The 72,089-nt window shown below is 45.5% G+C and overlaps 1 protein-coding gene across 1 annotated transcript; it reads right to left on the bottom strand.

Annotated features, from left to right (window-relative positions):
* Nucleotides 1–38,878: 38,878 nt before the first annotated feature.
* On the bottom strand, nt 38,879–65,411 carry VXN (vexin). Its single transcript, XM_061438882.1, has 6 exons — nt 64,906–65,411; nt 60,161–60,216; nt 50,861–51,011; nt 46,687–46,748; nt 43,726–43,817; nt 38,879–41,440 (listed from the first exon to the last, which is right to left on the bottom strand). Exons 1-6 carry the CDS (start codon nt 64,970–64,972, stop codon nt 41,257–41,259), a joined length of 612 nt encoding a protein of 203 aa, XP_061294866.1. The 5' UTR covers nt 64,973–65,411; the 3' UTR covers nt 38,879–41,256.
* Between the last annotated feature and the right edge of the window lie 6,678 nt (nt 65,412–72,089).

Genomic DNA, 72,089 nt, shown 5'->3' with positions numbered 1-72,089 from the left:
TTTTCTATGTACATGTATATAAATGTATGTATAAATGTATATATTTTATATAGCAAAGTAGAATCACATTATATATATTACTTGGAAACTTGCTATTTAAGAATGTTTTTGTGGATAGCCTTTGATGCCAAAAGACACAGGTCTCCAGCATTGTCTTCAGTCGCTACGCGGTTGTGTGTTTTTTTCTTTTTTTTTTTTTAATAGTATGGCTATTTCCATGATCGAGGTAATCTGGAGTTGTTTCCAGTTCTCTGCTGTTGTGCAGAAAGGTGGTGCTGCGGCTCCTTAGCAGTCTGGGCCCGGGTCCTTCCTTGTGAATTGCAGTCCAGGCCGCTGGAAACTGCTGAGTCAGAGGCGCGTGCACGTGTGAATCATGAGTGCCGGCGCCTGGTGAGTCCCAGAGTTCGGACACCCGCTGACATCACCTGTTGGTCTTCGGGCCGAGGGGCGCCCGGGGACCAGACCCTCGCGCGGAGCGGGCCCCAGGGACCTGACGCCCGGTGGCGGCTGCAGAAAGGCCTGGGCGGGGCGGCCAGGGGCCTTTGTGCGCACCAGACACCAGATGGGACTCGAGATGGGGAGGGACCTGTGAGCAGGTCAGATGGCAGGCTTTCCACAGACCTGCTGCTGCTGCTGCTGCTGCATCGGGAACAAGCATTTTGGCGGGAAGAGAAAATTCTTAAAAAAAAAAAAACAAAAAAACAGGAGTTTTCCCTGTGATGGGCCCTGTGGACAAATGTCTTTTTGACTCTGTGTGCTTGGGGGCGGGACTGCCGCTCAGAACCCGGCTCTTTCCTTCTGAGATAAAAGCCTTGTGCGCTGTCAGATGTGGACCCACAAATGGGGTGGGGGCGGGGGGGGGGGGCGGTTCCATCTGGCCTTTCAGGGAACGGAGCGATATCTGCGCTCCGGTGAGCACGGCTGGCCGTTGTTAGAAGGACTCAATGCACAGGATGTCAAACAAGGGGCGGGTTTGTGGGGGATCCAGGGGGTGTGCACCGGCAGAGAAAAAAGATGGTGGTGAGGAGGGAGGGACACGGGACCCCCAAGGCGGATCCCCCGATTTACATCTTAGCCCAGTGTTCATGAGAAGATGGGGCAGGGGGGCTATGTGTGTATATGAGATGAGGGGCGGGTAGAGGAAGATGGAACGGAGCCTTCTTCCTCTATCTGTAGCCACAGGCCCCGGGGCCTCCACCACCTGGGTGTCCCTTTCTAACTAGAATAAATGTGACTTACTCAGGCCAGTGGCAAAGGCCGCGTTGTTTGGGTCTGAAAGGAAAGCTGAGATCTAGCACGCCGCTGTCTTGAGTCAGTAGACAAGTGGGGAGGGACGCTGCGTGAAGACTTCTCTCTGTCTTCTGAACATCTGCTCCCCGGCCTTGCCCTCTCCAGGTCTAAGCGTCCCTGCAGAGGCCCCTGTTGTGCCTCTAGACACGGTGTCTAGACCACAGTGGTGTCCAGCACGCCCGCACACCTATCACTTAAGCAGAGAGCTGTGTCTGCAGCCCAGATGTGCTGGCAAAGGCCTGGGGGGAGGATGAGAGGACAAGCAGACCAGGTGAGGGCCGGACAGGACCCTACTGGGGAGGGGAGGCGGGGCGGAGGGGGCCAAGAGAGGACGCGCATGGGGGCTCCCAAAGCCCCTTCCCACACTTTGCCCAGGGCGAGCCCACCTTCCCACCTAACCCTGCATTTCTCAGAAATAATCCTTATCCACTGTGAGCACTTCATGGGGAGGGACTGTAGCCCCCGCATACAGTGATTCTCCACAAGGACGCAGAGGACGGAGAATCCCTCCTTCTCACCTCCTCTGGGAAGCCACCGAGCGTGTCTCACTGAGTTCCCACCGCAGAAGTGACTTCACACCAACTTCTGTGTACTTTGGCCTCGGCCAAGCAGAGTCAGTTCCGTTTTCTTAGTTTAAAATTGTCTTCTAGACAGTTTAAAAATTCCATTACATTTCTGTTTTTCTGAGTGAAAACAGGCTCTCAGAACACTCACTGGACTGGGGGTTCGGTTCATGGGTGGAGATGTCCAAGCTGGGTCCCGTAGGTGGGCTGCCTGCCTCTGCTGTCAGAGGTGCTGCCACCCCTGCGCCTCCTGGGAGGCCCCTCCTATGGTCCAGAATGAGGCTGGAGCTGGCTGTTCCTGCACACAAAACAGCCTTGTGGACAAGGTTCACAGACAAGCCCTTGCTTCCAACAAGGGTGGGAGGATGTGAGGGATCCCTGGAGTAGGCAGTGACAACCCACTGCAGTATTCTTGCCTGGAAAATCCCATGGACATAGGAGCCTGGCATGCTGCAGTCCATGGAGTCGCAAAGAGTCTGACATGAATGAGCGACTAAGCACTTTAGCTCTTACATTTGATGTATATTTAAAAATTCTCTCCTCTGGCTTGGCCGAGAGCAGCTGGACAAGTCATTCAGCCTTCCCACTAAGTAAGGGGATTGGCAAGATGGAGTCTTCAGTTCTATCCAGTCCCCAAGTTTTGTGATGCTGTTAGGAGAAAGAAGAAACAGCTGGCTTAGAGGAACTAGGTTCACAGGAAAAAAAAAAAAAAAACAACCCAAACCTGAGCATTTCTTCTTAGAACAACAAGTACTCAGAAACAAGTACCGGTGAAAGCAGATTGCTGTCAAGTGGGGCTTCTTATCTGATCAGCCTCTCCTTTCTGATGGTAAACATGTCCAATGATAATAATTCTAACCTCAGACTTTGATAAATAGGTGGTTTAAAAACTTGTCATCAGAGCACACCCATGCTCCATGCCAGTCTGCCTGGGCACTGGGACTGGTGCCGCTTCCCAAGCCACAGGTCAGGCCTCCAGGGGGCTGGAGTCTCATCCAGCCCCAGGTAACTTTGAGATGCTGAGCTTCTGTTAACTGTGTGGTTGGCAGGAAGGTGAGGGTAGTGCTGCTCTGGGGAGATGGAAAGACAGAAAAGAAGAGGATGATAACTGTCTTCAGCTGGGAATTTGGGAAGCAATAGGAGTGTCTCATAAATTCTTCCTCCCTCCCCAGAAAAGAATGCCTAGTATATAAAATGTCCAAAGCACAAATAGGGTCATGTCATTGCTCTTCTCAAAAATTCTTGTTTGACTCCCTACTGCCCACATTTGGGCATTTGGGGCCATTTATGACTAACTCCAGGGGCTTCCCAGGTGGCTCAGTGGTAAAGAATCCACCCGCCAATGCAGGAGATGTAGGAGACATGTGTTCAATCCTGGGTCGAGAAGATGCCCTGGAGCAGGAAATGGCAACCCACTCCAGTATTCTTGCCTGGAAAATTCCATGGACAGAGGAGCCTGGCAGGGTGCGGGCCATGGGGTTGCAGAGTCAGACAAAACTGAGTGACTGAGCACTGCTTAGCAAGCAGCACGACTAACCCCAAGCCTTCTTTCCAGCTTTCTTTCCGACACTCATCCTCAGAGAAACTCTTCATCTTCCCACTGGCTTACTTTTTCTGGACTAGATACTCTTTCTCAAAAGCTCCAGTCCCAGGGGTTTCCCTGGTGGTCCAGTGGTGAAGACTTCACCTTCCAATGCAGGGGGTGCAGATTAGATTCCTGGTCAGGGAGCTAGGACCCCACATGCCTCACTCCAAAACATAAAAGCAAAAGCAATATTGTAACAAATTAATTAAAAATGAATTCATTAAAAAATGAATTTGTCCACATAAAAAAAATTCATCAGAATCTTAAAAAAAAAAAAAAAGCTCTAACCCCAGATCTGCCTCTTGAAATTATCATCATTCAAGGCCCAACTGGTTTGACTTCCTCCTCCTTGAAGCCTTCCTGGATTTCCTAAGCTGAAAATTCTTCACCCCGCCACCACTCCCACTTATCTGAGCAGTCATAGTCTTCAGTTTGTATCTGTCTTTTGGTACAACTTGTTTTCTATCTATTCTTCCAATTATTTCTACATCTTTGACCACACCGGGGTAGACCTTAGCTCTTGCTATTTAGCTCATGCTATGCCCTTACTTGGAGAAGGCAATGGCACCCCACTCCAGTACTCTTGCCTGGAAAATCCCATGGATGGAGGAGCCTGGTGGGCTGCAGTCCATGGGGTCGCTAGGAGTCAGACACGACTGAGCGACTTCACTTTCACTTTTCACTTTATGCATTGGAGAAGGAAATGGCAAACCACTCCAGCGTTCTTGCCTGGAGAATCCCAGGGACGGGGGAGCCTGGTGGGCTGCTGTCTATGGGGTCGCACAGAGTTGGACATGACTGAAGTGGCTTAGCAGCAGCATGCCCTTACTAGGTGCTGAACAGATGTTTCTTGGACCACATATAAAATGAAACAGGCAAAAGAAAGTGCATGTATTGGCGATGATGTAGCAGTGCAGCAGGACAGCTGCCAGGCCAGGTGAGGCAAAGATCTAAGAGCAAATGGCCTCAGACCACCTCAAAGCACACACGCTCTATTTTCCAGAACAGAATCTGCTGGCAGCTTGCCAGCCCTGTCTGCCTCCTAGAGGGGACAGATTTCTGCTCCCCCCCAAACCTTTTCCTTTCTTTTTTGAGACCCAGGCACCTGCATCCCTCTCATATAGAATAAAGGAAGAATTGGAAATAAAAGACACGCTTAAAGAAAAGAAGTACTAATTTTGAAAGATTATGCTGTGGTTAGGTTAATCTTACAATCCCAGGAGTTTAGTTTTGATCACTTTCTGCTTATCATTTGCTTAAAAAAAAAAAAAGACAACCATCATATTTAAAACAAGCTATAGGACCTTGTGGGCACTAAGCCAGTGTCTTCCACGCTTGGATGAGCAAACACCCCTTCAGAGGATTCACTAAAACGCAAAACCTGAAATTGCCTGCTCCAGTGGTTAGAGCTTCATGTTGCCATTTCACCGGGCATGGGTTCTAACCCTGGTCAGGGAATTAGATCCTGCAATCATGCGGCGGGGTCAAAAAAGAAAATTGCAGAAGGTCTGGGCAGAGTTTATCATCTTTACAATTCTAACAAGCTCCCGGGTGACGCCTGTATTCTGGTTCTGTGGACTACACCTTGAGAAGCAAGGATTTATACATGATTTTCAAATTATGTGCAGTAACTAAGTTTTTCAAATCACCTTTCCCACCTTGAGCCCTTATAATATCTTCTTGATGCTGTTCTTAAAAAAAATTATATTTTGTATTACAGTATAGTTGTTACTTTCAGGTTTACAGCAAAGTGATTTATATATATATATGTGTGTGTGTATATATATATATCCATTCTTTTTCAGATTCTTTTCCCAGATAGGTTATTACAGAATATTGAGTAGAGTTCCCTATGCTATACAGTAGGTACTTGCTGATTATCTATTTTATATATAGTAATATATATTTGTTAATCCCAAACTCCTAATTTATCCTTCCCCACCCACATTTCCCCTTTGGTAACCACAAGTTTGTTTTTGAAGTCTGTGAGTCTGTTTCTGTTTTGTAAATAAGTTCATTTGTATCATTTTTTAAAGATTCGACATATAAATGATATCATATATTTGTCTTTCTGTATCTGACTTTCTTCACTTAGTATGATAATCTCTAGCTCCATCCATGTTGCTGCAAATGGCATTATTTCATTCTTTTTTAAATGATTTCTTTTTTAAAATGATTTTATTATGTTATTTTATTTATTTTTATTTTTTGGCCGTGCCACGTGGCATGTGGGATCTTGGCTCCTCGACCAGGGATCAAACCCACACTCTGTGTGTTGGAAGTGTGGAGTCTTAACCACTGGGCCACCAGGGAAGTCCTCATTCTTTTTCATGGCTAAGTAACACTCCATTATATAGATATATAGTGGAATATATATATATATATATGTATGTGTGTATCTTCATCCATTCATCTGTCAATGAACATCTAAGTTGGACATCCATTCATCTCATGATGGACATCTAAGTTGCTTCCATGTGTTGGCTATTGTAAATTTTTTGTTGCTATTCTTAAGGCCCATTTAGCAGATTTCATTTTGTTATAGCTATGTATATGTTAGGAGCCATCACCATGGAGGTAGAAGCCGTCTCTTCCTGTTATCTCCATATTTTATAACCTTCCTAAAGGAGATGGCAACACACTCCAGTATTCTTGCCTGTCGAATCCCATCAACAGAGGAGTCTAGCGGGCTTCAGTCTGTGAGGGCACAAGAATCGGACACAACTTAGCGACTAAACTACTGCTGCTGCTACCAGCAGCACAGAGGAAGTCTTCACAAATGTTTTGTAAGTGAATGAATGGGCAAAGCAAAACTATAAAACTATTTTCAAGTGCACAGTTGTGCCCTTCAGAGAAAGCTGAGTCCAAGAAAAGAAATCAAGGTATTCTATGGGAACTGATGTCTCTCAGGAGCTGACGTCATTGCTTAGGGAGAGGGACCTTTGTGAACTGACTGAACTATATGCACTTTTGGAAGCCATAGGATCCCAGTCACACTTTGGAATGTGCTGCTAGGAAGGAGACACCATCTAGCACATGGCAGTCACCATACACTGGGTTTTAGTATTAGGAACCTCTAGGAACTTCTCACTGTAATCTATCTGTGTCATTATTCAAATGCTGATTATAGTATCCAGGCTTATGGCCTTTTTTGCTTATTTTTTCCTCCTTTTTTAAAAAAATATTTTTGTCTGTGTGTGGTCTTTATTGCTGCATGGGCGTTTTCTCTAGTGATGCATGGGCTTCTCACTGTGGTGGCTTCTCTTGTTGCAGAGCATAGGCTCTGGGGAATGGGGGCTTCAGTAGTCATGGGGCAGGGGTTTAGTTGCTCCTTGGCATGTGGGGCTTCCTGGCTCAGGGATCAAACTCATGTCTCCTGCATTGACAGGCAGATTCTTTACCACTGAGCTGCCAGCGAAGTCCTCCCTTCTTGTTTCTTTTCAGTCCCTTTTCAACATCTTGGCGCTATTCATCATGTCATATGCAGAGCTGTTAGGGAGAGCTTTCTGTAACAGAGATCTCTCCAGAGCCCTCACCTTCCTCGTCTGTTGCTTCCCCACTGCCAACCAGAATCAAGATACCTGCTGAGCCCTTAGCTGCCCACCCTGTGCCCTTTCTCCAGCTTTATCTTTCCTCCTTTCCCACCATACTCTCCACTCCCTCCAGCTGGACAATTTACCAACCCCCAAGCACATTCTTAGGCTCTGTGTGTTTGCTTATGCTGTTCATTTTGCCTAAAATGTCATCTCTCCACCTGGCAACCTCTCCTTCTCTTCGCTCCTATCCAATCACCCAATCCCACCTTCCCCTGGGGTCCTCCTCAAACTCCAGAAAGAACAAGTCAGTCTTCCGGGGGCCCAGACTCTTTGCTGCTCCTCGGTTCCTTCATTTATCCCATTGCATTGTCCTTGGAGCCCTACTCTGGCCACCTGCCTTCTTCTTGGCATCTCCAGCCCCTTGTGGGCACCCAGTTCAAGCTCCTTGAAGAAATGCAGTCACCGGGACAGCACTTTAACTGTTGCTATTGATGATAAAGTACTTCCAAAGTGGCTCAGCAGTACACAATCTGCCTACCAATGCAGAAGACTCGGGTTTGATCCTTGGGTCAGAAAGATCCCCTGGAGGAGGAAATGGCTATGTACTCCAGTACTCTTACCTGAAAAATCTCAAGGACAGAGGAGCCTGGCAGGTTACAGTCCATGGGGTCGCAAAAGAGCCAAACATGACCAGACAACAACAGTTCATGACAATCCCCTTTCCTTCCTCCTGGCCGTCCAGCAGGAATTCCCATCAATCCCGGAACTGCTGGTGTCAACTTCATGACCTCCTGTCTGATTTCTTCACAACTTCTCTACATGGTAGGTGTTAAAATCCTTATTTTATTCACAGAAATGCCTAGGATCAGAGAAGCCAAATCTCTGTCCCCAGAGCTTTCTGGTGATTTTGTTTGCAGACTTGGGACCCAGAATTTAGCCATGTGCTAAAAATTGGGGTTCTGGAAGCCCAAGTCCCATAAATATGTGCTGAAAGACTGACTCCTTAATAAGGCTGTTTGTTAGGTAGGAAGTCTGTCAATGGCATCTGAGTCACTCATTCCTGAAATAAGACTTAAGTGTGGAAAGGAATTCCCCTTCCTTCCTGCCCCTGGTACATTAATATGACTCAGGAGGTGGGCACGGTAAGCAGGGAGCTCACTGACTTGGTAGGTATGAATTTGAGGGTGGGGCAGCATTTTCTAACCACAAGTAGCCAAGTTATTTCCCCCTTTCAGGAGAGGTTATTGTGGGTCATGATCACAGAGCCACCATTTCAAAACATTTTCGAGAGGTTTTTTTTTTTGCCACTGAATGTAAAGACAGGTGATTTCATGCTTGCTTGTTTCACTCTTTAAACCTAGTAATTAAACATAGTAATTGATCAATCTATGACTGATGCAACACATACTTAGTATTTATGTGAACTTGGACAAGCTCTCTGAGCAGCCACTTCCTCATTTAGAAAATGAGGTTCCTGGGGGAATAGCTGAGAGCATGCATTTGTGAAAACAGGTGCTGAGCCTAAAGTTGTTGTTTAGTCATGTCTGACTCTTTGCAACCCCGTGGACTGTAGCTGGCCAGGCTCCTCTGTCTTTGGGATTCTCCAGGCAAGAAAACTGGAATGGGTTACCATGCCCTCCTTGAACTTGAGATTCCTGGTTTGGCAGGCGGACTCTTTACCACTGAGCCACCTGGGAAGCCCGGAGCCTATAGGGCGTGTTTAGTTGCTTTAGTAGCCACTCACAAATGTTTGCTGGGACCTCAGGTCTCAGGTCACTTAGTTTTCCCCAACACTTCTTTATCATTGAAATCTGCTCAGGTACTGAAGTGCTTCAGAAATTCTAGAAACAGGTTATGTATCCATTACAAGCAGTCAGTGATGTATCTGAATATTTAAATAAGATTGCCCTTTGGAATTCTGTTTCTTCTCCAAAAAAATGTGGACCACAGAGAAATAAAAGTAAAAATAAAAATGACTGAAACTCACTCAGTGAGGCTTTTAGACCATTCACATCAGAACCCCGTTTGTTTTTGTTTTAATGCCCCTTCCTAACCTAGGATAATCTCTGGCTGAGGGGCATTACATTTTGGGTGAGTATCAAGAAAGGAGATGTAACTTTTGAGAGAGACAAACTCATCAGGTGATTTTTATAAGCATTGACTTCAGGGTGACTCAGCTGCTTTTCTTAATTCAGAAAATTTACTAACGAAAGGTGCTATGGAGAACCAGTCTCCCTGCTTTAATCCCATGCCCCCTGAATTGGAAGTCCAGAGTCTTAACCACTGGACCACCAGGGAAGTCCCTACACACAAACCTTTTAAGCCTAGAGGTGGTGAACTGCCATGACCATGGAGATGGTAGAATTATAGCACCACCATTTTAAATCACAGGCTGTGACTAGAAGCAAGCAAGAAGATTCATTCTGATAATTCTGATATTGCTATCTGGCATTGATTTAGAAAATCCAGATATTCTGATAGTCTCTACAGGGAATACAAAATGAATGAATTGGCTGTGTTTGGGTGGAATGTATTTAATCCAAGGAAACCGGTTTGTGTAGGATAGGACATGCACTGTGGGAGCCGCACCAGACAGGTGGCACTGAGTGGCCCTTCCACCTGTGCCTACTTCCATTTCCTCTCCTTGGAGCCACAGGTGTACCGGGATCCCATTAAGTGGGGGAGGGCACTTGGCATTTTGAAGTATATTTGATACAGGCTTTAAAATGAAGCCTAGAAAAAGCCTTAAAAATCTCTTATTTTTTAGTTGTTTTATTACCAAATAAACCAAGAGAAAGAGGGACTTCCTTGGTGGTCCAGTGGATCTCCTTCCTCCCAATGCAGAGACCCTGGGTTCGATTCCTAGTCGGGGAACTAGATTCCCACATGCAGCAACAAAATATCCAGCATGCCGTAGCTGAGACTCAGCGCAGCCAAATAAATAAAATTTTAAAACAATAATAAGGAATAAACAAAGACCAAGAGCTTCATCCTTGCCAGTCTATTCAGTCCCAGAACCTCACCTCCATGCTAATCTCCAGAATTTCTCTGACATAGGGATTGGGGCTAAGCTGGGGACCAGGGGTGTGTCAGGTCATCAGGGCAGGCGGTAGCTAACAGAAAGTCAATAGTGATGACATAGTGGCTATGTGCCCTCAGGAAAAGCATTGTCATCTGGAGTGTTGTCTCTATTCTGAGAATCTGGGAGTTCTTTGTCTCCAGGCCTCTAACTGGCTCTTTGAGGTATGACACCCATATTTATGACTTTTAATTGATAATATACTGGCAAATACCTCTGCTTTGTGAACTGTCTTGATTATGTCAACCTAATTATTCTTTAAACATTAGAGGGGGCAGAGGGAAAGGAAGTTTTTTGGGACACAATATAGCCCTTTTCCCTTAGGAACAGGCTCTCCAGAAAATGTTCTTTTATATTTTTAATAACTTTCTCAACACACATTTGTATAGGTTTGTTCAATATTGTTAACTTTCCTTATGATGACAGTTTGGAGTGGGCCCTCCTATGAGACTCAGTTTGAATAGACTTTAAAAAAATATTTTCAGTGTCTTAAAAGTGGTTTTTGAAAAATTATTAAAGATACACACGGTGGGACTTACCTGGTAGTCGAGTTGTTAAGACTGTGAGCTTCCAGTGCAGGGGGCATGGGTTTGATCCCTGTTTAGGAAACACAGACATTTGACTGTGTGGATCACAACAAACTGTGGAAAAATTCTTCAAGAGATGGGAATACCAGACCACTTGACCTGCCTCCTGAGAAATCTGTATGCAGATCAAGACGCAACAATTAGAACCAGACATAGAACAATGGACTGGTTCCAAATCAGGAAAGGAGTATGTCAAGGCTGTATATTGTCACCTCGCTTATTTAACTTATATGTAGAGTACATCATGAGAAATGCCGGGCTGGATGAAGCACAAGCTGGAATCAAGATTTTGGGGGGAAATATCAATAACCTCAGCTACGCAGATGACCCCGCCCTTATGGCAGAAAGCAAAGGAGAACTAAAGAGCCTCTTTATGAAAGTGAAAGAGGAGAGTGAAGAAGCTGGCTTAAAACTCAACATTCAAAAAACTAAGATCATGATATCTGGTCCCATCACTTCATGGCAAATAGATGGGGAAACAATAGAAACAGTGACAGATTTTATTTTCTTGGGCTCCAAAATCACTGCAGATGGTGACTGCAGCCATAAAATTAAAAGGTGGTTGCTCCTTGGAAGAAAAGCTATGACCAACCTAGACAGCATATTAAAAAGCAAAGACATTACTTTACCAACAAAGGTCCACTGGTCAAAGCTATGGTTTTTCCAGTGGTCATGTATGGATGTGAGAGTTGGACCATAAGGAAAGCTGAACACTGAAGAATTGATGCTTTTGAACTGTGGTGTTGGAGAAGACTCTTGAGAGTCCCTTGGACTGCAAGGAGATCCAACCAGTCCATCCTAAAGGAAATCAACCCTGAATATTCATTGGAAAGACTGATGTTGAAGCTGAAACTCCAATACTTTGGCCACTTGATGCAAAGAACTGACTCTGGAAAAGACTCTGATGCTGGGAAAAATTGAAGGCAGGAGAAGAAGAGGGTGACAGAGGATGAGATGGTTGGATGGCATCACTGACTCAGTGGACATGAGTTTGAGTAGGCTCCAGGAGTTGGTGATGGACAGGGAAGCCTGGCGTGCTGCAGTCCATGGGGTCACAAAGAGACAGACGTGACTGAGGGACTGAACTGAACTAGGGAACAAAGATCTCTTATGCTGCGTGACACGCCCCCCTCCCCCCCCCCGCCAAAAAAAAGATACACACACAAAAAAGGCAAAACTATGAAAATGGTAGAATGATCAGTGGTTGCTCCAGCCTAGAGGGAAGAAAGGATCAATGGATAGGGGAGAGGGGATGTAAAAGGCAGTGAGATTGTTCTGTGTGATATAAGGGCAAATACGCATTATTATACTTGTCAAAACCCACAGAACAGTCAACATCAAGTGAACTCTAATGTGAACTGTGAACTTTCATCACCACTTATCAATGTTGGCTCATCAATTGTAAGAAGGGCGCACCACACAAGTGTGTGACATCAGTGATGGGGTGTGGGAGCTGAGGGAATTTATGGGAATTCTGTACTTTCTGCCCTTTTTTTTTTTTTTTTTTCTGTAAACCGGAAACTGTTCAAAGCTAAAGTAAAAAAAAATGTTCTAGAGGGACTTCCCTGGTGGTCCAGTGGTTAAGACTCCATGCTACCAATACAGGGCGCCTGGGTTTGATCTGGAGCCTGGTGGGCTACGGTCTATGGGGTCGAAAAGAGCTGGACATGACTAAGCAACTTTCACTCACTATAGGAGAACTAGATCCCATATGCTGCAACTATTAATAATTAAAAAAATATCCATCATGTCCCAACGAAAGGTCATGCACGCTACAACAAAGACCTGGCCCAGCCAAATAAATACGTAAAATTAAATTTAAAAAATGTTTTAGAAAATAAAAGATGCATATGATAAAAACATATATATACAGTGTTGAAAATGTATCTTATGGGGAGGGAGGTCTCCCCATTCCTGATCCTTAGTCCTCTACTCTTCACCCTGGAGGCAGTGATGTTTGCCAATTTAAAAAATATCCTTCTGGGGACTTTCGGGGTGGTCCAGTGGCTAAGACTCCGCACTCTCAATGCAAGAGGCCTGGACGTGATCCCTGGTCAGGGAACTAGATCACACATGCCACAGTAAAAGATCCTGCATGCCACGACTAAGACCTGGCACAGCCAAATAAATAAATGTATTTTTAAAAATAAATAAAAATAAAAAACCTTCCAGATATATTCTCTCCAAGTGTTATTCACTCAGTCATGTCTGACTCTTTGCAACCCTGTGGACTATAGCCTGCCAGGCTCCTCTGTCCATTGGTTTCTCCAGGCAAGAATACTGGAGTGGATTGCCATTTCCTTCTCTAGGGGATCTTCCTGACCCAGGGATTGAACCCAGATCTCCTGCATTGCAAGCAGATTCTTTACCGTCCAAATCACCAAGGGAGTCTATTCTTTCCAAGTATAAGCACATGTATTTATGATCTCCCATCTTTTTAATACAAATATTGCATATTATATATAATTTTCATTTAAAAGAAATAAAACATAAGACTAATAAAGAACAGAAAACAATGGAATTGGCAAAAAAAAACAAACAAACCCATAAATGGTTGTGGTGGGGTTGGCGCAAGGTCAGGGGTGCACAGTGGGTTTGAGGATACCAGAGTGGAGGGGATGTTTGATGAGGTGGTCCTGGGACAGCTCTGCCAAAATAGCTGCCCCTGCTAAAACTGTATCAAAACAGTCTGTTCTGTCTCTGATTAGACAGTAATGTGAAGGCTGTATAATCTAATAAGGCTTGTTCTCTTCAAGACCTTGGCAAGCGTCCGTTCATTCCAGTGACATTATCTCTGAATGTTTTTGGAACCTCTCCTTTGTAATTGCCCTTCAGAGTCTGCGGGACAGTTTGTTTTGCTGCATTTTTTATATCAAGAAAGGGAATCATCTGAGTGATCCTGAGCCCTGGAGGGTGTAAGCCTGGGGCAAATAGCGGAGCTGCCTATGCACCTGAATTTGCCAGTGTACTTGTGTTTTTGTTTGCTTTTTGTGTAACAGAAAAGCAAACATGTCAACATCCCTCCCCCTAACTTGACCCTACCTGCATTGTGGTGGGGAAAACCTGGATGCAGGGGGCTGCTTCCCATCTGAGAAAATGAATGCCAATATGGCAGCTTGATTTGTTTCTGACATTTTTCCAGATTAAATGAAATGAAACCCAGGGAATGAAGACATTAGAGCTATGCTGTCCAGTATGATAGCTACAAGTCTTGTGAGTTGAGTACTTACAACTCACTAATGTACTATATCAGGAGAAGGCAATGGCACCCTACTCCAGTACTCTTGCCTGGAAAATCCCATGGATGGAGGAGCCTGGTAGGCTGCAGTCCATGGGGTCGCTAAGAGTTGGACACGACTGAGTGACTTCACTTTCACTTTCCGCTTTCATGCATTGGAGAAGGAAATGGCAACCCACTCCAGTGTTCTTGCCTGGAGAATCCCATGGACGGAGAAGCCTGGTAGGCTGCAGTCCATGGGGTCGCACAGAGTCGGACACAACTGAAGCGACTTAGCAGCAGCAGCAATGTACTATATACAATTTACTTTATTAGTTTATTGTTCACTGTCTCTCCTTGGTTCCCCCCACCCCATCACCCCACCTCACTCAACTAAAATATAAGCTCCATGAAGTCAAGAATATTTGATTTATCCACTTGTGTATCAAAAATAGCATTTGCTATTCACAGATAGGAATTAGTGAGACAGACTTCAGCTGAAACTTTAAGCATAAGCACTGATCCTGGCATCCGGTGAGAATCAAGAAAGATGTTACTCATGAGATGGATGGAAGCTAGTGTTTCAAGATGATGCTTGTGAAGCAGGGGGAGCAAAGGACTGAGACCTGTTTAGGGGGGACATCTACAGCTGGGGTGTGGGAGCAGGAAGAGAAACCAGCCAAGGGGCGAGGAGAGAGAAAGTCAAGGAGATAAGGGAACCCTGGAGCACTCTATGGTCAGAAGCCTAGGAAGCAGAATTTGAAGAAAAGGAAATGTGATCCTGAGGGTTCCGTGCAGAAGCCAGTGTGGAATATAAAGAGTGAGGGTCAGTTTTGACCCGAGGAGAGTTACTATTTGTCATCACTTGCTAGATTCTGAATTGACAGGTGTAAGTATTGCAGTTTACACAATTGCCAGTATAAGCTGCCCTGCTTATATTTGATTGTATGTATGTGCTAAATTGCTTCAGTTGTGTCCAACTCTGCAACCCCATGGACTGTAGCCCGCCAAGCTCCTCTGTCTATGGGATTTTCCAGGGAAGGATACTGGAGTGGGTTGCCATGCCCTCCTCCAGGGGATCTTACTAACTCAGGGATTGAACCCATGATTGCATCTCCTGCACTGGCAGGCATTTGATTGGTTAAACTAACTGAGAGATCAGTCTCAACATTTTCCTCTACAATAGAAGTCTCCTCTAAAACAGATATCTCCTTTGTAAAATAAGCTATCATCAATTTCTGCTTATAAAGAATGTGCTACATAATTTAGAGTAACTCAATATAGGTTAAATTCCATTGACATGAAGCTTAATTATTTTGATTAATCTTTCCTTAGCTAAATCTTGACTCCCCCCAACCCCCAATTTAAAGGGATTTTTCTAATTTAATGAAATCACACTTAGTAGAATCAAACCACAGGCTTAGACTTGCTTGAGACAGTTCCTGATTATGCCTCTCATTCTGGCATCCTGTCCAGCTTAGCATTTGTCCTAAATGTTCCTTTCTAAAGGAGGGATTGTTTCCACTGGACTTCCCAGGTGGCGCTAGTGGTAAAGAACCCACCTGCCAGTGCAGGAAATGCAAAAGACTCGGGTTCGATCCCTGGGTCGGGAAGATCCCTTGGAGGAGGAAATGGCAACCCATGCCAGTATTCTTGCCTGGAGAATCCCATGGACAGAGGAGCCTGGCGGGCTACAGTCCACAGTGCTGCAAAGAGGCAGACACGGCTGAAGCAACTTAGCATACAGCACATTGTTTCTACTAGTACAGAGATAAGCAGGGGTGGCTTTGGTAGCTTTTACTTCTTGGCAAGTAGTATGTGAGATGCAGGAGAGCAGCCAGAGTTCTCCCTTCAACATGCGGTTAAGTCTGAAACACAGCTAAGCATGCTGTCTCTTTTCTTGTAGCTTTCTAGATGCAGCAACACTCCTTTTCAAAGACAGCATGCAGAGTGTTTGCAGATGAAATGAAGTGCTCTGGACAGGGACAGCCAGGGTTAACGCACATCCTCTCATCCCGGGTGCTGGGGGTTGACGCTGCTGGACCTGGTGCTGGTCGCCGTTGCCGACTTGGTATACCAGCCAGTTGTGCTGTGACCCACGCTTTGGTCTGTGTGATGCTGTGTCCCCAAGGTGCCAGTCTGCAGTCAATGAGGCCAATGTGAAATATGAGAAATTACAGGATAATATGGTCATGTGTGTGTGTATGACCTAAGTCACTTCAGTCTTTTCGACCCCATGGACTGTAGCCTGCCAGGCTCCTCTGTCCATGGGATTCCCCAGGCAAGAATACTGGAGTGGGTTGCCCTTCTCCAAGGGATCTTTCTGACCCAGGGATCAAACCTGCATCTCTTAGGTCTCCTGCATTGGCAGGTGGGTTCTTTACCCACTGAGCCACCTGGGGAGCCCAATATAGGCATACTTGAGATGTATTCAGGAAATAGGGGCTAAGCAGTTATGCCCCTGGGCTTATAAGGAGTATCTAAAAGTTGCTGCTACATTGGTTGTGTCATTTATTGTATTGTGTAAATCTCATCTAGCTTTTTAAAAATTATATATTTGTTTATTTATTTAAGCTGTGCTGGGTCTTGGTCGCTGCACAGGTTTTTCTCTAGTTGCGGTGAGCAGGGGCTACTTTCCAGTTGCAGTGCATGGGCTTTTCATTGCTGCGGCTTCTCTTGTGGCAGAGCACAGGCTCTAGGTGTGCGGGCTTCAATAATTGTGACTCGTGGTTTCTAGAGCTTGGACTCAGTTGTTGTGGCACATGGGCTTAGTTGCCCCACGCTTGTGGTATCTTCCCAGACCAGGGATCCAACCTGTGTCCCCTGCATTGGCATGCAAACTCTTAACCATTGGACCACCAGGGAAGTCCTCATCTAGTGTATAAATTGCTTAGTGTGGTAAGCTGAATAATTCCCCTCTCCTCTTGTAGATGTTCATGTCCCAACCCTGGAGCCTGTGAATATATCACATCTCATATGTAAAAAGGTATTTTGCAGATGTGAGTCAATATGGATCTTGAAATGAGCCTGATATACTCAGGGGTCCTTATATGGGGGATACAAGTGCTGAGTCAGTAGTAGATTCTTCCTCATCAAGAATTTGGAGTGATGAGGAAGGGGTCATGAGCAAAAGAACAGAAGAGAACGAAAGAAATTGAAAAAGGCAAGGAAATGGGTTCTCCCCTCTGAGCCTCAGGCAGAAACCAGCTTAACCAACATTTTGACTTTAAGTGGGTGAGACTGATTTTGGACTTCTGCCCTCCAGAACTGTAACACAGACAGCACATTCATATTGTTTATAGTCTCTGAGTTTGTGATAATTTGTTTATAGCAGCAATGGGCAACTAGCCCATGTAGAATTCCTTTTTATTTTGCAATAAATCTTTCTGCCAACAGTTTTAAAAAAAAGAAAGAAAGAAAAGTTAATATATAATGAAAACAAAAAAAGTTTTTCAGCTAAAAAAGTGAAAAGTTCATATTTAATGAAAAATTAGATACTCAGGTTTCTGTGTCTCACAGTAGTAGTCAATAATGAACCCGTAACATGACCCTGACGCTGGGAAAGACTGAGGGAAGGAGGAGAACGGGGAGACAGAGGATGAGATGGTTGGATGGCATCACCAACTGGATGGACATGAGTGTGAGCAAACTCTGGGAAATAGTGAAGGACAGGGAAGCCTGCAGTCCATGGGGTGGCAGAGAGTCGGACATGACTTAACGACTGAACAGCAACATGAACAAAGCATATGTCAACACTTATTGTCCACAGTGGGGGGAACCATGGTGATATCACTGACCACAGAAAAAGCAGAAGACACACATCTGCTGAGGACATATCAGCAGCTACTTAAAAGTTTTACTCAGCTGCAGAAGATATATCTACATATTACTCAGTGAAGCGTGACTTTTCGTTTAGGTCAAATACCTTTTCTTCTAGATTAATTTCACTTATTTTCAATCCCAACTTTTCTTATATATATACAACAAGAGAAGCAATTGATATTAATGTGCTGGCTTCACTGGTAGCAGAACAAACTTTTTGTTTTTTGGTTTTTTTGGTAAATAAGTTCTCTGGTTGCTTTAAGATTAAAATCAATTTTAAATGTTTAATTGAGGTAGTCAATGAAGGAAGGGCCCAAAACTTTAGTGTTCGGAAGCTTTTAACAAACTGTAGCCTTCAAATCCAAATTACAAATAGGAAGACAGAGAAATTTATCCCTAAAAAGGGAAAGGAAAAATTGAACAGTTAAAAATCAACGGCTCCAATGTTGTACAAGATTTAATTTAAAAAATCTATACTCGTGTTTGTGCTTTGCAGAATCTTGATTTGTGGGGCTCTGTTGACAAAACTCCAACTTTTAATTGAATAAATTTAGATTCTGAAGTGGAGTAGAATGGTATCTAGAAGGCTTACAATCTACAGCATCTAGATTTGGCAAAATATTAAAAAGAATCATAAATAGATACAACTTAATTTGATCAGATTTATTTTATACCAACCTTTGTTAAAGAAATGTACTTTGGGGTCAGAGGTGGGCAAAATGGGTTAAAAGTTCCAAATTTCTGATTATAAAATAAGTCGTGGCGATATAATGTACGGCATGGTGACTTCATTTAGTAATGATGAATTGTATACTGAAAAGTTGCTGAGCGTAGATCATCACACAAAAAATGTGTAACTGTGTTGATGACTGTTTAGATTTATCGTGATCTTTCCACAATATATACAAATATTGAATCATTATGTTGTACACTTGAAACTAACATAATGTTATATGTCAATTTTATCTCAATTTAAAAAAAGAAAAAAAGAAATGTACTTTGACCTAAGAAAGGAGATAGTATCTATAAATATACCTGATCTGAGTTACTGACACATTTCAATGTAGAAAAAAAATTAGAATTGTGAATGCCTTCTATTTAGCAGAGTTTGTTCTCAGTTTATCAACTATTTTAACATCTGTAGAAAGAGTATTTTCCCAACTAAAAATAATGTGGTCTATACAGAAATCATTTTAAGATGTAAACACTTTCAAATTTATTAATCATATATACAACTTTGCAGAAAATTGCAGGCAACTTCATGAGATAATTAAAACCTTTAAGAGTATAATAAAAATACATTCTTCAACATATTTCAGTAAGAAAAATATGACCAAGTAACCAGTTAATGTACACAAACATGTACCAAGAATGTTTTTATTTTTACTCTTTGGATAACCCATGTGAATGCATTTTTTATCTCTCTTTTTCTTTCATATACATACATACTGGCTACTTTTTAAAAATTTTACTTTTGAAGGTATCTTTGGAATAGAACTATTTTATAAGTTTACCAGTACAATAAATTCAATTTGTCCACTAAAAATACATATTGGAAAGTTTATATAATTTATATTTACTTTTGTGTCTGTTTTCACTTTTAAAAGTGTGTAGATTTGGGAGATAAATGGTTAGTTTAGTTACAGTGTTTCTAATTTTCTATATAAGTCCTGGGGCATTGGCTGCCTGTTGACCTCTTTGTTAGTCACATGGATTTTTATCTCTGTTGATTTATTTGAGAATCATTGATGACCTGCCGGCTTCATGATTGCACTTGGGGTTTAACTTCCTCCAACCAGCTAATACTACTCATTCTCAGTGTCTGGCACAGTTTGCTGAATGATTCGTTTATCCTGTCTTAAATCATCCTGCTTTCTGATGCTAAGCTTCTTTAGGCTCCTTCTCTTTTCTCTTTTCTCTCTGACTCCCGCTGCACTCTCACATCTAATTCTTAGCTTATTTTTGCTGGCTTGTATTTCTTATCCTAACCTCTTCCTCCTGTTGGTGGTGGTGTTTAGTCACTAAGTTGTGTGTGACTCTTCTGCGACCCTATGGGCTGTAGCCCACTAGGCTCCTGTGTCCATAGGATTCTCCAGGCAAGAATACTGGAGTGGGTGCCATTTCCTTCTCCAGGGGATCTTCCTGACCCAGGGACTGAACCCACATCTCCTGTGGTTGGCTCCTGAATTGGCAGGCAAATTCTTTATCACTGAGCCACCTAGGAAGCCCCCTTTCCCTCTTGCTTGCCCCATAATCCCAACTTTGGCACTGTTAAATTAGATGTTTCCTGAGGCTAATTTTTGCTTTCTGTTGTTTTACAGGGAAGGCAGGAGTTACATTTCAAGACGCAGTATTCATTTTTGTGGAAGATGGTGTGCTTCTGAAGTCTCTGCCACAAATCCAGGTTTCGTGCAGAGGGGAGGGACTTCCATTCTGGAGCACTTCCATTCCCCTAGCACTGCATCAATTACTTGGGAGTTAGGCCCATTGTTTTTGGGCTTCCCAGGTAGCTCAGTGGTAAAGAACCCCTTTGCCAATGCAGGAGATATAAGAGATGCAGGTTCGATCCCTGGGTCAGGAAGGAAATGGCAATCCACTCCAGTATTCTTGCCTGGAGAATCCCATGAACAGAGGAGCCTGGTGTCTCAACAGAGGAGTCCATAGGGTCTCAAAGAGTCAGACACAACTGTAGTGACTGAGCAGGCACGCATGCAAGGACCTTAGAAATGTCCTGAGGCTGGAGAAATATTCTCACATCAAGAAGCTAATCCGGTTGTTTATTTTCTGTTTTGTGCCCCGCCGCCTCCCAGCACGTATGGTGTAGGGGTTTTACGCGCAGGAGCTCGGCACCCTGACCTGCACGCACCCACACTGTTTGTGCTGTTGCCCTGGACACTGGGAGACAACCACTTCTTTCACAACCAACTCACCTGCTGAGCAATGGGCTGGCTGAGGGCCTGACTTGCTCCTCCTTGTTCTGAGAGCCCCAGGCAGCATTTCCTCCCTCTGCGAGTCAGCTGTGGTGCTGGTCAGGATCACCAAAGGAACATAGCGGGCAGACTTATGGACTCAGCAGGGGAAGGAGAGGGTGGGAGCAATTGACAGAGTAGCATTAAAATATAAACATTACAATGTGTAACATAGATAGCTAATGGGAAGTTGCTATATAACACAGGGAGCTCATCCTGGTGCTCTGTGACAACCTAGGGGAGAGGGATGGGGGTGGGCTGGTAGGGAGGTTCAAGAGAGAGGGGACATGTGTATACCTATGGCTGATTCATGTTGATGTATGGCAGAAACCAACATAATGTGTTAAGCTGCTTCAGTCGTGTCTGACTCTTTGCGACCCCTTGGACTGTAGGCCACCAGGTTCCTCTGTCCATGGGGTTCTCCAGGGATTGAACCCGAGTCTTTTAAGTCTCCTGCACTGGCAGGCAGGTTCTTTACCACTAGCACCACCTTTAACTTTCTATTGTGAAGCACTATCCTCTAAATAAAAATAAATTTAAAAACAAAAGGACCACTGAAGGAATTTCTATCCTTCTCTGGGGCCATAGAATGAAAGGTTATCCAACAAAACAGTTAGTTCATTGAAAATGGGGACGATACTGCCTCTGCCCTGAGCCCAGAGGAGCAGGTAGGCATGCTCTTCATGCTGCAGAGGTTGTGCAGGGATATCCCCAGGCTGTGGACACCACCATCAGTCAGGTGGGCACTTTCAAACACCACTTGCCTCTCACAATGTTTCTCCATCAGTATTAACCAGTGCCTTGTGGAGAGGGAACCCGGAGTACAAGTACCATTTCTTCCATAGAGTGATTGGTAAGAGGAGAACTTGTAAGGCGTTTTTGCTCCAGGGGTTGGGTGGAAGCAGGGATCTTCTAGGCAATGGAGAACCCGCAGGTCACAGCTTGGTTCCTATGCCATCTTCTCAGCTGGAACTCCCAAGTGGAGGCCAGAGGGTGTGAGCAGACCGGGCAGCATGCATCCCCCAGGAGGGAACCCTCCACTCCTGGGTGGGGGGCAGCTCAGAGCACCTGGAATTTCTAGACAGTTTGTTTTGGGTGGGGTTAGACTCCCCAGACATTTTTCTTTAGTGCCTGTATTAGCAGAAGACTCGTGAAGATGTGCCATGGGGGTCTCCAACCAAATAACCAGTGTTCTGTCAAGGCTCGTGTTTTGTGTGTATCTGTTTTCTATTTCATTAAAATTTATTTTTAGCAGTCTCAAATTCAGAATTTAAAAAGCACAGTGCAAAGAACACTTTTTTTTCCTCCTGAATTATTTAAAAGTTGGTTGCTTATGTATTTTTTTCCCAAAGTAACCTATATCTTACTAATATTTTTTTGACTTTGACAACCAATGCAATGAACATTTAACAACAGTATTTCTGTTTTTGATGGTGAGTACCAAAAAAAAGTTTTTATATTATTTTTTCTTAGAAATTTTAATTTCAGTTTTTCAATTTTATTGTGATATAATGGACACAGAACATTGTATTATTTAAGTTGTACAACACGGTGATTTGCTAGATATTACGAAACGATCAAAGTTTAACCTCTATCATCTCACCTGGTTACAATTTTTTTTCCTGTGACGAGAGCTTTGCAGATCTGTTCTCTTACATGTGTACTTTATTCTATGAAAATACCACCTCAATAATAGTGTTGACTTCTGAAAAGGGGACTGAGATTGAAGGGAAATGGGGGAACAGTTATATTTTTAAAGGAATAGATTTGCTACTGAGTCCAAGCTTATACAGTTCACCACAAGACAGGTCAATTAACTGAAAAGTGAGTTGTTGGGGAAAGGAACAGCTAGTGAGTTTATGCAGAATGCCAGCAGACCAAGTAGATGAGCTTGTGTACAAAAGAACATCTTGCCTAAGTCAGAATTCAGGCTTCTTTTATACTAAAAATGGAGGGAATAAAGTCAAATATTTCCTGATTCCGGTCAGCCTCCAGAGAGAATGTGTTAATTTCTTCCTTCCTGCAGTCCTTCACAGGTGGGCCTGATCAGGATGTTTCCTGTGTGCTAAACAAAGATATTTTAGCTTAACATTCATTGCCTGGGAGGCAGGGTTCCCAGAGACGCGCTATTATGTATAATTTAAGCTTATACGCAACATCCATTTAGTGATTAACTTGTAATAGACTACAAAGGTTCTTCCCTATTACAATTTCTGTATTGTTTAATGCTTTTTACCATGAGAATAAATGCATGGATTGCTGGTTTATTTTCAAAGTAAATGGAAAGGCAAAAATAATAATAAAAATTTTAAGAGTAAGTTGCTGGCATGATGCCCTCCACATAAAGAGTTCCCCTATAACCCCCTCAACAGAATCATGCGATCAGGAAACTAACATGGACACATGAATGCCATCTATCTGTTCATTTCACTCAAGTCTCTCCAATTGTCCCAGGAGTATCTTTATCTCAAAGGATCTAGCCCTCCTCCCCTCTTATCCTGCAGGGATGCCTGTGTTGCTTTGCCAGCTCAGACTACTTTGAGACTAAGTTGGTTAAGAAGAAAAAGGAAGGGAAGGAAAGAAGAAATATATGTCAGTTCAGTTCAGTTCAGTCGCTCCGTCGTTTCTGACTCTTTGCGACCCCATGAATCGCAGCACACCAGGCCTCCCTGTCCATCACCAACTCCCGGAGTTCACCCAGACTCACGTCCATCGAGTCAGTGATGCCATCCAGCCATCTCATCCTCTGTCATCCCCTTCTCCTCCTGCCCCCAATCCCTCCCAGCATCAGAATCTTTTCCAATGAGTCAACTCTTCGCGTGAGGTGGCCAAAGTACTGGAGTTTCAGCTTTAGCATCATTCCTTCCAAAGAAACCCCAGGGCTGATCTCCTTCAGAATGGACTGGTTGGATCTGCTTGCAGTCCAAGGGACTCTCAAGAATCTTCTCCAACACCACAGTTCAAAAGCATCAATTCTTCGGTGCTCAGCCTTCTTCACAGTCCAACTCTCACATCCATACATGACCACAGGAAAAACCATAGCCTTGAATAGATGGACCTTTGTTGGCAAAGTAATGTCTCTGCTTTTGAATATGCTATCTAGGTTGGTCATAACTTTCCTTCCAAGGAGTAAGCGTCTTTTAATTTCATGGCTGCAGTCACCATCTGCACTGATTTTGGAGCCCAGAAAAATAAAGTCTGACACTGTTTCCACTGTTTCCCCATCTATTTCCCGTGAAGTGATGGGACCAGATGCCATGATCTTCGTTTTCTGAATGTTGAGCTTTAAGCCAACTTTTTCACTCTCCACTTTCGCTTTCATCAAGAGGCTTTTGAGTTCCTCTTCACTTTCTGCCATAAGGGTGGTGTCATCTGCATATCTGAGGTTATTGATATTTCTCCCAGCAATCTTGATTCCAGCTTGTGTTTCTTCCAGTCCAGCATTTCTCATGATGTACTCTGCATATAAGTTAAATAAGCAGGGTGACAATACACAGCCTTGACGAACTCCTTTGCCTATCTGGAACCAGTCTGTTGTTCCATGTCCAGTTCTAACTGTTGCTTCCTGACCTGCATACAGATTTCTCAAGAGGCAGATCAGGTGGTCTGGTATTCCCATCTCTTTCAGAATTTTCCACAGTTTATTGTGATCCACACAGTCAAAGGCTTTGCCATAGTCAATAAAGCAGATATAGATATTTTCTGGAACTCTCTTGCTTTTTCCATGATCTAGCAGATGTTGGCAATTTGATCTCTGTTTCCTCTGCCTTTTCTAAATCCAGCTTGAACATCAGGAAGTTCACGGTTCACGTATTGCTGAAGCCTGGCTTAGAGAATTTTGAGCATTACTTTACTAGTGTGTGAGATGAGTGCAATTGTGCGGTAGTTTGAGCATTCTTTGGCATTGCCTTTCTTTGGGATTGGAATGAAAACTGACCTTTTCCAGTCCTGTGGCCACTGCTGAGTTTTCCAAATTTGCTGGCATATTGAGTGCAGCACTTTCACAGCATCATATATATTATATACATATATCTCCTAGGACAGCAAGGAGATCAAACCGTTCAATCCTTTCGGAAGGATTGATGCTGAAGCTGAAGCTCCAATATTTTGGCCACCTGACATGAAGGGCCGATGAAGAAGGAATTCATAGGGCCTGGACTCCATCTTAGGCCTGTTCATGCTGATCATGCTCAGCCACCTTTCTAATGGACTCTGAACTCTGTTTAGTGCCTATGAAAACAACAACAGAAGGAAGGATAAGACCCCCTCCAGACCGGGGAACCTTGAAGATTGCATCTAGGTTACTCATCGCCTAAGAGAAACCATATACTAATCACCCCTTCCTCCAGACAGGCCATAAATTTTTCTGGGTCTATCGGAGTGTAACCTCGGGTTTACTGATTATTGGCTAATTGTTTGACTGTTTGAACACATGAGCACATAGCACGGGAATGATGGGGTTATTTGGATTATATTTTCCTTGGTTTATGTAGGTCTCAAGGAATTTGGAGTGGTGGCTTCAGACACGTACACATGGGGTATAAAAGATTTTCACAAATGCTTGTCGGGGTCCTTGGCTAAGAGGAGACTCTGCCTTGGGCCCGCCGGTTTAATAAACTGCACTCCACTATCTGCATTGTCCTTCGGAGTGAGTTTGTTTCCTGGAACGCGTGGCTACAACATTTGGTGCATTGGCTGGGAAACTCCTCACTTTGAGGAGACAGGTCTCATTTGAGGCCACCCCGAGGCTTTGTGGCTTGAATCTCCTAGAGGGGGGAAGGCGCCTCGGCACTCTGGAAGAATTCAGCCGTTCGACGCCCGGTTTCTTCGCTTTGGCAGGTAGTGAATGGCAGCCTTGCTGAGAAGAAATATATGTGTGTCCCTTCACACATGAGAGCTCAGGTGAAGAGGAACCCACCCAGCAGGGTGGACGAGGGGGCCTGATCACCCCCCTGGGAGGGACTAGAAGGGGCACGGACCCTCAGGGGCCTGGAACAGGCAGGCAGCGGCGATTGCTTGGTACACAGGTCGACGAGCGTGCTACGGTTTAGGAAGGAAATTTGTGAAGGTCATTTAGGAGGTGTGTCCACGCCGTCTCAGGGAAAATTATTACCAGCAATCACCAGGGGATTTTTAGGATAGGAAACTGGTCCTTGTATGCTCGTATTCTGCCCTCCCCCAGGAGGTGTCCCATTTGCTGTGAAATTCTTGACCCCCTCGGAATTGTTAGGCTAGAAGGAAGGGGATACATAAGTGAGTATGAATTGGCTTTCCCGGAGATGGCCTGGGACATGAGATATTTAACCCATCTGTGTTTTCATCCGCATCTGACCAAGCCCACCAAGGCAGAACGGACTTTAAGGGAGAAACAGTTTTGGACCACGTGGTGTTCTGGTTCGGCTGTGCTGACTGGCAGGTGAAGGCATGCTGATCCCCCTTCTCCCTCTGGGATCTGTCTCTTCTCACCCCAATTAGGAAGGAGGCAGAATGGCAATTTAAGTGTCATTGAGTGGAAATATCAGAAGTACATAGGGTACCGAGAACTTCGTAGACAGAATGAAAAGGAAAAGTAGAAGAAGGTCCGAGAAGGTAAGCAAGATGGGAGGAAGTGAATCTAAGGCAACTGTATTGGAGTGCATGATTAAAAATTTTAAGAAGGGATTAGGAGGAGACTATGGGGTGAAGATGAAGCCTAACCACCTCCACATATGCTGTGAGGTCGAATGGCCCCTTATGGGAGTAGGATGGCCACCAGAGAACACCATGAACTTAGAAATAGTGGAAGCAGTCTATACCATAGTCACAGGAGAGCCAGGACACCTGGATCAATATCCACATATTGACTCATGGCTAGGGCTAGCTCAAGACCCTCCTACTTGGACAAGGTTCTGTATCCAGAAGGGAAAGGGAAAAATATTAATGGCACAAAACATGACTGATGATAAAAAGGAAATTCTACAGGATTTGAATGGGGACGACCTGACCCCTCCCCCATACTGGATAATGACTTGAGTGCCTCCCAGTGCTCCACCAGGACCAGAGGCCGCCTTAATGCTCGATCCAGGGCCAGGTGAAGTCCTGCAGCAGCCGCTGCTCCTCCGCCAGCTCTCCCCGAGGTTGTAGAGCTGCCACCTAGGCAGTTTCCGATCCGGTGACAGAAGCCTCTGGCCAACACTTCCAGGATCCGGCTCCTGCCGAACCACCCAAGTTATACCCGCCTCTCCCTGTGAGTACTGACAAGAAGGGGAGGGAGACGTTGGAATTAAGCAGAAACTGCGCTCTGCCAGAGAGCCAGAGGGAACGAAAGAGAACTGACAAGAGATTTGCAGTGTTAGCTGCTGCTCTGGGAAAGTCTATCTCCAGCCCTCAAGAAAACCTCCTCTGCCCCAGGGACAGGACAGTCCTTCAACCGGTCCCAATGGAGGCCCCGCCCCGTTACAGCCAAACCAGTGAGCTTTTGGCCGCTGGAAGAATGAATGCCCTAAGGCAAGGAAGGAAGAGGAGGCTCCTGCAGTTGTGGGGCTTGCTGACTTGGAAAGTAAATAGGGCTGCTGGGGCTCAGAGATATCAGTCCCCGAGGGCCCATGGTAACCTTAAAAGTGGGGGACCAAAACATTGACTTCAAGGTGGATACAGGAGCAGAACTGTTGGTAGTAAAACCTGTGGCACCACTGTCCAAAAAGACTACTGCTGTAACTGGGGTATCAGGAGAAGAGATGATTAAATCATTTTGCCAGCCCAGAAAATGTCAGATGGGGGGGCACCAAGTGATTCATGAATTCTTCTACATTCCTGAGTGCCCAGTACCCGTTTTGGGAAGAGACTTGCTCTCCAAACTAGGAGCACAAGTGACTTTCTCCCCTGAGGAGAGGCCCACCTTCCAGATAGACACTATGACTTATTTGCTCTCTCTCTTTCAATACCACCCCAAGATGAGTGGAGGTTGCATGAGCCTCCAAAGGAAGAACTGGGTGGGCTGGAAGAGCATGAGAGCGAGCTAATTCAATTATTTCCTGAGGTCTGGGCGGAAGACAACCCCCCCTGCCCCCAGGCTGGCTAAACATCAAGCCCCAGTGATAATAGAACTCAAACCAGGCACCATCCTGGTTAGAAAGCGCCAGTACCCGCTACCGATAGAGGCCTGGGCCGGCATACTGCCCAACATCAATAGATTGAAACAAGCAGGCATTCTAGTAGAGTGCCAGTCGGCTTGGAATACGCCAGTCCTGCCAGTCAAAAAGGAAGGAGGACAGGACTATAGGCCTGTACAGGATCTCAGGCTAGTCAACCAGGCTACTGTGACTTTACACCCCACTGTTCCAAACCCCTATACCCTACTTAGACTCCTCCTGCTGAGGACTAAAGTTTATACTCGCCTAGATCTCAAGGATGCCTTCTTCTGCGTACGCCTCGCCCCAGCGTCACAGCCCATCTTTGCCTTTGAATGGGAAGATCAAGTCGGGGGCACCAAGCAACAGCTCATCTGGACTCCCCCACAAGAGTTTAAGAACTCCCCAGCCATCTTTGGGGAAGCCTTGGCTTCTGACCTGAGCTCATTCCATCCCAAAGAGTATGGATGTTGGCTCCTACAATATGTGGATGACCTGCTGCTGGCCGCCGGGACCAAGGAAAAATGCTGGAAAGGGACAAAAGCACTGCTCCAGCTGCTGATGGAAGCAGGTTACCGGGTGTCGAAGAAGAAGGCACAAATCTGCAAGGAGGAGGTAAGGTATCTGGGGTTTGTTTTAAAGAAGGACACAAGGTTCCAGACCCTAGTTGGGTCCTGTATACTGATGGCACTAGCCTGATAAAACAAGGACAACGGCTGTCAGGTTAGCCAAAGCAGAAGGGGCCATCAAGATTGAAAAGGGATGGCGGGAATTGCCAAGTGGCAAATTATTGGTACCATAGGAGCTGGCATACAATCTGGTAAGCCAAACACACCAGCGACCCACCTAGGCCATGCTGCCTGCTCACAGGTTAATGCTGCCTCTCGGGTATTCGGACAAAAACCTCTGGGTATTCAGCCGAAAGGCACGCTGCCCTTTGAACACCTGGGAGTGGACTTTACCGAAATGAAACCTCACCGACACTACCATTACCTGCTGGTCATGGTATGTACATTCTCAAGATGGGTAGAAGCTTTTCCTACCTGGACTGAAAGAGCATCAGAAGTAGCCCGGTGCCTGCTTAGGGAAATAGTTCCCAGGTTTGGACTTCCTGCCAGCACTGGTTCAGACAATGACCTGGCTTTTGTAGCTGATTTAGTACAACAAGTAAGCAAAACTTTAAACATCAAATGGAAACTGCACACTGCATATAGGCCCAGAGTTCTGAGATGGTGGAATGAACCAACCGGACATTAAAGAGACTCTCCAAGTGGATCATAGAGACTGACTACTCCTGGATGGACCTGCTCCCAACAGCTCTGCTCAGATTCAGGATGACTCCACAGTCCCAAGGCTATTCTCCATATGAAACTGTGTATGGGAGACCCCCTCCCATAATAAAACAGGTGTCAACAAATTTGCCTCAGGTAAGGGGGGATAGGATTTCACAGCAGATGGAACTGGGTAAGATAATAAATCGGGTAACTAAATTTGTACAAGAAAGGGTGCCGTTTCCCCTAGGGGAACAGATTCATGACTTTACGCTTGGTGACCAAGTATGGGTCAAAGATTGGAAACATGATTTGCTAGCCCCTTGGTGAAAGGGCCCTTCAGTCAGTTCAGTTCAGTCGCTCAGTCATGTCCGACTCTTTGCAATCCCATGAGTCGCAGCACGCCAGGCCTCCCTGTCCATCACCAACTCCCGGAGTTCACTCAGACTCATGTCCATCAAGTCAGCGATGCCATCCAGCCAGCTCATCCTCTGTCGTCCCCTTCTCCTCCTGCCCCCAATCCCTCCCAGCATCAGAGTCTTTTCCAATGAGTCAACTCTTCGCATGAGGTGGCCAAAGTACTGGAGTTTCAGCTTTAGCATCATTCCTTCCAAAGAAACCCCAGGGCTGATCTCCTTCAGAATGGACTGGTTGGATCTGCTTGCAGTCCAAGGGACTCTCAAGAATCTTCTCCAACACCACAGTTCAAAAGCATCGATTCTTCGGTGCTCAGCCTTCTTCACAGTCCAACTCTCACATCCATACATGACCACAGGAAAAACCATAGCCTTGACTAGACGGACCTTTGTTGGCAAAGTAATGTCTCTACTTTTGAATATGCTATCTAGGTTGGTCATAACTTTCCTTCCAAGGAGTAAGCGTCTTTTAATTTCATGGCTGCAGTCAGCATCTGCACTGATTTTGGAGCCCAGAAAAATAAAGTCTGACACTGTTTCCACTGTTTCCCCATCTATTTCCCGTGAAGTGATGGGACCAGATGCCATGATCTTCGTTTTCTGAATGTTGAGCTTTAAGCCAACTTTTTCACTCTCCACTTTCGCTTTCATCAAGAGGCTTTTGAGTTCCTCTTCACTCTCTGCCATAAGGGTGGTGTCATCTGCATATCTGAGGTTATTGATATTTCTCCCGGCAATCTTGATTCCAGCTTGTGTTTCTTCCAGTCCAGCGTTTCTCATGATGTACTCTACATATAAGTTAAATAAGCAGGGTGACAATATACAGCCTTGATGTACTTCTTTTCCTATTTGCAACCAGTCTGTTGTTCCATGTCCAGTTCTAACTGTTGCTTCCTGACTTGCATACAGATTTCTCAAGAGGCAGGTCAGGTGGTCTGATATTCCCATCTCTTTCAGAATTTTCCACAGTTTATTGTGATCCACACAGTCAAAGGCTTTGCCATAGTCAATAAAGCAGAAATAGATGTTTTTCTGGAACTCTCTTGCTTTTTCCATGATCCATCGGATGTTGGCAATTTGATCTCTGCTTCCTGTGCCTTTTCTAAATCCAATTGAACATCAGGAAGTTCACGATTCACATATTGCTGAAGCCTGGCTTGGAGAATTTTGAGCATTACTTTACTAGTGTGTGAGATGAGTGCAATTGTGCGGTAGTTTGAGCATTCTTTGGCATTGCCTTTCTTTGGGATTGGAATGAAAACTGACCTTTTCCAGTCCTGTGGCCACTGCTGAGTTTTCCAAATTTGCTGGCAGATTGAGTGCAGCACTTTCACAGCATCATCTTTCAGGATTTGAAATAGCTCAACTGGAATTCCATCACCTCCACTAGCTTTGTTTGCAGTGATGCTTTCTAAGGCCCACCTGACTTCACATTCCAGGTTGTCTGGCTCTAGGTCAGTGATCACATCATCGTGATTATTTGGGTCGTGAAGCTCTTTTTTGTACAGTTCTTCTGTATATTCTTGCCACCTCTTCTTAATATCTTTTGCTTATGTTAGGTCCATACCATTTCTGTCCTTTATCGAGCCCATCTTTGCATGAAATGTTCCCTTGGTATCTCTAATTTTCTTGAAGAGATCTCTAGTCTTTCCCATTCTGTTGTTTTCCTCTATTTCTTTGCATTGATGGCTGAGGAAGGCTTTCTTATCTCTTCTTGCTATTCTTTGGAACTCTGCATTCAGATGCTTGTATCTTTCCTTTTCTCCTTTGCTTTTCACTTCTCTTCTCTTCACAGCTATTTGTAAGGCCTCCCCAGACAGCCATTTTGCGTTTTTGCATTTCTTTTCCATGGGGATGGTCTTGATCCTTGTCTCCTGCACAATGTCACGAACCTCATTCCATAATTCATCAGGCACTCTATCTATCAGATCTAGGCCCTTAAATCTATTTCTCACTTCCACTGTATAATCATGAAAGGGCCCTTATGTTATTCTAACTACCCCTACAGCAGTTAATGTTGCAGGTATTGTCCCTTGGATCCATCATACGAGGGTGAAGAGAACATACCACACAGACCCAAAAAACACTGAGTGGACTGCACAGAGGGACCCCGCTGACTCTCAAGAGACTAAGACCATCCTTAAGAAGAAGGAAAAGAAGATCCTGGATGAGCCCCTTCAGGATGAAGCCGCACAATCAACTCCTGCTGCTTGGCCTCATCAACGTGATTTTGAATTTAAATTCTGTTTCAACTCAGGACAATGTTTTCATCTCATGGGCACATTCCTATGCAGACTTCCACAACACCTCCAACTGCTGGGTATGTAGGGCTATGCCTCTGTCAGTGATGGATGGACTTCCTTGGTGGTGTCACCGCTCTGCCAAGGAGATTTTAAACCACTCTGCTCTTTTCTGGGATGACAAAAAGAGACTTTCCTCTCTCTTGTCAATCATAACCTCTCCTTGCTCTCTTGGTGTAAGATCTACAGTCAATAGACTTGGGTCATGGGGTTGCATTTGATATAAATGCCAGTGTAACAAAAGCCTAACCTACTTGTTGTAAATCTACTCTGGTAGCCCCGGTAAATCTACCTTATTTACATGCTAGGTGGACAAGATCTGTGTTTCAATGATATGAGTATATTGCTGCCTTATTTGTATCCTCTACAGGGACAACAGATACCATGATTAACGTAGAGGCCTTGACTAATTTCACAAAACAGGCCCTCCTAGATAGAACAAAAGCCATCCAAGCCTTAAATGAAGAGCAAATCCAAATGAGGAAAGCGGTAATTTATAATAGAATGGCTTTGGACATACTCACAGCTGCTCAAGGAGGGACCTGTGCTATAATTAAGGTTGAATGTTGTGTATACATTCCTGACTTATCTGGCAATGTATCGACTGCTTTAGATGACATGAAAAACCAGGTAAAAGCAATGTCAAATGAAAACATTCCTTTCTGGACTTTGGTCCTATCTTGTGTGAAGGGCGGTTGGTGGAAAACTATATTTACCACTGTTATAGTTGCCTTGATAGTTCTGCTTTGTGGACCCTGAATTTTACAATGTATTATGAACTCTGTAATCCGAAGGTTGATGTCATTCTCCCAAATTGGTGGTCGGAGAGCTAGGGTGCAATATCTCCCTATGAATGATGCTCATAATATGAGTTAAGAGCATCAAGAGGTGGGAATGAAGAAGGAATTCATAGGGCCTGGACTCCATCTTAGGCCTATTCATGCTGATCATGCTCAGCCACTTTTCTAATGGACTCTGAACTCTGTTTAGTGCCTATGAAAACAACAGAAGGATAAGACCCCCTCCAGACAGGGGAACCTTGAAGATTATATCTAGGTTACTCATCGCCTAAGAGAAACCGTACACTAATCACCCCTTCCTCCAGACAGGCCATAAATTTTTCTGGGTCTATCGGAGTGTAACCTTGGGTTTATTGATTATTGGCTAATTGTTTGACTGTTTGAACACATGAGCACATAGCATGGGAATGATGGGGTTATTGGGATTGTATTTTCCTTGGTTTATGTAGGTCTCAAGGAATTTGGAGTGGTGGCTTCAGACACGTACACATGGGGTATAAAAGATTTTCACAAATGCTTGTCGGGGTCCTTGGCTAAGAGGAGACTCTGCCTTGGGCCCGCCGGTGTAATAAACTGCACTCCACTGTCTGCATTGTCCTTCTGAGTGAGTTTTTTTCCTGGAACGCGTGGCTACAACACCGACTCATTGGAAAAGACCCTGATGCTGGGAAAGAGTGAAGGCAGGAGGAGAAGGGGACAGCAGAGGATGAGATGGTTGGGTGGCCTTACCAGCTCAGTGGACATGAGTCTGAGCAAACTCCGAGAGATTGTGAAGGACAGGGAAGCCTGGTGTGCTGCAGTCCTTGGGGTCTTAAAGAGTCAGACACGACCTACTGACTGAACAACAACTATATATATATATATATATATATGTATATTTGTACAATAAATCTACAATTTATTGCTGTTTTTGTACTCACCCTCCAAAGAGAGCTTCAGGATTTAACTGAAATAATTGATCACAAAGAGTCAGGCTAAGCGATCAAATATCAACAACAGAAAGAACTACTCACAGCGTTGTTTGGAGTGGTGTAAGAGCCAAGGCACCTTAATCACTTAGCACAGTACTTAGCACATGGTAAGCACCGTCTAAGGTTCGTTCTGCTTAATACAGCTATTATCTTAATGTAAAGAAGTCCACCACACCCCGGCTGGAGGGCCCAGGAAGACGTGTGGGTTTAGCCTGTGGCTTCGGGTAGCCCCTTGCACACAGTCCTAGGCATCCGGGGGTGTGTTTTTCCCTTTTCCAAGGCCAGCCATGGCTTTCTGCCCCTCCCCTCTTCTGGCTGAAGGAGTGGGGAATAAGCAGTCAGAACAGCTGGGCATCCCTTCTCCTCCTGCTTCCTCCCCCATCTCCACCTCTCCCCACATCCCAAGGAGGAAGAAAGGAGCAGATGGGGGAAATGAAACAGGACTAGGCTCAGCGCCTTCACAGCAGCACCCAGCTCCCAATGGCTGCCAAGGTCCCCGGGGAGACGAGATGACACACAACTTTGGCTTTGTCTTGGTTTCTTTATGTGTGACAGTGGGGGCAGGGCCCTGAAGCTGGGACCCCTCCGCTGGAAGGGTGGGTTCTCCAAGACGCCAGGGGAAAACTCCATCCTGCTTTCCAGCCAGCTTCTAAACTGGCCACCTGCTCTGTCTACACGGTCTCTGTGGGCTTTTTCATGACAAGTCAAGTCCCCAGGTCTTTTGGGGATGTGGGGTTTGTGTGAGACGCTGGGGAGCCTGCTTGTCTGATGAGGTCACTGTTCCTTGAGTTATTACCTTGCTGTACTTGGCATGAGTGAGCAGCAGGAATGCCTTGGAACCGTGTTTGTTTGTGAAACATTGAATCCCTGCCTAGTTACGCCCAAGCCGGCCAGGGGCCAGCTTGCCTCCAGACCCCAATCCTTCATATCTCTTCAGTCTTGAGTTCTAGGGACCCGTGTCTGTTTCCTGCCTTGGAGCAAAAGGGTTGGAGCCCAGAGGAGGCAGGTGCGGCAGGGGTCAGCATGTCTCCTCGGGGCCTGTGGGCTCCTGGGTCCATATGCTTTGTAGGTTCCATCTGAAGGGTCATTTTGTTGGTAGGGAGTGTTGGCAGGAGGCCAGGGCAGCATTTGGCAGTGAGCGGGCAAAGCCGTTTGAATTCTCAGTGAAGTCAAAGGAGTGGTCAGTGCCTCCACTTCCTGCCTGGGAGCCACGGCCGTTGGCCGGCACTAGCCTGGCCAGACAAGCGGCCACCTCGGGCTGTAGACAGGGTTGGGGTTGGGGTGGAGGGGAGGGAGCAGGTAGCCGGGGGGTCTCCCCGCCACCCCCCCCACCCCACCCCCGCCAGCTGGAGCCTGCCAGCTGATGACGGGCCTGGCCCTGGAGTCTGGCTCCAGGCTCGGAAAACGCTTCTATTCTGGGCCTCTGACACACTCCTCAGCCCTGCCTCCTGTCTTGAGCTTCCTGAGTCACTTCTCCCCACTCCCAGCTCTGCTTCTTTCTCAATGGAGTGGATTATCACCATACCATATGGTAGAAAAGCAGTTCCCAATTCATAAAGTCCTTTTATGCACCAGCTCTCTTCTGAACTTTCATCCGTCTGTGAGGGCCACCGGGCAGGTAATTGAATCATCGTGTCCCAGATGAAGGATAATGGAGGCTCAGAGAAATGTAAGCAGCTTGACCAACTGGGCACACATAACACACAACACACGACATACACATACACACAGACGCACTGCAAATCAGCATGGGGCTGGGTCTAGAATCAGATGAGTGCCGGGAGCCTGGCACTCATCCCCACCCCTAGGGGACTGGTGTACCAGACGTGGGCACGTGGGGCCCTGCGGGACCACCTGTGGTGGCCTCTTCCTTTCCTCCTCGTGGAGGACGTTTGCTTTTCTGGTATACTGCACTTTGAATCCCGGAGAAGGCAATGGCAGCCACTCCAGTACTCTTGCCTAGAAAATCCCATGGATGGAGGAGCCTGGTGGGCTGCAGTCCATGGGGTCGCTACCAGTCGGACACGACTGAGCGACTTCACTTTCACTTTTCACTTTCACGCAATGGAGAAGGAAATGGCAACCCACTCCAGTGTTCTTGCCTGGAGAATCCCAGGGACGGCAGAGCCTGGTGGGCTGCCGTCTACAGGGTCACACAGAGTCGGACACGACTGAAGTGACTTAGCAGCAGCAGCAGCAGCACTTTGAATCCAAGGGATTTAAAACACTGGTGGTGATAAGCAGAACTCTAGAAAAAGTAGAGAAAGTAGCCTGAATTTGCTTCCTCTTTCTGGGCTCCTTTCCTCCCTTCTTTCCTCAGCATCTCACCTTCTCCTTATCTCCTGACCCCCAAGAAACACTCTTTTCTATTCCTTCATTCACATACTCTAGGCGCAAGTGGCTGATACAGTTTAAAGGGTTCTTCCTCCAGACTGTAGCCCACCTGACAATTATGTGGTCTATGCCTCAGCTTATAAGACAGCCACATCCAAATACATCGTTTCTAGGAAGAAGACACAAGCACACGTTTTTGACATCTGGCATTGCCTGGGTGAAGGACCCGTGAGAGAATCAACGCTGGCCCTGGCACTGAGTTGGCCCTGTAGCCCATGCACCCTAGTGCTGGGCGTTACCTCCAGCAGCTGGTCCAGGGGGTGGTCTGCCAGGGGCCCAGGGAGGGGCTGAGTAACCAGGTCTGGGTGGGTGGGTGCTTCAGGGAGCTCTGGGCATTGATCTTTACCATGTGTGGGAGCACTGCCACGCTTTGCCACGCAACCGCCATACTGCTGCATATTGGCTGCGTATTCACGCCCACATTTCGTTGCATCTTTTCCAGGACATTTGGAGGAAGATATCACGTTTTCTCTTTAACTCCTGTGGAAACTCAGTCTTCCTGAGGTTCAACAGCTTCTCAAGCTTTCACAGCCAGTGAGCGTTTCCAGCATTTGGAGATATCCCGAGCATTTGAGTACCTGAGATGAGAGGCCTTTCCTGGGATAAAGGAGCTTGGAGCCCTGGGTGGACAGACGATGCTGGGAGGGCTCAGGCTTCACTAGAGGTCAAGGAGCAGGGGGAGGGAAATGGGGGAATGAAAGACATATGGGGGGTGTGCATTTATGCAGGTTGGGAGGATGGCCGGGGTGGGGTGGGCGGGCACTGAGAAACCGAGAACAAGCTGCTGCCACCACAGTTTTACTGTGGCCAGAACTAGTCCTGACAGAAACACAGCAACCATTCCCATTGTTTGCTTTACCTCTTGCCCTCTATCTGAACATGGTCGCCCAGAGAATGCGATCTCTTGGAGCGCTGGCTGCGGCCCTTGATTTCAGAAATAGCTGTGTCTTGTTCACCAGGGGCTGCCAATTCATCCCGAGCTCTGTGGTATCTGTGAGCCAAAGCTGGCTGGTGTTGAGTGGGGTCTCTCGCTCAAGCACTCTGGGGCCTGGATGGTCGGACAGTAGGAAATTCAACCTGCTCTTCTGTAGCTGGAGTCTGAAACGTGGGTCAGCACTTGCCCAGAATTCCAGGTAGCCTTCCCTCCTGAGGGCTGGATTGCCACTTAAGGCCCGCAGACAAAACCCTGGCTGTTTGCCTCCAGGGCAGAAGGGAGTTTAGCCTCATGGCAACCTGTATTCCTAGGGGCTGGCCCAGGGCTCTGAGGTTTCCCAGAGAACAGAGGGAGGGCCTTGGGGTGAGGTGGTCCGAGCCTCCGTACTTGTCTCCATGCAGACCCAACAAGGGGCTGGACCAGGTGGGCAGAGGCCCAGCTGCCCTGTCAGTGATGGAGTCCCACGTCAGTCCTTCTTAAGTCAGTTCCCCTCCCTTGGCAGCACACGCCCTTCCCGACCTACATGCTCCCTCCCAACAAAGGACATTCCTAGTGTCGTGTGGGTTGGAAAAGCATTTCCAGAGATGAGGGCAGAATGAGAGGAGAACAGAGTTTTGGTAGAGTGCGGAGACACTAGTAGAACAGCAGGCCTGCTCAAGAAGAGTCCACGCATTTCAAGGGCTGCTGCTGCTGCTGTCACTTCAGTTGTGTCCAACTCTTTGCAACCCCATGGACTGTAGCCCGCCAGGCTCCTCTGTCCATGGGATTCTCCAGGCAAGAATACTGGAGTGGGTTGCCATGCCGTCATCCAGGGGATCTTCCCAAACTAGGGATCAAACCCATGTTATCTTATGTCTCCTGCATTGGCAGGCAGGTTCTTTACCTCTAGTGCCACCTGGGAAGCAAGGGCTAGTAACCAATTTTTATAGCCTCGACAAAGAAAATTCCTGCTGGAAGGGTGGCATTAGGTAATGGGTATTTTTACCTAATATGGGGTCAGGGAGCTGGCTGGTTAAGGTCAGGGGGGATCATGGCAATGATTGCTATGTGGCTTAGTCAGTTCTGGAGATGACCATGGTGCAAGGCCCTGCATCTGTGGCCTTGGTACTAGGCTGTACACCTGTGATCTTGGCCGAGGGCTCTACACACAGATGTGTGTCTTGTTCCACATCCAAATCGACCTCCCCCTCCACTGTATTTTTCCAGGCATGTGGCCTGGTCTGCAGTATGAACTCTCTCTCCCCCTGCACCATGGCCATGCCTTCACCACAAACCTCTCTTTTAAGAGGCTGACATTCTTAAAAGAAAGAGAAAACTAAAATACGATTCTAATCCCTAGGAGAGTCATCTTTTCGTCTGTGCTTTTCCTTGCGTGTCCGAGGTCTCTGCCAACTTAGAGACAGCATGTCTCATGATTCCTTTTCCAATCCGACTCTGGCTGTGGCTGCGTTTCCTACCCACTGCCCATCTGCCTGCTCTAGGGGCCGGATGGGGGAGGGGCTGCCACAGAGAGCACACAAGTAAGAACCGAAGTATGTGACTGGACTTGGTTCTAACACAGGCGATTTTATTACCCTAAATGTCTTGGAATCCCTGTTGCCTCTGGCTCCAGAGGTCTCCAGTCTCCAGCATTCCCGGACAGCCATCTGCAGCCAGGCTGGGCGTTCTCCGGCAAGTGGCAGTGACGTGAGTCACGGGGGCGGTCGCCAGGAAAGCTGCCCAGGAGGTGGGCACAGAGTGATGGCCACTGGGCCCCCTGGGGTTTGTGGTGGGGACTGGGGGGCAGCATTTCAGCGAGGCGAGTGAACCCTGAGAGCCCAGGTTGGGCCAGGCCAGGGCTGGGCAGAAACGAGCCTGGTGCTGACTGCTGGGCAGGGCTGTAATATCAAAACCAGACATTGTCTCTGGATGGAAAGAGCATGCTGGGTCCTTTCTTGCAATCCTTTTCATTTAGGTAAAGGAGCAATGAGGTCCAGATACATAATTCTTTCCTTTTGTGAAAGCCCACTCCCATCCAGTGAAGAAGCCCCAGGCATACTCTTGTGGGCATTTATTAATGTCACAAACAAAGCATACTTTATTTTTATTTGAATTGGCCAATGAAAATGTTCTACATGAGGCAAACACTTCATCATGAAATTTTTAAATGAAAAATAAATAAGCTCCATCCTACATATATCTCCAGCTGCCACATACAAATAGAGGACATCAGTTGTAAAGTAAATAAGTTAAAATAAATAGTTGTAGGATAGTCTGACAGGTCCAGTGTAAATCACCTGTTCCCTCCCTATCTTTGTTCCAGGCTCCTTCATCTGTTCACTGTAAGAATATTACACAGTCCACTGTGGCCCTTATTGAAAGAGCCCTTGATGTCCACATCTCCAAGTTATGTTCTGTTGGGAGGACTGGGTGTTCAGTCTAAAACAACAGTTGAAGAGCAGAGGTCAGCAAGGTGAAAGCCCAGGCCTCTTACCCCCATGTCGTCTTACATTTCACCTGGAGATATGGAAGCGGGTAATTCCCAGAGCAAAAAGCAACACACGCCCATGAAGCAGCAGCATGTGAATAACTGTTGTGTCTGAGACCAGTGATGTTGGCAAAAGTTCCCTTTGTACTAAGAAATGGCAATTTCCAACCTAGTCTCAGATTAAATTTCACCATGAAGTTGCTGGTTTTGTTAAATGAGTTGGGTTAGTTTAAGCTTCTGAATTAGAAAACAAACCTTCTGGAAAGCAGACTTGAGGCCACAAATGACAAATATACAAGGCACATCCCATTAATCAGCTCCACAGGCAGACATTACCAATTGATCACTACATTCCTTTATCTCAGATTCCAGCCCCACACAGCACTCCACGCAGCCTGTGCCAATCATTTATGTCCTGTGTTCCTGCCTTGAGAATCACAGGGACAGGGGAGCCTGGTGGGCTGCCGTCTATAGGGTCGCACAGAGTCTGACACAACTGAAGCAACTTAGCAGCAGCAGCAGCAGCAGCATTTGAGATGAAGTTTATTTACTAGCCTTGGATCTTCTCTATGTTCTGAATGTTCTGTAGAAAGGAGTAGATACAACATAGGCATTGAACCCATGATGCCAGCTATGGGTTGGGTGCCTTCAGACTTGTCATTTAACTGCTTTAAAGCTGTGTCTACTAAATGGGAAAGGCCACCTACTCAGAGTTGATAGGAAGATTGGAATAATGTATGTGAAGTGCTCAGAATCGCACCTGGCACACAGGAGGCATATAATAAATGGTAGCTGTCATAATCATGTTATTATTTTAAGGCTATTGACATTGATAATAGAATTGATGATGACATTTCCATTAAAAGAAGGAAAGCATAATATTATATATTAGGTTGAACCCTATGAAATTGATAATTATTTTCAACCTACAAAAACAAGAATTTCTTGTTCAGTGTTATACATAATGATGCATTTCATTTATATCATGTACTTGTTCTAACTTTGTCAAATTGCTTCCTTCAAAGACTGCCCCCAGAGACATATTCTTAAATCAGCTGCTAGAATAAGCAAAGAAAGCAGTCTAGTACAGAGGATGAGGACCTGTATTTAGTATCTGGTATCTAGTTCCATACCCTTTTAAGGCCTCAGCTTTCCCATCTGTAGACTGGGAATACTTGTGCTTTCTTTAACAGGAATTTTGTGAATGTAAGAAGTGATGGATGGGAGAATGCTTTTTAAAGCTAAAATAATTATACCCAAGCAAGGTATTATTAATTCCATTAGACTGTGCCACTTCAGAAAAGATTAGCATTCAAAATTTTAAATCATGTTTTTCTATAGAAAAATCACATGTAAAAGAATAGAGAATTCATGCAATCATGCCAAATGATCATCAAAACTGATCTTGACGATACCCTCAAGTGGATATTAGAACTACTAAGTAAACACATAAAGCGCTTTGTCACTAAAAATCATACCTCATCAAGATGAAATAAATACAGTAACAGGAACAGTGAGAACCAGTGTGTTTACAAGTGCCTCAAATGTCAAACTCTTACATTTATACCAGAAATTAGAACAACTCCCAAGGAAGACTGAGGAATTGTCTGCTTGATTCCTTGGAGGTCTTTAAAATGGGTTGGGAAAGTGGGTTTGATTTTGGTGCCATTTTGCTTAAACATAGGGATAAACTTGATGACCTCCCAAAGTCACTTTGAGACCAACAGCTGTATCGATTCGAAGAAGGGAACATTTTCCTTTTGCCTTCGAGGGAGGTTTCTGTCCCATGTCCTCAGCCAGGGTGATTAGTTAGTATTGGAGGGTGATGGCACATGGACCAGCTACTAGCAGAGGTGAATATGTGGCTCCGTTCCGATCCGGAAGTTTCCTCCCCTTGTGCAGTGAACTGGGGCCAGCGCAGGGCACTTGGGCCGGGGGGGTCATCTTTAGTCAGCCTCGAAGGCGCTGTTGGTAGCTCCCACATACTCAGACTTCTTCTTGTGCCTGGTCCACATTTTCCGGAGGATGCTGGGCATGCCGCAGGGAGCACTTCCTGTTAGCGGGAGGGAGGCTTCTGCTCCCTGGGGGAGGGTTGGAAATTCTTCCGTCATCTTCTTGAGGTGTCTGGATCTACAGAAAAGCCGAGGTGGGCAGGGAGAGTAGTCACTCTGCTTAGCCTGACTGTTAACTGTTGCCCTCGACAAGTGTAGCTGGAACCCCCGTTCCTCCTGGGCCCCTATGACCTGTGACCACATGGAAGGTCACTGTTGGGCCTCATGCAGGAATGACAACCCTCACCCCGCCCCAGGGGGTCCTTGATGCGGAAGGGAAGGAGGTGAACCTGGGACCACCGGCTCATGGATCTCAAGTTCTGCTCTTGTTCCAAACTCTACTCTCCCACCCCTGCCGCGCCCCTCAACTCGAACGATTTTGCTGGAAAGGTCAGACATCACCATGCGTCAGCTCTTGAAAGTGAACCTACTCTATGACCTCAGTGACTTGACCTCGGCCACCCTCAGTTTCCTCACGTGTAGGATGGAGATAATTTTATCTAACTCTTGGGGGTTTTGTGAGGGGGGAAGTAAGACTATATAAAGCATCCGGCACGTTGCTGACTTCAATAAAGGTTCATTTTCCTCCTCACTTGCTCTCCTGTAGTGAAAGAAGCGGCCTTTGTTTTCTTTTCTATAGCCAGGGTCCAGGAAAAAAATGACATGAGAATATCTACACTTAGGGACACAGGGGCCATTTAGAAGAACGCTTTGCAGTAGAGGCAAACGGCTCATTTCTTGAGGGGGTTCATGTTTGCTGGTTACTGCAGCCATCAGCAGCAGCCTTACCTGCTCAGAACAACTTGCTACCAGAACTTAATGCAATTGAAATTAGATTTTTGGGACTTCTCTGGTGGTCCAGTGACTAAGACCCTGTACTTCCAATGCAGGGGCTGTGGGTTCTATCCCTGGTTGGGGAACCGAACTCCCACATGCCTCAAGGTGTGCCAAAAAAAGAGAAAGAAATCATACTTTTCTCTCATCACATCTCAATATGTCGATGGCTTGGTTTTTATTGTTTGTCCTAGACTGCATTCTTTCATCTAAAAGGGCTTCACACTGGCCTGGTCCTCCCTTAATTCCCTCAGCTTTTAAGGTGTGCACCCCTTGGGCTGATATGATAGCCCATGGTCCCTCATCTGTGAGCATGTCACATGTCCCCAGGCATGTGTCTTTTCCATTAGCATATTGTAAAGCTTTTTGAAAAATGATGCAATCATTGGTGCAAGGTCTCCACGCATTATCTCATCCAGTTCTCACAATAACCCCTGGAGTAGTTATAATCATCCCCATTTTTGGGTTTTGTTTTTAAAGAAATGAGGACACAGAGGTCTGAATAACTTGTCTGAAGTCACAGCAAGTCAGCGTCAGTGCCAGCCACCCAGGCAGAACTGAGTCAAGAGCCCACACTCTTCGTCATCCCCGAAGCCACTTTTCTGCTCCCTCCAAGTCTGGAGGATTGTAGTGAGGGTGTGGCTATCTTAGTGTTCCACTGAAGGCAGTGGGGTGGTCCTTGGGGGTGTGGGTATTGCTCTGGCTATTCTAGCTGCTGGTTCTAGAGCAGAGTTGATAGTAATGTTGTTGTTGTTTTAGTTTTGTCACTCAGTCTTGTCTACTCTAGCGGCCCATGGACTACAGCCCGCCAGGCTCCTCTGTCCATGGGCCTGCCCAGGCAAGAACACTGGAGTAGGTTGCCACTTCCTTCTCCAGGGGATCTTTCTAATCCAGATATCAAATCCTTGTCTCCTGCATTGGCCGGCGGATTCTTTACCACTCAGTCACCAGGGAAACCTTAATAGTTACATGCAGGTCATGAATTTGATTTGAAACCTTTGTATCTTATGTACTTTTTACCTGGGCAGGGGGCCTGAACCTAATGTGTGAGGCATTTCAGGAGGCTCTGTGTATGGCCTGTGATTGTGTGTATGTGTGTGTGTGTGTGTTAGTCGCCCAGTTGTGTTGGACTCTTTGAGACCCCATGGACTGTGGCCCACCAGGCTCCTCTGTCCATGGGATTCTCCAGGCAAAAATACTGGCATGGGTTGCCAGTTCCTTCTCCATGCCCTGTGATTAATTTATCTAATTAACCAAAATTCCTCCCAAATGACACTTCTCCAGGTCTAAAGAGTGGCGGTAATAAAGTAGAAACCATCAAAAACACTTGAGCTTAATCCTAGCGAAACAGTCAACGAGGTGCTACAGAGACCCGGGATTATAGCCCTCATTAGAAGGTCATTTATGGCTTCCAGGGATTTTGTTTCAGCATCTCTGTGGGATCTGTCAGCCAGGCCACCTGTTACTCTTCTGCGCAGAATGGGAGCAGGTGGGGAACCCCTGGGAGCTTGCTGGAGGCACAGCACTTACCCTCTGGTGAGCACAGCTACGTTCTCCGAGCCCGGGGCTGCCGCCTCCAGGACCGTGGGGGCTTTCACGGAGATCCGGGCCACCGGAGGCATCTGGATTGTGAGAAGGGAGAGTGAGGTTGTTGCCCTGTCGCCAGCTCCCCGACTGGCTGGAGCCACTGGAAAGGGCATTGGCTAAGCTGCTGAACCGGCATCAACCTAGGGCAATGGACCTCATTCCGCCTTGGGCCCTAGGCTCCCCTAGGGGGGCATGTCAATGCAGCACTGGGCCCACCCTCGCTTCTGACTCAGTAGATCTGATGTTGGCCTGAGAAGCCACCTTTCTAGTAAGTTCTCAACTGCTGCTGGTCCCCAGACCCCACTTTGGGAACCACTCACCTAGAGAAACTTGAAAGTGAGCAACTTATTCTAGCCCAAGGCCTCTGTCCCCCTAATACCCCCGATCTGTGTCCACTTTGTTGTCAAATCCTGCAGGTTCTCACTTGGAAATGCGGCCAAGTGCAGTGACATTCTCCTCCACTGAGCCTCAGGGCCAGTGACCCGGGGACAGGATCTCCTTGTTTCCCACCAGACCTGCCCCACACCCCAGGGCCCTCCCAGATTCGCAGGGCCTCCCGGCTGAGGGTGGACCAAGGTCAGCTCTGTCCCCTGCTTCATGCGTGTGTGCTCAGTAGCTCTTTCATGTCTGACTCTCTTGTCATCCCATGGACTGCAACCCGCCAGGCTCCTCTGTACATGGGATTTTTCAAGCAAAAATACTGGAGTGGGTTGCCATTTCCTTCTGCAGGAGATCTTCCTGACTGAGGGATGGAACTCGAGTCTCCTGCATTGCAGGCAGATTTTTTACCTGCTGCTCTTTAAGGTCCTCAAAACAGGACTCCCCCTTATCTCCCTCTGTTTCCCCGACATGTCCCAGCAGGGCTGGTCCTGCCTTTTCTGATGCTCACCCACAACTCTGCATCCTCACCCAACCTTTCCTTCACTCTCTGGATTGAGCCTCATCTCTGCCTGCCCTTCAAGGCCACTTCCTCCAGGAAGTCTTCCCTTAGGCTGGAGCCCAAGTTGATTTATCTCCATCTCTTGTCCTCACGGCACTGAGTCCCTGTGTGTCATGTTTTGGCAACCCACCAATTCCGTGTCTTTACACTTCTGTTTCCTCTGCTTGTGCAGTCTCCCCAGGAATGGCTTGGCTTGGATCAGGGTCTGGGACTTAACCCTTTGCTGGCTCTCCTCTTAAAGGAGGTGGTGAATGCTCAAGAGACATGTACTGAGTTGAGAAGGAACTGGGGCCCTGAGCAGGGCCAGGTCCAGAGTTTGTTCAGTCAGTGGATCTCCCCTTTGCTCCTCCACCCCAAGCCCCAGGGAAGGCTTAAGGTCACTACATTCCTGGAATTGCTGGAAAATTCCAGGTCAAGGACACCAGGATCCACCTTCCCCTGCTCTCCCGCGCTGGCCCAGGGTTGTGGGCAGAGCCACTGTGCCACCTTGTGGCCTCTCGGGAGCTGTCCCTCCGGTCGTGCCAGTGGCCAGAAAATCGCTTCTTCCCTCTCTGTCCTCCGTCCTGTTTCCTCCAGCGCATATTAGCATCCAGTCAGATTTGACTGTGTGGGCTCTGAATTGCTCTCCCCACCCTGGGATAGAGGGCCTCTGAAGAGCTGCAGGACTCCAGCCCTAAGGTCTCAGGCCCAGAGGAAAGGGTCAGTCATGCTGCTGCTTTGCCCTCTTGCTGCCTCTCCATTGAGACTACATCTCCATCACCAGCCTGTCCCATCCCCTCTCTCTCTGACTTCCCAACTGCAGCTACCTCTCCAGGGTTGGGGGCAAGTTCATCCAAGGTGATGGACTGCCCTCTTTCCCTTAGCCAGGGCTTGCTGGGGGCAGCGGTTCAAGCTGTCAAGCCTGACAACCTTCACTTTGTGGCAACAGCCAAACCACCCTGGGTTGCCCCTGGATACCGGGTTGAGTCAGGGAGCTCTTGATTGTCCCATCGCTGCCCTTTGGGCGATTTTCCTAATACAGGGATGACCTAAATGAAATAATTGAATTAGATTTCCTGCCCAGACCAGGAGTGAAGCACTCACATCTCTGCCCAGTCTGTTCCATAAAGACGAGCAGATGGCTGAGACATTCTCTCCAGTCTGTTCTAGTTCTCATGATCCATGAGTCTTGAGATCTGATGCCCACAGAGTCCAGGACGCCCAAGCTGACCTCTCCTTCAGCCACCACCTCACCCCTTCTCTGCTGACCCTGAGGGTACCCATGTTCCTGCCCGGAAGATGATGAGGGAGATGTGTTTTCACAGGGTGATGCTGAGCTAGACCCAGACATGCACTATGTGATCCCCTTCAGGAAAGGACAAGCCATCCAGCTAGGGGTGGGTGGGCCGCAGGTGGCTTTTGGCTTCTTCAGGTGTCCTTGGCCGCCAAGAGCCACCTTGCCCAAGGTCACCCTCTCCTGGGCAGCCCGCATGCCATGACAGAGCCAGGGGAAAATATAAAACCTTGGTCAATTGGATCCATCTTGGGCAACCCCAGTGGATGGCACTTGCCTCAGTACTCCCAGAGGAGGCAGTTCAGGGTTCCCTCTGAGATGATGGTGTTTTGTGCTTTCACAGAACTCGAGATCCTTGCATCTCTTTACCCCTATAGCTGTCTCTGGGAATTGGCCAGGCACCTCCACCCAGCAGGGACTTACCACAGAAACTGCCTCCCCCCGCCCCCGTGTGAGATGTCTGCTAGGTGATACCTTCTGTTTGCCTAAGAGCTGAATATCTGGCAAGAAAGAGAGCAGCAGCCAGTGGTGTACCGCTAGTTGACAGGCTTTAGGAACAAAGAACCCTCAGCTGCAGTTTTCTGATAATCCCCAGGCCTGGGACAAAGGATGCTTGTTCTCCCTTCATGGCACAGATAGGGCGAGATGTTTAAAGCCTGGAAGATACAGCTAACCAGGCTAGATTACTTACCAAAGCTTTGCCATATGTTCGATTCCCACACAGATTTGCTGATTTGGGTTCTGATGTCCCCACTGCAAAGTTGAATGGAGGGGATGTTACTCGGTGGTACTCTTCTGGTTCTGCATCAATTATATTGTTAGCTAATCAAATCACAAATGTAGGAATTTCTAAGGGCCTTTTTACTGAGTGGCAAAATCATGAACTAGGGTCAGGATTGGGGCGACTGTTGAGTGGGTCACCTGCATTAAATGAGACAATGTTTATGTGTCTTATACTCAGCACATCACCTGACACAGTAAATATTCAAAAATATTTACTGGCACTCTTCAAGGGGCTAGAACTAAGATTTAACAAGATCACATGTGTGAAGGTGTTCAGTACAGGGTCTGCCTGTAGTAGATGCCCAGAGGATGCGCCCTTAGCTCCTCCTTCCTTCCTAAGGAGTCACATCACATGATATTATCAGGCGTTAAGTCTTTACAGCAGGGATCAATCATTTACCCTGCGCTCTTGAACGCACCTCTGTGAAAATGAGCCTTCCTCTCATGGGAGGATCGGAGGTTATCAGTGTCCTGAGACACTGGCCTGAGATGTAAGTGAGAACCTTCTTTCTGTGCCTTTATTTCTGAGGCCCGTGCTTCTGGGAATCCAGGTCTTGAGCTGAGTAGCTCAGCTAGTGATGGGTGGGGGGAAGCTGGCCTTTGATGGAGTCCCTCCTGGGGCAGATGTTCCTGGCAGAGCCCCATCCTATCAGACTATAGCATAGAGAACACGCCCATCACCCCACGGAAAGCATCTCAATGCTAATAAAATGAAGTCACAGGCTACCAAGATCAGACCACGATGTGTCATGCTCTGGCAGAAGTGCTGACAGTAGCTTGTATTTTTCAGTATTTACTGTGTCAGGTGCTGTGCTGAGTGTGGGACACACAGACACCATCTCATTTAATCCTCACTACAATCCTCACTCCTCCAATGTGCTGTGCTCAGTCATGTCCGACCCTTTGTGACTCCATGGACTATTAGACTGTAGCTTGCCAGGCTCCTCTGTCCATGAGATTCTCCAGGCAAGAATACTGGAGTGGGTTGCCATTTCCTCCTCCAGGGGAATCTTCCCGACCCAGGGATTGAACCCTCATCTCCTGCCTCTCCTGCATTGCAGGTGGATTCTTTACCACTAAGCTATTGGGGAAGTCCTTACAGGCAGACATAATAATAGGTGAGGAAATGCAGTCTTTAAAGATGCACAGCAATTATGATGAAGCTGGGTGAGGATGACTGAGGGAATGGCAAGCTGACCTCTTTGGTTGTCTTGCAGGGCTAAGGAAACTTGACCGAGGGAACCCCTAACCCATTCTGGGAGGAGTTTTTCAGGCAGAGAGACCCAGGGAGGGCAATCCACAGAAAGGACCGTGTCAGGGAAGGTCCAGGATATAGCAGAATATAATGAGTGGTCACAGCTCAGGGTTGTTCTGTGTATGGATTGGCGGGGACAGAAGTGTCACAGGAGGTGGCCCCGGAGAGGGAGCAGAAAACTGGGTCCTACAGGGCCTTGGGTGTGGTCTGGAGGGCAGCTGGGGGTGGGAGGACACAGTGTTTAATGCAGAGGGATAACAGATTCTGCTGTAGAAGGACCCTCCAGCAGCCTTGTGGAGGGAGAGGGCCTGGTGGCTGAGAACCAAGGTTTGCTGCTACACACCAGGGATGAAGGAAGTCTCACCCAGGTAGCCTGAAGTTGGTACTAAGAAGAGACGAGACCTATGTAGGAGCTGACATTGTCAGTGATTGGTAATGTGGAGTAGGGGTGGGGGAGGACAAGGTGGGAGGTTGGGGTCAACACCCCAGCGATTTACTGGAAAGATGGATAGCGACCCCAGCTGAGAAAGGAAGAGAGGTTTAAAGGTGGAAGACAATCACATTTGAACAAGTTAATTCTGAGATGTCTGAGGCCACCTTGGTGGAAAGGTTCCACCAGCCCAGGAGGTGGGGTATCCCCTTTCCTGGGCACCTAAGGTTCACCTGCTCAAAGCTGCAGGCTGAGAGGGTTTCTCAGCTGGGCCTCTGCCTTCAGAGTCCTGCTATGTCTAAGCTTCCTCAGGGCATATTTCTGCCACATGAGAAGGCTGCAAACCCAGGAGCCTCCTCCTGTAGCTCAGGAGAGAACTGGGTCTCCAGATGTCAGATCCCCGAAACACATGTCCTTCTCAGAGGAGGATGGCAGACTTGTACCTGAGGCCGGTGCCCAGCCTTTCTGGGGAAGAGCACTTGGGCCTGGCTTTGACTCAGACACCCTCCCTCCCTCTCACCCTCCCCTGGAATCTGTCAGATTGTGGGAGCTGAGGGAGTTGAATCCATGCCCAGCTCAATCTTTTTTTTTTAACCTGACTCGCACATTCCCTGCATGAGCTGACTGTCACATGCCGGGCAGAGTCTCCTCATTTCATAACTTAGTGTTCTCTCCTCCAGTCCAGGCTTCCACAGGCTGCTTAGGGAGGAAAGGAGCCCCTGAAACTAGGCAGTTGGAAGACATTATTCTCTGGAGGGGAAGAGGCAATTAGCTGGGAAACCAGGAGACCTGATATTTAATCTCAGTTCTGTTGCTAATGAGCGCTGTGACCTACGGTAGGTCAGCTATTTTCCATGGTTTCCATTTCCTCTCCTGTAGATCCACAGCAGGGGCTGGCAGAAATCTGTGGGCTTCCACCTTCAGGGTCCAATAGAATCACTGGTGAGCAGGCATGTTAAGACAGATGGCTGAACCCACCCCAGAATTTGACCAAACAGGTCTTGGGTGGGACCCAAAATTTGCATTTCAAGCAAGTTCTTGGGTGATTCTGCTGTTCCTGGGACACCCTTTGAGAACCACCCATCAGATTGTCTCTAAATCCTTGGTCATCAATATGTTGTCTTGGGTCAACATTGTCAGCATCATCTGGAAGCTTATTAGAAACAAAATCTGGGGCCTTACTCAGTCCTGAATTAGACTCTGTATAAAAACAAGATTCCCAGGTGATTCTCTGGTACATTAAAGTTTGAACAACATGGCTGTAAATTCATTTTATGATTTTATGGAGAAGGTATTCTTTTTTTCTACACACAGGAACCCATCCACCCACCCACCTATATATAGACAGAGAAAAAAATTATCTCCTCTTAATTTGCAAGGCAGATTGTGGTTTCCCTCATGCTTTCATTTTCTGTAAAAAAGACATATATGTAATCACTTAACTAGAGAATATAGCTTGATTTATGGGTTCTCATACTTAGGCTCGTAAAAACAGGATCAGTGTGTTTGTAACCAAAGAAGCTTTAGAGATCTAGTCTAAGATCTATGAAGGAGGAAAGAGGGAAGATGGTTGGATGAAGAGCCATACTCAGTGGAGTCTAATTTCAGTTCTTGTAAAATACAAAATAGTTGACACTCCAAAGCTTTGAAAAGGACGTCCAAGACTTTTTGTGTATTTCTGGACTTAAAAGTATGAATAACTATAGGCTGTGGGCATAACAGAAATAAACTAAACCAGGAATTAAAGGCAAAACACCATCAAGACTTCAGCAAGCTAGACACAGATTCCTATTTAACTGCTGGAGTGGGAGCCATTTTTTAAAAATAGTGTGGAAGGTAAGACTCTGTTTCCAACTTTCAAAACAAATTTGTTTCTAAATTCTTTTTATAAATTGTTGAAATAGTTTAAGCCATTCAAATTTTAAAAAGTGGGATTTTAAGATGGCAGTTGATGAGTCTGTATAATTTCATACACACACATACAGCATAATGTAAGCTTCTTTTACTTCATAAGTCGTGTCTACACCGGTTTCCTCTCCCCCAGAGTAGAATGATTTTTATCTCCTCCTGAATCCCGCGGAACTGCCTCTGGAGCTAGGTGGTAGATCAGGCAGACCCAGAAGCCAGTGGTTTAAGGCAGAAGGTGTTTTGTGGTGCGGCGGTGGGTGGGGCCAAGAGCAGGTGCATTCAGAGCGGGACCAGCATGCACTGCGGAAGGCAGCGGCCCCACCCCAGCCATAGGTGCACCGCTCACCCGGCCTGATGGAGGACCCCAGGGAAGACCGCGCCGTGGTGGGAGCAAAGCCAAGCCAGGACGCAAACACCGTTGCAGCCACTCTAAGTGGGTCACTGCCCCTCAGGGAGGTCCCAGGGGCCGCAGAGCCGGGATGCACCTACCAGGCCTGGCGGGAGTCTTGGCCGGATGAGGACCCTGCAGCCGCGGGTTCTGGAAGCGGCCCGACCAGCGGCCCTCACCGTCGCGGCGGTCGGTGCGGTGCGGCAGCAGCTCCACGGGCCGTGGTGCGTAGAGGTCCGACTCGATCACCACCTGCGGGGAGGAGGAAGAACCTGAGTCACCTTGTTCCTCTCCTCGAATCTCAGAACCCCCAGCAGAGGCCCAGGCCTGGAACCTTGTGCCAACTTGGAACTGCTGGAGCTGTTGTGGGGAGCCGTGAGAAAACCTGGGGGAGACTGGCCCGAGACAGTGAACCGTTGTATTGAACTCCAGCAAGTCGAGGGGTACCACGGTGCAGGAAGATGAGGCTTCTGAGGGTTCCCCACCAGCTGTCCCTTCAGAGAGTCAGGCCCCCAGTGGAGGCCAGCTCCCTGCCTCAGAGCCAAATATGGTTTAACAACAGGACAGGAATATTTTGGCCACCTGATGGAAAGAGCTGACTCATTGGAAAAGACCCTTGGGAAAGATTGAGGGCAGGACGAGAAGGAGGCGGCAGAGGATGAGATGGTTGGATGGCATCACCAATTCAGTGGACATGAGTATGAGCAAATTCCAGGAGACAGGGACGGACAGGGCAGCCTGGCATGCTGCAGTCCACAGGGTTGCAAAGAGTCGAACGCGACTGAGGGACTAAACAACAAAAACAATTTGAAATGGGGATGGCTCTGGAAATTGGGGTCTTGCAGCCTCTGCATCTCAGTGGGAGCCCTTGTTCATGTAGGCCATGGCTTTTTGGATGCTCCATTAGAGAGACCTAGGGAGAGGACTTGGGCCCCACCTGACACCCTGGATGTAAAAAGAAAGAAGCTGTTGGCAAGCGGAGCAGGCACGGTTCCTGGATACTCACACTTCCTCTGCTTTGCAGAATGCCTGTGTCAGGTGGAGCTGTGACATGAATTTCCGTGACTTGTGGCTGATAAGTGGGAATTCTGGCAAGCTAGAATAGAGTGCTACATGCTAAAGTGTTTTCACTACTGATCACCTGCTGAATAGTTGTTTGGGGAAAAGTACATTAAGAAGAATACCACTTTTGTCAGGGTCCACTGAGATGGGCCTTTAAAATTAAAATAAAAATATTTAAATTATTGAATAATTTAAATGTAAAACTTTGAGACAAATAGTGTTATATTTTATCTTAATTTGAGGGTGAGGTGACAAAGGGAATCTCGACAGCTTTTGGGTCTTATCCTGCCTATTTTTTATATATAGCTGCAAATGACAATGGGCTCATTCAGTCCCGTGAAGCAGGTAGAACCTCCAGCATTACACAGAACCTTCTCTGAGGTTTGGATTCACTCATTCTCTTGCTCACTTGCTCCTTCCTTGCACAGACATACTGCGAGGGCATGTTTGTGTTAGATCCTGGCACGGGGTGTATCTGATGAGGTGGACCTGTCTCAGCCCTTACAGTCCAGGCTTTGATGAATTCCCCTCTGTTGTCTGCAAAAAACAATTGTGGTTGAAGCTGAAGCAAATAAGACTGAATTTTAAATATTATAATAAGGTGATATTTTATCTTAGTGGAGGAAATTTGGACCTTTAATAAGTATCAGGCCACTAGAGAAAGTGGATTCGTGACCACACTTCTCATACCAAAATGAGCATCAGACAGGTCAAAGATGAATGTTAAAAAAACAAAAAACAAACACAAGATTATGGCCCAGTATAGCATTTGTTACAGATAATAGGGAATTATCCCTGTGTACATAAAACTCTTGCCAATCAATAAAGAAGAAAAAAACAGTAGAAAAATGGGGCCAGAAACCAGCTGGCAATTGATAATAGACATACCAGTGGCCAGTAAATATGAAAGGTGCTGGACAGCCATAATTAAATGGAAATTAAAACCAAGTTGTCTTTTCTCCTATCAGATTGTTGTTGATGATGAAGAAGATGAATCTCCATTTGGGGTCACACAAACAGGAGTTCAGACCCCAGGTCTGGTGTTTTGAGACTACATGCAGGGGGGTCATTCTCTGGATCATCCTTGCTGGTTGGGGCACAGTCCCTGCTGGCCGTTCCCAGAGATTTCAGGAACACGGCAGGCTCTTCCCTCATGTCATCCGTTTCCTTACCAGTGACTGATCACGTCCCCAACAGAGGGAGGGGAGCTATCACTCTTGGCTTCCATTTATCACAAATAGTCCTTTGCTTAGAAAATTAATTTATCCCCAATTTAGTCATATCTGGCTTAGGAAATTAAATCTTCTCAGGCCCATTTTGGGAACTAGACTCATTAATTTTTTGCCTTTGGAGAAAGCTGATGATAATTCAGGACCGTTTAAAACTAGGTCCCTTTCTCCTCTAGGCACTGCTGGAGGTGGGGTTTTTCCCTAATAATTTAAAATATTCTTTTCCACCTTGGCTTTATTGAGGCATAATTGACACATATAGTTGTATACGTTTGAGGGGTACAGTATGTTGAGTTGACATGTTTATAAACTGTTAAATGATTAGAAGGGAGGTGTTTCTGCTGATTTCTAGCAAGCCTTTTCTAGCAAGCTGGATTTCCAGCAAGCCTGGGGCAGCACTCACGGACCCTACACCAGCAATGGGTCCCCCCTGAGTGTGGACTTCCAGGTCAAACAGGAGAGATGTGAGCCCCGTTACTGGCTTTAAGACCTTTGACTGTTGGCCTCTCGTCATAGGTATTTTAGATTTTACTTTCCTGCTCTCAGCATTCCTCTAATGAGGAGTGAGAACTGGTGTGTTTTCCAACCCATTTGTAGAAGGAGGAAGTAAGGACATGAAAGCCTGTGAAGTCCAGGGAGGACAGCCTAGCATTTCCTCTTCAGAAAAGGATTCCTGTGGCTGATTCATGTTGAGGTATGGCAAAAACCATCATAATATGGTAATTATCCTCCAATTAAAATGATTTAATTGGATTCTTTACCATCTGAGCCACCAGGGAAGCCCAAGAATACTGAAGTGGCTAGCCTATCCCTTCTCCAGGAGATCTTCCCCACCCAGGAATTGAACCAGGGTCTTCTGCATTGAAGGTGGATTCTTTACCAGCTGAGCTACCAGGGAAGCCCAAAATAAATTAATTAATTAAAAAAAAAAGTTCCCTTTGAAAAACAAGAAAGGCCCCCTTTGCACTCCCTTCTCCGCACTGTGGAGGGGAGAGGGGGAGAAGGAAGGGGGAGGGAGAGAGTGCAGAGGCTTCAGCTATTGGGAAGGGAGCCCCGCTGGATGCAAGGTTCCTGGGGTGGGGATGAGGCTGGGTTCTCCCAGGTCATGACCTAGGGCCCTGGCCCTCAGCAGATTATCTTCTTGGCCCTGAAGGATGCCAACGCAGCAAAGGAAAGAGGAGAGGCCTCACCTCAGGAGATTTCCCTTTCTCAGCTGGCCTTGTGCTTCTGTCTCATGCCACACAGTTGGGGAGGCTCTGAGAGGCCTCAGGACAGTGTGTTAGGCCCATGCCAGGGAATGGACAGCTGGTTCTGAAGGCTCCCAACAGTCTGGCTTATTCTCTGGTCTAAAGGACCCAATCTAAGTTCCTTCCTGCCGCTAGTTTCAGAACAAACCAATCTGAGAGCAGGCTCTTTAGCTCCTTGACCACAGGGGTGAGACTGGGGAAGGGGCAAAGGGGAGACCAGTGTTTAATGTTGGGTTTTCCTTTCTGAGGTTAGTGAATCGCCTGCTGAAAGTAGACAATGAACTCGTGTAACAGCTATATTCTGATAAGTTGATGCTCCTTGGATGGGCTCATGTCAGAGACCTTGGGGCAGGCAGGGAGTCATAAAAACAGGTGGGACCTAGATGATGGAGGATCATCATCATTAGGGGCTGATAGGATCCGTAGCAAAGTCCTAGCTCAACTTTCTAATTTTACACACAGGGAGACTGAGGCCAAGGGGAGCCCTGTGTCTTCAAGGTTCAGACCATGGTTTCATGAGCCCTAAGGGAGTGCTGACATCCAGGTAAGAATTTTCAAGTGCAAATTGTTTGCATGGTGCATTTTGAAAAAATCAGATCACCAGAAAGAAAAATCAGATGAGCCCTTCTCCACAAGATTGAAATCTGGGGCAAAAGTGACATTTGCAGTCTTATTCTTCCATCTTTCCTGTGGCGGTGCCACTGCTTATTATGAACAGGCTGTGAATCTTGGTGCCAGTGGCTCCATTGAACTGAGAGGCCTGACTGACCCACGCTTTAGTGTAAATCTATTCCTTTAAGCTACTCTTACGTTGTCTGTAGCATCAGGATAATCAGAATGTCAATTGTTGTTGTTCATTCGCTAAGTCATGTCCAACTTTCTGTGACCCCATGGACTGTAGGCTTCCCTTGCTAGGCTTCCCTGTCCTTCATCTTTCCCAGAATTTGCTGAAACTCATTGAGTTGGTGATGCTATCCAACCATCTCATCCTCTGCCGCCCCCTTCTCCTTTTGCCATCAATCTTTCCCAGCATCAGGGTCAATAACATTGCCTAAGAATCAGAGAGGGTGCGGGGGGAAAACCTAGTAAAACTGTCTAGAGAAGGGAGAGTGTGTGACTGTAGAAGAAGAAGATGTAAATTATGAGTGGCCCACAGAGGGAGAAACTGCGGCACCAAGAATGAGTCAGAGAGGAAAGAGATATTTGTAAAGGAAGAAAACTGACATGGTATGGTATAGTCCAAGGGGTGAGACTAGATGCAAATAAGAATTTCAGGGAAAAATCGTAAATACTGGTACGTAAGAGCAGTTGCAAAAGACCTTTCCTGTCTTTTCTAATTTGAATGTATGGCTGAATGTGAGTTTTATGAGCAGAGGATGAGTCAGGCAGTTAGGGGAAATCAGAAATTCAGAGGAGAGCTCAAAGGCCAGAGAGTGTTATTAAGCTCTCTTACCTGTAGGAAGATTGCATATTTGAAGACAAGATCCTAACTTCTGTTTTGTTTGTTTTTAAATAAAAGCAATTTTTTATATGTATTCATATACTTGAGTCATTTTTTTCTCAAAGTAAAAATATTTTAGAGAGGGAGAGTCATAAACTATAAACATAGCAGTCTTTTTCAGAAATTTCCATTCCCAGGAAAGCTGAGAGCTTGGTTCTATGGAGTTTTGTTGTTTTGTCGCTAAGTCATGTCCAACTCTTTGTGACCCATGGACTGCAGCACAGCAGGCTCCCTTGTCCTGCGTTGTCACCTGGAGTTTGCTCAGATTCATGTCCATTGTCTATAGAGCCTGGCTGAAGTCAGCTGGATGTTCCAGGAGGCAGTGCTCCATGTTTTGGGGGCTTCCCGTACCTCATGCCTATGTGGCTTCACCTCTACCGTGGAGAGTTGTCTCCTTTGTTTAGGTTCTGAATCCCTTGAGAAATTTCTTCCCTAGGACCCTATTTACCTCCTAAAAAGTATGATTTAGTTTCCATTTTATCCTCACAGTTCTGTCCTTATAAAGCTAGTAGACATTGGTATAAGCGGTGATTCAGACACAAACATTGTTTATGGTCAGGAATTCAAGGCAAGAACTTGGATAAGAACCAAACATTCCTAATTCCCAAAGGATCTTCCCTGAGTCATGAATGATTTGTGGTCCTTCAAATCCAGAATCCAGATATTTCTTAATTTACAATGGAGTTACGTCCTGATAAAAACCCCCAAAATATCGTAAGTCGAAATGCATTTTATACAACTAATCTGCCAGACATCACAGCGGAGCCTGCCTTAAATGTGCTTAGAATATTTATATCAACCTCCTCAAAATCATCTTGCACAGTCTATTTTATAATTAAGTATTGAATGTCTCATGTTACTGGTTGAATACTGTACTGGAAGTGAGAAACAGAATGGTTGTCTGGATGCAGAATGGCGATAAGTATATCCTGTTTATATCCTTGTGATTGTGTGGCTGGTGGAAGGCTGTGGCTTGCTACACTGCCCAGAGTCACAAGCAAGTAGCGTCTGCCTGCAATGTGGGAGACCTGGGTTTGATCCCTGGGTAGGGAAGATCCCCCGGAGAAGGAAATGGCAACCCACTCCAGTATTCTTGCCTGGAGAATCTCATGGACAGAGGAGGCTGGTGGCCTACAGTCCACAGGGTCGCAAAGAGTCAGACACGACTGAGTGACTTAACTAACTGACCATGTATCGATAGCCTAGGAAACAATCAAAATTCAAAATTTCAAGTATGGTTTCCGAATGCATTTCATTTTGGCACCATAGTAAAGACAGCAGTCTTTATGAAAGTCAAGACATCATACGTCGGGGACCATCTGTAATACCAAACTTGAATCTGTTCTCAAAGTCGAAATTACACACAACCCCTCCCTTTTCCATTTTTGGGGACACCTGCTACTTCTTGAAACTCAGGAGCTCTGGACTTCCCTGGTAGTCCAGGGGTTAAGAATCTACCTGCCAATGCAGGGGACATGGGTTTGAGCCCTGGTCCAGGAAGATCCACATGCCATGGGGCAGCCAAGCCTGTGTACCACAAGTACTGAGGCCTGAGGGCCTAGAGCCCATGCTCTGCAAGAAGAGAAGCCAGTGCAATGAGAAGCCCGTGCACCTTACTAGAGAGTAGCCTCTGCTCGCTGCAAGTAGAGAAAGCCCACGTGCAGCGGTGAAGACCCAGTGTAACCAAAAATACATACATAAATAAATTTTAAAAAGCACTTTCCTTTCTAGATTGTGGTCTTAAGTTTTTCGGGATCATGAGAAATAAGAATTCTTGCCTTAACAACAAAAAAACCCCATTAAAAGCCCTTTCTTTCTTAATATATAAAAATATTCTCAAAGGTCAATTTAAAAAGGGACATACAAGTGACAGAAAAATGAGCAAAAGATATGTCTTTTAACTCATAGGGGGAAAATATAAAAATCTATGAAAAATGAAAAATGATATTAATAATTAAATAAATGCAAATTAAAATAGTTTCACCTATCAGATTGTCAAAGAGTAACAACATTGATGTCATATAGTATTGGTTTAACTGTTCTGGTAAAGGAACTTTAGAACAGTTGCTAAGAATTTGGCAACGGCTATAAAATTTTTTCAGTGTTTATATCCTTTGAGCATTTTCTTTCTTTTTAAAAATTGACATACAGGATTATGTAAATTTAAGTATAAGGTGTTAGTTTGATGACCCAGCATTTTCATATCTATGAATTTACCCTCAAAAACATTTGCATAGGAGCATAAAAATACATTCAAGAGTATTTCTTGTGGCACTATTTTAGTGGAAAAATGGGGAAAACCCATTTATTGATGATTTGGTTAAATAATCTAGAAAACTTCAGATTAGGTTTGAGTGAAAAATTATAGTGCATTCATACAATGTCATACAGCCTCTAAAAAGAATGGGGAAGGTCTGGGTGTGTTAATTGGCATGTAAAGATTTTAAAATTTATTTAGTGAAAAAAGTAAATTGCAAAACAACATATTATTGAGCAATAAAGCATGATAACTGTGTACTGTTATATGAGAAATTTTCACTTAAAAATACTAGTGTTTATTGAATGCTCAGTATGTGTCAGATTTGGACAAGAACTTGAAAGAAAGAAAGTAAAAGTGTTAGTCACTCAGTCGTGTCCAGCTCTTTGTGACCCTCTGAGCTATAACTCTGTCCATGGGATTCTCCAAGCAAGAATACTGGAGTGGGTTGCCATTCTCTTCTCCAGGGTATCTCCCCAGCCCAGGGATTGACCCCAGTCTCCTATATTGCAGGCAGATTCTTTACTGTCTGAGTCACCAGGAAAGCCTGAGGACTTCATGTGTATTAAATCATTTGTTCCTTCCAATAGTTCTTGGGATATATTCTCGATTATCCCCATTTTAACATTAACAAAGCTGAGTCCCAGAATGGTGGGGCTGTTTGCCCAAGGTCACAAAGCTAGAAATGGATAGAACAGAGATTTAAAACTAGGAAATGGATAAGAACCAGGTAGTTTGACTCTAATCGACATACCTAACCACTGTGTTCTTCAGCTTCTCAGGATTTTTCTGATACTATATTTTACATCTTTTTAGTGTTTGAAATTTTGTAATGGGAACATTGGAGAAGGCAATGGCACCCCACTCCAGTACTCTTGCCTGGAAAATCCCATGGACGGAGGAGCCTCGTAGGCTGCAGTCCATGGGGTCGCTAGGAGTCAGACACAACTGAGCGACTTCACTTTCACTTTTCACTTTCATGCATTGGAGAAGGAAATGGCAACCCACTCCAGTGTTCTTGCCTGGAGAATCCCAGGGACAGGGGAGCCTGGTGGGCTGCCGTCTGTGGGGTCGCACAGAGTCGCACACGACTGAAGCGACTTAGCAGCAATGGGAACATACTGCTTTAGAAATTTAAAAAGTAATAAATATATATAAAACAATGACTGAAACCTAATTTCATTTCCAGGACACTTAGAAAGTTTTTTTTTTATTTAATGGAGAATAGGATTTTAAAAATTGAGATCCTTAGAAAATCAAAATGGTGTTCTACAAAAAAATTGTGATAGAAATAGAAACTCCAGTATAAGCAAGAGGGAACAATTAGCCTTGAAAATAAATCTTTTAAAGTACAAAACTGTATTGAAAGCTTTTGTAAAGAAATCTGTAAGTAAAATGAGAAATTCAGCAGCTCTAAAGACGTGTAAACTAATTTTAAGGTAATGCATGTACTTATTAAAGTAGCAAAAAATAATACAAAAACGTGAAAGCCAAATGTTGATGAGGTTGGAGGTAAATGGAAAAGCATTGTTGGAAGCCTGGCAGTTGTTCAGAATTCCTGGTAATATGGGACAAAACTGTAAGCAGAAAGCATCTTTTAAAAATCACTGTTATATTGTCCACTTTAGCACAGTAGAAGAAATGCCAATGATGGATGGGTGAAACTCTTCTTTTACTTGTTAATACTACTTTGAGGCCTATGCACCACAGAATTAATCCCCAATAGTATTTTGTACAAATAAATTTATTGCACTGCTATTTATAGTAGTGAAAAAATGGAATATTACGAATGCCAACAACAGGGGAACACCTAGATCAAGGATGCTGTACCCATATCATGGATTCTGTTTAAGAAGAGAAGAAAATGTATATGTAAAACAAAAACTATCTGATGCAAAAGTGGGTCCAGTACAGAGCCTTTTGTTGTCTGGTTGACATTTGTCAGTTGTTTTGATTAAGTGGACAATGGACAGCGCAGCAGCAACCTGGGCTACAGAAAACCTTTATGGTTGTTAAGAGCATGGATGGAGTGGGGCAAGTGAAGAAGCTGGACATTGCTTTTTAAATGAAAGTCAACAAAAGGATCAAAACTGAAGTTTTCTTACATTCTTGGTTAAGAGATGTTGAGAGCTTTTGACTCTTCTTCTGGCTGGACTGGTCACTGCAAAGAGAGAGAAAGGAATTGTTTTAGAGAACACCTATGAGGCTTAGAGCTTCCTCGGTGGCTCAGCTGGTAAAGACCCAACTTGCAATGAGGGAGGCCTGGGTTTGATCTCTGGGTTGGCCTGGAGAATTCCATGGACTGTATAGTCCATGAGGTCACAAAGAGTCAGACACAACTGAGCGACTTTCATTTCCCGAGGCTGATGCACCTACAGTAGCAATACTGAGAGGCTATGTACCTAGAGTGGCACAGGACACAGGGGAGGGGGGATGGGAAGAAGAGAAGGATGCAACTGCAATTTTAGATGTTCCTTGATCAAATGCACCAAAGTTCAGAGCAGTATTAGTCATGATAGCCCAAAGGTGAGTCATTAACAAATGAATGGATAAACTCAATGTGGCATAGACATACAATGAACTGTCATTCAGCCTTAAAAAAAAAAACAGAATGAAATTCTGAAACTTGCTCTAACATGGATGAACGTTGGGCTGGAGGAAGGAGGGAATGGAGGGTTATGATTTCATGACTACAGAGCACCAGTTTGAGAAGATGAAAAAATTCAGGAAACAGACAGTGGTGATGTTTGGACAACAATGTGAATGTACTTAGTGCCACAGAACTCAACACTTAAAAATGGTTAAATGATAAAGTTTTTATAATGTACATTTTACCACAATGAAAAAACTCAGAGTCAATTAGCCATAGAAAGTTCCTTGGTTGGGAAAAGGTGTGTATTTGGTTGGAAGTGGAAACACCCAGGCATCTCTTTTGCACATTGATGTTGAGTGACTTAGAAGTGAAATCCTGCCATGTCATTACCCTGGAATGGAAATGACCTCTTGTCAGAGGTCAGGTAAGAGCTCAGGTGAGAGCTCTGTTGGTGTTTTTTGAAGAGTGAGGGCAGCCCTGAAGCCAGGAGAGCAGGGCACTGGTTGAGCCAGGGGTCTCCACTCCTTTCACTTCGGTGTGAATCCCAACTTGACCAGGGTCAGTGACTCATCCTCACTCCCTGTACTCATCTGGAAGATGGGCGTGGAATTCACAACCACCTCTGAGGGCTATGTGCAGGCATGCTCAGTCATGTCTAACTCTTTGAGACCCCATGGACTGTAGTCCTAAGGCTCCTCTGTCCATGGAATTCTCCAGGCAAGAATACTGGAGTGGGTTGCCGTTTCCTCCTCCAGGGCATCTTCCCATCCCAGGGACTGAACCTCCTGCATTGGCAGGGGAATTCTTTATCCCCGAGCCACCTGGGAAGTGCCTGCAAGGGTTACAGTGAGGATTAAATGGACTAATCTTTATCAAGTCCTTAGCTTGGTGCCTGGCAAAGAGTGAGTTCCCAGGCTTCAGGGGTGGTTATTAAGATTATCTGTCTCTGCAAGGTAAGGGCAGGTGAAAGGAGACTGTACATCCATCAGGAGTTCTCCTTCTAGAGTTTTCTCCGTTTCCTCCTGCAGTTCCCCAGTTCCCCTTGCCAACTCCGCCCCACTGTTGTTTATTCCCAAGAGAATTATTCTGAAGGCCTTTCACCCTAGAATTAAACCCACTGGTGTGCTTCAGGAAATAAGTTCTGGTATAACTTCTTGGTAAAACCACAGATTTTTATCTTTTATGTTTACTGTGAATTGTGCCTGTGAAATCTTTCCCTTAAGGGCTCCCCTTCTCTCTGGGAAGTGAAAATACACACTTGTCCTCAGTTACAGACTTGGTCTCTGTATTGTGCCTTTTAACTACTTAAACACTGTAACACTTGCTGTTGCCATATTTTTGTGAGAAATTAAGATGACTCAGCTAAATGCATAGATTTAGGTTGAACCCAGTGTTTGTGTGTGTGTGTGTGTGTGTGTTGGAAAGAGGGATATAATACAATCATAGGTGTGATAATGGCTCACATTGGCCTTTAGTAGGTGATGGACAGCTTCTTTCCTTCTCATTCACTTCTCATAACAACTCTGTGGGGTTGGGTCTCTTCATTAACTCTATTTCATAGGTAGACACTGAGGGTTAGGGCTACACAGATGGGGTGGTGGAACACAGCCTCTGCCTCTGAAATTTTGCTCTGTGAATGTTTGGTTCATTGCACGTTGAATATAGTAAACAGGAGCATTTGGGAAAGGACACACCAGGGAGAACTATAACCCTTGTTAGAGGAAATCAAACCAACTTGTCTTTCTAGAGGCAGGGAAGGTGGGAATGGGATGAAGAGTTACGAATCTATCTGATAAGCAGTGACTTAGGAAGACCTGGCAGGCACCGTCTTCTCCCACTGAGAGCCTGAGGCTCTGGAGGAGGTGAGATGAGACAAAACAAGGTGTAGGAAGAGGCAGGCTTCTTCCACTGACAGTCTAATATAACACTGTAAATATCCCTTTCCCAGAGAACAGCTTCCTGAGCAGTGACATGACCATGAATACTGATGACTGGTTTAATACCCGGAGGTGGCCGTGAATAAAAATGGCAAGAAAGAAATTCAAGGTTGTGTATTTATCTTTGACTAAGCATATTCATTGCTGTAAATCTGGAATAAAGAGAGAAACTACATTGTAAGTGATGCATTGGGTTGGCCAAAAAGTTTGTTCGGGTTTTTCCATAGCATCGTATGGAAAAATTCCCTGAATGAACTTTCTGGCCAACCCAATATTTAATGGTGCTTACCACCTGCCAGGTACTGTTCTAGATGCTTTACATGTCTTCTATATCTCAATTCCACCCCCCCACCCACAATAACCTCAGGAAATAAGTTCTAGTTCTTCCTTTTTTTATAAGATTGGAAACTCGAGCCCAGAGAGGTTGAGTGCCTGTCCAAGGTCACACAGCCCACACGTGGTGGTAGGTCTCTTGATGAGCCTGCTAAGCCAATGGATTCAAAGGCCCTGTTTTGAATGATTCTCTTCAGGTGAAGTATGACTTTCCTCCTGAATTGTATAAGTTTTTGATTTAAAAGGGCCATTCAGCTTTGAGGATTTTCTCCCTTAAAATTTTTTTAAATGGAAAACATTTATAGAAAATGGACATTTTAGCATTTTTGTATTTGCTTTCAATTTGTTTTCTTCTCATGCAAAAGAAATGGCAAGCGAGAGGGCAGCTTTGGTCCCCTTTTTACCCACCTCTAACTCTACTTTCCTCCCTCCCCAGAGCTACTAATCTCACTAACTTGGTGTCTTTCCGGCCTGTGGTCTTTTTTTTTAATGCTTTTCTCTAGATATGTGTGTATAAACAATATATAGTACTGTTTCATATTTCCAAATTTAACAATCTTTAGCCTGCTTTATTTCCCTTTCAATGTTATGCTTTCAAGTTATTCATTGCTGTAAATATAGAATAAAAATAGAAATCACTCTGTAAGTGATGTATTTAATGGTGCTTCCTACCTGCTGGGTACTATTCTAGATGCTTTATACGTTTTGTCTATATCTCAATTTTCTCCCATATTAACCTTGGAAGATGAGTTCTAGTTCTTCCTTTTGTACGAGATTGGAAACTCAGGCCCAGAGAGGTTAAGTGTGGACCTGTGTCCACACACATAGACCCAGTTCATCCCTGTTGACTGCTGTGGGGTCTTCCAGAGTCTGGTGACACCACCTTTAACCCCTTCCCCTCTTCAAGAACATGTAGGCTGTTTTCAGTTTTGCCCTGTGAGCATCCATGTGTATTTACAGGACTGGAACTGCTGGGTCAGAGGGTCACCTTTGACTTTTCAGGTACCTTCCAAAATCTCCAGAGAGTTCCAACTATAGCACGTGGGCAGACTCCCCAGTTCTTTTTCCTTCCCCTCTAACTGGCAATAAATGTCTAAAGCTGAATTTATGTTCTGCTAGCTGTCTCTCTGCGGCCAGACTGGGTCCCTCCCTGCCCCCCAGCAGTGGCCCTGTTGATGGCTGACATGGGAAGAAGAAAGGAGTTGTTTGAACAGAGGGGTCACTGCACCAGCAGATATTCTGACCTTTTCATTCAGTCTGACAGTGAGACCCAGGGCTAAGCCAGGGTCCCGGGCTCTCCCAGCAAGACAGGGGCTGCAGGGAGAGCGCAGGGGCAGCAGAACAGAGAGCCGAGTCCTGCAGGTGGGGCGAGGAAAGTGTCCAGAGCCACAGAACCCTGCCTGGGACTGGACACCGTTCCCCTCGGAGCAGCAGGGCTTTTACAAAGTCACACCCTCTGGCAGTGCCAGTTCCAGGTTAAGTTTGGGAGCGTGGCCCTGGGGTCTGTGCGGAGGCCAGCCTGAGTCAGAGTATTCTTGGACCACTTCATCGGACCACTGCCAGCAGGCTCCCCCCTCCTGTTTCACGGCACAGTGAGAAATCATACTTTAGAGCCAGCTGTTTCTCAGTTCGGAACCCTCTTGTTCCCTGGAGAAGAGTCTCTCTCCAGCTGCCCTGGGAATTTTGTTTTCATCCCTGTTTCCTAACACAATGGCTCACTGTCAGTTTTACTCAGCATATTGGGTTTTGCCAGTATCGAATTCAGTGTTTAACTGCCCTCCTTTCCCCCTTGATGGATTGTTTCTCAATGACCGATGTTCGTCCATGCCCCCTCCCCTTTTCAGAAACACCCACAAACACCATCACAACAGAGGCCATCCGACCTCAGAGACCTGAGGGTAAACGTAGTAAAACAGCACGTGACTGTCTTTTACCCTCTGACCGAAACAGCCACGTTAAGGAAACAGTCAAGGGCAATTTTACTCACCCTTGGAAGGAATCACGGTGGTGAAAACTTCTATATTTTCATCACTGCAGCTGTAAATCTGATGCATCGTTTCAGCCTTCTCTCCCCAAAAGTGCCCGGGGATGGGAGGCCTCTCTCTGAACCCCTAGTCGCGAGGTCTCCTAATCCAATCTGGCTCTGGGATCATTGTGCCTGTTCACAAAAGACAGGCTGGTGCTGTGATCTCATTTCATTCCAGAGTCTTCACTGCAACATTTTCTAATCCCATCTGTCTTTTTTTTTTTTTTTTTATGAATCCTATTATTGCAAACCTTTGATGGAGCCTAGCGCTTCAGTCCCCTCCCAGCCAGGATGTATTTAACATCTTTATTTTGCCGTGCCTGCTGCAGTGGATTTGGAAGTCTTTTGTGAAGTGGTGATGAGGTGAAATCGCCTACTCGGTTAGCGCCAAGCGTGGCTGGAGGATGATACTGAAAAGGAAACGTGATTTTTGGTACCGGCAGTTCCCCTATCATTTCAGAAATGAAGAGGTTTTTTTTCCCCTCCCCTTTCCAGAAGAACTGGCTATTCAGTAATTTGTCATGTGTTAATTTGGCTTCCTTCAAAGTTTCTATTTTAAACAAAAGGGCTGTTCTTCCAGAGCGTTCTTGCCTCATGCCAGTACATGACAAGGCTGACATTTCTAGAGAGCTGTGTGTTTTTTGCATCTCCTTGTAGAAACCTGCAAGTGCTTGCAAGGATGTGGTAACAAGCAGCATCTGACACTAGAGATACCTGACTACAGGGAGGTTATATTTCATTATCCTAAATATCCTATTGTTCTCTATATATCCTGTATATCTCATATTTTATCCTACACACACACACACACACACACACACACACACACAGGTGTATTATGTCAAACCCATTGGCTTTCATTGCTCTGTTACAGATTTATTTCTTCATACCAATAATGATGATGATGTAAAATTTTTTAAATTTATTTTATTGAAGTATAGTTGATTTCTGCTGCACAGCAAAGCGATTCAGTTATACATATATTCTGCTTCACATTCTTTTCCCTTATAGCTTATCACGGGGTTATTGAATGTCGTTCCCTGTGCTATGCAGTAGGACCTTGTTATTTATCTGTTCTATATAGAATAGTTTGCATCTGCTAATCCCAATTAATCCATTCCTCCCCCACCTCCCCTTTCCATTGGCAACTGCAGTTTGTTCTCCATGTCTATGGGTCTGTTTCATAGATAAATTCACTTGTGTCGTATTTTAGATTACACATATAATTGATATTATGTGGTATTTGTCTTCTTCTTTCTGACTTACTTCACTTTGTATGGTAATCTCTAAGTCTGCCTGTGTTGCTGCAAATGACATTATTTCATGCTTTTTTGTGGCTGAGTCATGTTCCACTGTATGTGCACCACATCTTCTTTATCCACTCATCTGCTGATGGAAATTTAGCTTGTTTCTACTTCTTGGTTATTGTGAATAGTACTGCTATGAACATAGGGGTTGCATATATCCTTCTGAATTACAGTTTTCTCCAGATATGAACCCAGGAGTGGGATTGCTGGATCATATGGCAACTTTAATTTTAGTTTTTTGAGGAGCTTCCATATTATTTTCCATAGTGGCTACACCAATTTATATTCCCACCAATAGTGTCGGAAGGTTCTCTTTTCACTACATCCTCTCCAGCATTTGTTATTTGTAGAATTTTTAGCGGTAGCTATTATAACCAGTGTGAGGTGATATCTCATGGTCATTTTGCTTAGTGTTTCTCTAATAATTAGTGATGTTGAGCATCTTCCTGTGTGCCCATTGGCCAGATGATGATGTAATATTAACAATGATAGTTGGCATTTGTTAGATGCTTGCTAAGAGCTAGGAAGCCTGCTATATAATCTCATTTAATGTCTACAACTAGTCAATGAGACTAGCTGTTATTTTTGCCATTTTATAGGTGAGGAAACTGAGGCCAAAAGAGATTGAGTAGTTTGCCCAAGATTAAAATACCTAGTTCATGGCAGAATCAGAATATATTTTAATACTTAGTGAAAGTGAAAGTCACTCAGTCATGTCCAACTCTTTGTGACCCCATGGACTATAGTCCATGGAATTCTCCAGGCCAGAATACTGGAGTGGCTAGCCTTTCCCTTGTCAAGGGGATCTTCCCAACTTGGGTCTCCCGCATTGCAGGCAGATTCTTTACCATCTGAGCCACAACTTGATTCCAAAGCCAATGTACTGAACCACTAAAATTGTAGTCCATTCTTCACCTTTAAATCCATCCCCCTACTTTGAACCTGGGAGGGGGATCTGAGCTTAGGCTTGGATTTGGTGACCATTGATATTTCTGTTAAACAAAGCTGGAGTGTTTACTCATCAGGTGGTTGTCAACATTACACCTCTGTCTCTGAGGACTGCACCTGGCCACGGAAGGATGGCTCTAGGAAGCCATGTTTGTTCTACCTGAATCTGTTCCCTTTGATTGAAGCAGGATGAACATATAACCCAAACTACTGCCTCCTGGAAACAGAAGTTGGGCCTTAGTCTGGGCCCAGAGGGAAGGTGCTGACTTTTAAGATCTGCAGTGTCTTTCAGGGTCAGTGGGGGTGGACTTAAGGGGAAGCCAGAGGACATAAATGGAACCGTTACTCTAAAAGGGGCCTGAGGCCTGGATGCAAAGCCCGGGTAAAGAGTTTCAGGGACTTCTCTGGTGGTCCAGTGGCTAAGATGCCACACTCCCAACTCAGGGGACCTGGGTTTGATCTTTGGTAGAGGAACTAGATTCCACATGCCACAACTAAGAGTTTGCATGCCACAACTAAAGATTCCACATGCTGCAATGAAGATTGAAGATCCTGAGTGCTGCAGCTAAGACCTGGCACAGCCAAATAAATAAATTATTTTTTTTTTAAATGTAAAGGACTTTAACTGGCGGAGGGTAGCAGGTCCTTTCACCCTGGCCTACTCTCTGTGGGTCTGTGGTTCTGTTCTGGTCTGTTTGCACTCAGTAAGGGCCAGTGGGAAGGATGAGGGTAGAGGGTGAGGGGAGTGTGAGGAGAGTGAGGGAAGGGTGTGGGGAGATTGAAAAAGACAGAGGGGAGGGAGGGAGTGTTGCTCTGGCTTGACAGTTTCTCATTTCTGCCTTGTGTCTCTTCCTGTCTCGTGGTCAATAAGACACCTCCATCTCCGTTTGATAGATTCCTTTGTGCTTGAGTTTACATAGGTTTTGGTCATTCTCAGCTAAAAAGAGTAGTCTCTAAAAGATATGTCTATAGATTTTGTAACCTCCATAGTGATTAAACTTTTAGATCATATAACATTTAGAGGAGTATCTAGTATAATAAAAAGCAAGATCCCAAATTATGTAACAGACTCTTACTAGGTAATAAAAATTACAGGGTGAAACTTAACAAAACTAAATGAAAACATCTGCCTTTACATTACAAAAAATTCAATACAGAATGGTTTAGCAGCAATTTATGAAAAAGATATTCTAGATTTTTGTGAACACATTCTTAATTAGAGGTAATATTGAAAGGCAGGGGCTAAAAGATTATGAATGTAGTTTCAAGGATCAGATACTAAATTGATTAAAAAAAAAAAAAACCCTCTGGACACTAAGAAGCAAATCAAGATTACCTGGATTTAATCTTAAGGGGTTCCTGCTTTGTTGCTGTTCAGTTGCTCATTCGTATCTGACTCTTTGAGACCCCATGGACTGCAGCACACCAGGCTTCCCAGTCCTTTACTATCTCCCAGAGTTTGCTCAGACTCATGTTCATTGAGTCGGTGATGCCATCCAACATCTCATCCTCTGTCATCCCCTTCTCCTTCTGCCTTCAATCTTTCCCAGCATTAGGTCTTTTCTAATGAGTCAGCTCTTTGCATCAGGTGGCCAAAGTATTGGAGCTTCAGCTTTATCATCAGTCCTTCCAGTGAATATTCTGGGTTGATTTCCTTTAGGATTGACTGGTTTGATCTCCTTGCTGTCCAAGGGACTCTCAGGAGTCTTCTCCAGCACAGTTCAAAGGCATCAATTCTTCAGTGGTCAGCCTTTTTTATTGTCCAGCTCTCACTATTATCTAAGAAAGCCCAAATTTAATTCAAGCATATAGTACTGTGTCTAAGACTGAGATGTGTAATGAAATGGCAACCCACTCCAGTACTCTTGCCTGGAAAATCCCATGGATGGAGGAGCCTGATAAGCTACAGTCTGTGGGGTCAAGAAGGGTCAGACACGACTGAGTGACTTCACGTTCACTTTTCACTTTCATGCATTGGAGAAGGAAATGGCAACCCACTCCAGTGTTCTTACCTGGAGAATCCTGGGGAAATAGGAGCCTGGTGGGCTGCCGTCTATGGGGCTGCACAGAGTTGGACATGACTGAAGCAATTTAGTAGCAGCAGCAGCAGTGTAACTAAATGAGCTTATGTAAGGAAACACATCCAGAAAAAAACAATTCTTAAGAAATCATTTTTACCTGTTTGAGATGTATTTTATATAATAATACCTGCTTACTATAACAAATTTAAAATTGTAGATAGGTATACAGAAGAAGTGAAATCTACTTCCTCCATTTAACTCTCACTTCCTGAAAACAATCATTGTTTACAGACTGGTGGGTGTATTTGCATATTTTTTTCATGTCTATATATATATATATATAATTAAAATATATATAAATAGAACTATACTACACATGCATGTATGTACAGACTCATTCATGTGGGGACATATATAGTTCCCCTCCGTTAAATGTGCAGGAGACTACTGCACTGTAAGAATTTATCCACTTTTTTCTTGATAAACCCATAGCTTCTTTCCATTTTTAAAAAATTAGAAACAATGCTGCAGAGGGCATCCCCATATTTGTGTCTTTACTTGTGTCTTCTAATATTTTTGCAGGCTATAATTCTAGTTTGGGGAGTACAGGTCATAGCATATGCATATTTAAACTTCTGAGGGATTTTTGCCTTGCAAAAATTCTGCATCCATTGACACTTTCACTAATAGGCTATGAGGGGCTTATATGCTACACCCTTGGCAAAACCTGATATTATTAAATTTTTTTTGCCAAAATGATCTTGTTCGGCTTTTGTGCTCTGAGTCCACAATATTGATTGTAATTAATAGAGTCCTTCTAGCTGAGGTGGAGGGGTGGATGGCTGAGTCCTCGTTTTGGAATACAGTCTATAATCTATGTGTGATAATAAGTATATCTCACACCTCTGAGTACTGGTCGCCACCCCATCCAGGACCACGCTAACCCTAGGTTAGGCAGAGTCTGTTCTGCCCTTGGGCTTCTCTTCTCCCAGGTAGAGGGAAGTCACTGGGGAGAGTTATACACTGTTTTTTCTTTTTAAATTTCCATTGGAATAGAGTTGTTCTACAGTGTTGTATTATTTCCTGCTGTACAGCAAAGTGGATCAGTCATATGTATATATATATATCCCATCCTTTTTGGATTTCCTTCCCAATTAGGTCACCACACAGCACTGAATACAGTTCCTTTTGCTATATAGTAGGTTCTCATTAGTTATCTATTTTATACATAATACCAATAGTGTATATTTTCAATCCTAATCTCCCAATTCATCCCACACCCCCTTTTCCCACCTTGGTATCCATGAGTTTGTTCTCTACATCTGTGCCTCTATTTCTGCCAAAAGATCCGTGCACCCCAGTGTTCACAGCAGCACTGTTTACAGTAGCCAGGACACGGAAGCAGCCTAAATGTCTATCAACAGAGGAGTGGATAAAGATGTGGCACATATATACAGTGAACTATTACTCAGCCATAACAAGGAATAAAATTGTGCCACTTGCGGAGATGTGGACGGACCTAGAGTCTGTCATACAGAGTGAAGTTAAGTCAGAAAGAGGAAAACAAATATTCTACACATATATGTAGAATCTAGAAAAACGGTACAGATGAACCCATTTGCAAAGCATAAATAGACACACAGACGTAGATGCTCACATCTGTTTTCACATGTTGCTTCTGCACTGACTCAGCTGGCAATCAGTCAATGTGAGTGACTTTCTTACTTGGCTACCCTCTTCACTGGCTAATGGAAGGAGCTGAGTGGTGTTACCTCTGTATTTCTCTCTCCATCATGAGAGCTCTGGAGACCTGCCCTGGCAGAGGTGCTAGAAGATGCCCTCTCTGAGATGTTCCATTTAGGCTGGAGCTTAAGCAGTGCTTCTCAGACTTTACTGTGATGGGTTTGCCAGGGATTCTTGTTAAAATGCAGATTCCGATTCCAATGTATTGAGGATGGGGCCTGAGTGACAGGCTTTCTGAGGAGCCTCACTGGTTTTAGGGCACCCTTTGGGATTTCAGCAGAGAGTTCGCTCAAGGAGAATGGATGTTCCTGACCAGGAGGCATTAGAATTAAGAGGAGCTCAGGTTTCTCTCTCCTGCCCCACCTACAACCCACAGACTGTTTAAACACGATCCTCTAGGGCCCAGACATAGGTACAATAAACACCCCCTGCTGATGAAGCTATGCAGCTGGTGTTTGGATGGAGCGAGGTGGTTCTCAAGTTGTCCCCAGACTGCAGCATCGGCATCACCCTTGTTAGACATGCAAATTCTCATGTCCATCCTGCCTGCTAAGTCAGAAACTCTGGGCTGCAGCCCAGCAGTCTGTGTTGTACAAGCTCTTCCAGGGCTTCTGGTTGTGATAAAGTGAGAACCTTTGATGAAGAGAAAAAAGAAGAGGGTTCTTGACTGAGCACTCTTCCGAGACTTGGATCCATGGTTTTAAATCCTGGCTGTTCATAACCCAGACTTGCCTAAGCAGCTTGATAAACACCTGCATGCCCGAGCTACACATCCATTCTTTCTGCTTCCAAAGGTCTGGAGAGTTGCCCGCCAGTATGTGGCTTTAAAAACACCTGAGGCTTGCAGATTTAGTGGCTGAACAGGGCAGGGGCAGCCCCTCAACATGAATGGTGGCCTGTGGCCACCTGGCTCACTCCATACAAAGTTCATTCATTCACATTTACCAAACCCCAGCATGAGCAAGACACCATGCAAATGACATCACTGTTGATCACCTCTTGTGTACCAGGCACTTATATGTTAGTCTAGTTACAGCCCGGCAAGGTGGGCCTCCTACTGTTTTATAGAAGAGAGTCGTTAACTGGGGGTCAGTCAGGACTCCAAAACCTGGGCTGTCCACTACCA

The sequence above is a fragment of the Bos javanicus genome, chromosome 14 (genome assembly GCF_032452875.1).
Source record: "Bos javanicus breed banteng chromosome 14, ARS-OSU_banteng_1.0, whole genome shotgun sequence".
In the NCBI taxonomy this organism is placed as follows: domain Eukaryota; kingdom Metazoa; phylum Chordata; class Mammalia; order Artiodactyla; family Bovidae; genus Bos; species Bos javanicus.
This window is presented reverse-complemented; position numbering and strand designations above follow the sequence as displayed.

Bases quoted from the DNA above. Each gene is read 5' to 3' on its own strand.
- VXN (XM_061438882.1), bottom strand. From the start codon at position 64,972: ATGCATCAGATTTACAGCTGCAGTGATGAAAATATAGAAGTTTTCACC. The intron at 43,818-46,686 runs GTAAGTAATCTA...CTCACAATCCAG, and splicing joins GAACATATGGCAAAGCTTTG to ATGCCTCCGGTGGCCCGGAT. The intron at 41,441-43,725 runs GTAAGTGCTGTG...GCTTTTCTGTAG, and splicing joins GTAGCTGTGCTCACCAGAGG to ATCCAGACACCTCAAGAAGA.